The sequence below is a fragment of the Callorhinus ursinus genome, unplaced genomic scaffold (genome assembly GCF_003265705.2).
Source record: "Callorhinus ursinus isolate GAN/ISIS: 27379988/994484 unplaced genomic scaffold, GSC_fseal_2.0 scaffold6, whole genome shotgun sequence".
NCBI lineage: Eukaryota > Metazoa > Chordata > Mammalia > Carnivora > Otariidae > Callorhinus > Callorhinus ursinus.
In genome coordinates this window covers 32,665,391-32,737,479 of record NW_027397068.1, presented here as the reverse complement: position 1 = coordinate 32,737,479, position 72,089 = coordinate 32,665,391, and the positions used below count along the sequence as shown (strand labels likewise).

Below are 72,089 nucleotides of genomic sequence, written 5' to 3'. Positions count from 1 at the left end.
ACTGGCCACACCACCAGAGTGAGTACGTGCAAATCGTTCGCACCAGGAAAATCCAGGGCGCTTTTAAAAAGAAACAGGTGATCCCTTGTAAAACAAAACAATACAGTTCAAGATATGTAAATAGAGAAGCTAAAAGAGTACAATGAAGGGAGTAGTTATTTATCTTTGCTTTACTAAAAAACTTCAACAAAGAGCTTTCTTTGAATCTGGAACGGTCTCAGTGCTCTTAAGCATATGTTCAGAGATGATGAGCCACTTGATTGAGAGCTAGATGGAACCAGCCCCCGATGCGGTGTTGGGTTTCACTGTGAAAAGATCATCCATCGGCCAAGAAGATAAAGGGCTTAAGGGTTTCTGGAAAGACAATGAAGCCCGTGGGGGCAATAGCAATGCAACAGGCAAAAATAAAACTTCTATCAAGTTTCAGTCACTTGTTCTTTATTAAAAAGAAGTTATTTTCAAGTCAGGTACCTGTAGATATGAGGATATGTTTATGTCAAGCTGGAAGAATTTTTGGAAAAAAAATTGTAATTCAGACAAAGTTTCCTCTACTTTCAAATATAAAACCCCTCAATAGAAATCTTCATGTATTTAATAACCTCTCGCATATTGTAGCAGATATTTTTGACCATTGGAATCTGAATCATTTTCTCTGATTTTAAGCTACTCTCTCTTGTTTTCTGCCCCGTGTCACTCCCTCATTTTTGAAGAAATACAGTATATCAAATCTCAAAACGCTGCCACTTGAATTGGGACAGTCCCTGTGGTCAAGTAGGAAAAGACTCAAAATGAAAGTAGGAAACACTCTGGTCTCGTCCCAACTTTACCACTATCCAGCTCTTTTGAAAAAATAACTTATACTTCTTTTTAATTAAAATAGAGCATGGGATTTTATAATTTCTAATGATCTGAAACAGTTTCAAGATTCTGCTAGTTGACTGTTTCAGATGCTATTTTTAGGTGACTGTGAATTACTCAATATTTACATCTGAGCATAGAGTTCTCTCTTCCCAAAAGGTTCCCGAGGAAATCCAGACTGTAATGGACAAATAGTTACAGAGGTAGAGTTTTAGTTTCCTTTTTTTTTTTCTTTCCTGGCATTCTGCCTGATTTCTTAAGTTCCTCTGGCTTCTTTGAAGCTATGTTTATTGTCCTTGCTACCACGGAACACTTATCATGAACCCTATCATTATTTCACTGGGAAAAAAAAAAAAGTTTATTGCACACCTGTACGCCTTCTACAACTGCTCTGATGAGACTCTAGCAAACGTAACTACATTTTCCAAGGCTCTTCAAGGCTCTAAGCCTTGATCTGTGCGGTTCCCTTTCCTGGTTATTCTCTACAACCCTTTCCAGCCTTTCAAACCAGGCTCAAATATCACTTCCCCTGCAAAGCCTGCCAGAGAACTTCCATTTTTGCATTCATCACATTGCGCACTATAATTGTTTGTTTACACATCTGTTTCCTCAACTGGACTCCGAGCTCCCTGAGGTCGGAAATCTTCTCTTGTTCAACTTCGCAGCTTCCTGTTGGTGGCAGGGAAGTCCAGAGGCAGAAAGGTGGCCCACCCTAAGCAAGTATGTGACCCTTCAGCAAAGAAGTTTTCCTGCCTTCACAGTGGCCCCTCTTCTCCCTCCCTTGGTCTTATTTATCTTATCTACCTCTAATTCCTGTTATCTGACAGCGTTATTTACTTTGTAATACAGCTGAAAAAAATTTTTAAACAAGGTAGAGGGTTTAATAAAAGAATTTACGTATCCCTAGGGCTTAACGTAGCACTGTCCTTAGAAGATACTAAGATACTAAATAAATGTATATTTAAGAAGTGATATAACACTAGCAATATTTGATTGTTGCTATGGATTAGGCACTGTCCTATACAGTTTATATGTATTTACTCATTTAGTTTTCCCAACCCGGGAGCAGAAACTGCTATTGTTCCCAGTGTATATAGAAGAAAACCGAGGCTCAGAAAGTTTAAGTAACTAGCATAGATTACACAATTTGCAAGTAGCATCGTCCATATTCAAAGGTGATATGACAGGAAAAAGTGAATTTATTTCTCACTTGAATTATCCTCAAGATTTCATAAATAAAAGTTATGTATGCTAATTTAATACTGAAGGACCATGGATCAGGTACAGTTTTGGTTTCATACACATGTTGATGTGTGGTGGTTTTTTTTTTTTTCTTTTACAAATCTACATTTTATGGAAGTTTATTTGGGCAAACATCACCCAAACAAACTGGGCTGCTATGCTCTTCATATCTCTGGGAATATTGACAGCAGGAGGCAAAGAACTGAGCAGCATGCGGGTCTGTCTTCTATGACACATGGGCCCAAAGCAGCAACTCAAAGCTCTGAATGATGCAAAAATGTGTGGAATTAGCAAATTTCCTAATCCTCATTTTAACGTGTGAGTTGTGCAACAAAAAAGATTCTGTCCATGATTTCTAAACTGACTCAGTGAAGCTTTTCAAGGATCCTGAGTTCCAGATCCTTAGGCAGAGTGGGTCTTGTTGTGGAGAAAAGGCAAGAAGAAAGTTTCTTTCCTCTTTCTCGCAACCCTGCCTGGGTCAGCTTCCTTAAGGAGTTCTTGCTGTTCACAGTCTCATTAGTCCTGCTTCGACTTCTAAATCTCCACTCCTGGGGCGCCTGGGTGGCTCAGCCGGTTAAGCGTCTGCCTTTGGCTTAGGTCATGATCCCAGAGTCCTGGGATCGAGTCCCGAGTTGGGCTCCTTGCTCAGTGGGGAGCCTGCTTCTCCCTCTGCCTGCCTCTCTTTCCCCGTCTCACCTTCTCTCTCTAACAAATAAATAAGTAAAATTAAAAAAAAAATAAATCTCCACTCCTGTTTCAAGTCATTATCACCATACTGGCTCTATGACCCCTTTTCCTTCTCCATAAAATGAGGGTAATAGTTGTAAGCTTCTGGCAAGGAAGAAACAAGGAGGCACAAGGTGCAGTGGGAACTGTGCAGGGGCTGGAGGGGAGCCTAAGGAAGACAGGATGAGTTGGAGACACCAGTGGGAAAGCTCAAAAGCTAAATATGAGTAAATGAGGTATGGGTTGGGGAAAGCTGGGCTATTTCAATGAGGGTTCCTGACCTAAAAGAGAACAAGGCTGGGCTGATTCCAAAGCTCTACACTTTCTCAAGCTGAAAACAGAGCATGCAGATCCTGTTCTGATACAAGTGGAGGACACCCAAGGGGCTGCTGGGGTAGGCTGGGGGAAAGAAGAGCCAGCCATAATCCCCGTTCTCGGCTAACCACCAGACTGTCATGGCTACCACACAGACATACTGAATGTGCCCTAGTACAATGACATTACTATACTCTACACATTTGAATCATTCGTTGGATATTTTTCTATGATGATCATAGATTCTAACCTGTGCATTTGTATATCTAATTCTGTACTCAGGAGAGGGATGGCGGGCCACACCAGCCCAGATAAAAAAGTAGAATGACCCTGAGTCACACTTAAGAGGGGCAATGCTGGCTAATTTGTCACTATCCTGATGAGACTTTCCCTGTAGTAAAATTGCAACCTAGACCTAGGAGGGACCTTGAGAGAGTCGTATAATACTTTTCACAGCAAATAAGGAGATTAAAGCCCAGGTAGTGATTTGAGGACTTGAGTAATGGAGATGTTTCCATGTGCAGCTTTGTTTGCCATTAGTTGACCAGTTGACTGTGGACAAATCTCTTTTAAAATACTAGAATTTTTTTTTCTGAGTGGAATGAATTTTAAAGACTTATAATCTCCTATCCCTGCTTTGTAAACAGTGAAGGGCTTGGACACATGCTTTGCAGATGGCTTTGTTGTTTCTTCAGTGAAAGGGATTTTCTTAAATGACCATCTTCAGGCCAAGCAGACGGGGTTTGAAGACAAAACTGATGACACCATTCATCTCATTGGCATCCACTCAGAATGGAGGATCGCCACTACACGTGAAAGATAGATGGGGACAGCCTCAGGCACAGACACAGTATACTGCGGTTGCATTTCAGATGGATGGAAAAGCCCACTGGAGCAACATAACCTTGGATATATACAGCCCCCAGAGATTCATCCTTCTTAATGGGCTAAACTTTTCAAATAGAACCATCTCTAGGAACATTAACGCACTGTAGCTCTATCAATCCCTCACACCTTAGTGTGACTTTGTTGAAAGTAGACAATGAGAACCAATCCTACTGAGGAAAGGACAGCTGGAGTGGGGAGATGATGCAAATGCTCTGTCCTCCCCAAGGGCATCCTGAGGAAGGACCTTATTGTTTTGGAAGAGAAAGCAAGATTGAGGGGAAAAAGATATTGGAGAACAATAATGGCAAAATCAGATTATTTCGCTATTTCCTAAAGATAAAAGTAGGATCACTGAGCTAGACAGAAAAGAAACACCTTATACATATATATTTATTTTTAGTTGCCCTTTTTCCTTTTTCTTATTATTCTTCTTAGGGGACCTAAGTCCGTATTTTCTAAGGAAAATGCCCGAATCCCAAGTGACCAAAAGCTCTGCTCTGGCTGAAAACATGCATAAAGAAAGTTAGTTATGAGCTCTATCTAAAGAACAAAGACATTTGTTGGGGCTCCTTTCTGTAGAAAAGATGGGAAAATTTCCCCTATTTTGAATAGAGATGCTTAAAAACAGCTTTATGGAGATATAATTCCATACAAGGTACCCATTTAAAGTATATTTGGGTTTTGGTATGCTTTATTATTCATTTTTAAAAATTGTGGTAAGTTATATATGACATAATATTTGCCATTTTAACCATTTTTAAATATACACTGAACAGAGTTTTAAAATTACTTTTTTACAGAAGAATTTTGTGACTTAACTCTTGCTCATAATATGAATCTGAAAATAAAATAAATCTATGGAATATAAAAAAAATCAGTTAAAAACACTCGCCAAAATGGATTCTTCTGTAAATGAGCAGCAAATCATTAACCGGTCTTAAGAGACTCCCATCAGCAGCCAGGTGACCTGTGGTTCTCAGGGGCCTTCTAGATCCCAGCCTCCCTCAGTACCATCTTCCCAGAAACATTGCTCCAGGGTCATTACCACAAAGACATAAGTGTTCAAAAGGTGAGGGTTTCTCACAGCTTCATGAGAACTCTGGCTTATTAGAATGTCGAGGAAGCTCTCTGGATGATTCTGAGTGGCTCTGGCTAAGAGCTGCTCTATCAAGTGGTTCTATTAGTCCAATTGTTGATTGCCATTGACAACCATTATCTGAGGCTTCCTTGTTTCAAGAATTCGCAGGAGCATAATTTTTATGTTTTGTCCAAGTTTTTGGTTGAGAATAGTAATAGCTAACAATTCCAGAGCACTTCCCAGATGCTCTCCCAAGTGCTTAACATACATCATCTCCTCGAATTCTTGCAACAAATCTGAGAGGAAGATGCCGTTACTATCTCCTTTATACAGCACAGGAAACTGAAGTAACTTGCCAGCCCAGTGTTATGTCATATAGTTGGTAAGTGGCAGAACCAGGACTTTAACCCCGGGCCCCACTCTTCTTGGTAGGTCAAGACGCCGAGCCAGAAGGACGGAGCCCAAGTAAGATCCTCAGTCGTTCCTCCCAAGTACCTGCTGTGGAAAAATCTATAACATCAAGAGGGGTATCAGGAAAGGTTTGAGCCAAGCTGGCCCTGAAATGTTGTTCCTGCCCTCCAGTGGCTTTCAATCCAGGGAGAAAGAATAATATTATAACTGTAATATGAGGTAGGCTCCAAGGAGTTCCATAATATAGCTACCAGTAAAGTAAGTGGGGAGAAATTTTCATAATTTAAATTTCTTAAAAACAGTGTGAATTTTTACCCCAGGTATAATGATACACAATTAAAAACAGACCAAGGTAAAAGGATATACAACATGAAAATCTTTTTTTTAAAGCTTATTTTGTAACTTCTGAGACTTCCCACTGTAGTCCCTGCTGAGATAGGAGACCTTCAGGGTTCTTTGGTAGGTTTGAGAAAACAATGCTTGCTCCACACCCCATAGCAAACACGCTGGTCCTCCAGTCGCCATTGTAATGAGACTGTTACTCGGAACTCTTGAAGCAGAGTTTACAGGGCTGCTAACTAAAGCCCGCTTCACTTAAGGGCTGTGCCCCTCTCTAGGAGAGATGTCAATTGTTGCTTTGCAAACTGTATCAACTTCTTGACAAAATGGCAGTCAGCTGTCAATGTCGACACAGGATGAATCATGCAACTCAAGAAAGGTAGAGGTATTTACAAAAGCCAACCTTCCCAGGAGCTGAACAAGCCTGCAAGTATAGCTTTTGTTTTCTTCATCCTTCACATCAGCAAAGTATATCATGCTCAAGGAACATGCAAATCCTTTTTAGTTCCCCAAACCTGTATCAATTTTCTAAATTGCCCTTTTTTTTAGACATTGTTTGCCTCTACCTTTAAAATGTGCTGAAGCATAAATGCTATTCTAAACTGCGTTACTTGTAAAAATACTTTTCAAAATGATTTTTGTTGCCAAAAGTAAAGTAAAAATGTGATGTGTGTGTGTGGGAGGACAGTGGGGTTAGGGAGGTGGGGGTTATGTTATTTTAATCATGGATTTAGAAGCCAGGGATGGAAAAGAAATAATCAGTGCAGGATAGATATTAAGTGTTAACCTCAAATGGTTAGGCTAGCAGAACATAAACATCGGTATTTTTCAAAATGTGGGCTTCAGACCCCCTGCTTCAAAACCTCTTTAAAAAACAAACAAACAAACAAACAAACTCCACCCAAAACCACCTGAAGTCAACTCTCTGGGAATAGACTGAGAGGAAGTCTTAGGAGTGACATATTTTAACTGGGAAGCAAGAGAAGTTTTTAAATCAGAGTTCTATCATTCAGTAAGGGATTGTAATCTTTCTGTTCTTTTATGATTGTAAATGTGCTGGAACAAACCACAGTTCCCGGCAGCCAAGATTTTCCCCCAGTGACTGTCCTGGCTGGCACAGTGGGGACTCCTAACCTTTTGTGTTCCATGCACCCCCTGGGAGTCTGGTAAGCCTATGGAGCCTTTTTTAGAATAGCGCTTATAAATGAATAAATACCTACCATTTACATCGACATGGATGGAACTGGAGGGTATTATGCTAAGTGAAATAAGTCAATCAGAGAAAGACAATTACTTATGGTTTCACTCATATTCTTATATGGAATATAAGAAATAGTACAGAGGATCATGGATGAAGGGAGGGAAAACTGAATGGGAAGAAATCAGAGAGGGAGACAATCCATGACAGACTCTTGATTCTGGGAAACAAACTGAGGGCTGCTGGAAGGGAGGTGGATGGGGGAATGGGGTAGCTGGGTGATGGGCATTAAGGAGGGCACGTGATGTGATGAGCACTGGGTGTTATACGCAACTAGTGAATCATTGAACACTACATCAGAAACTAATGATGTACTATATGTTGGCTAATTGAATTTAAATTAAAAAAAAACCCCACATAGGATTATCAAGAAAATAAATTATACTGAAATGCAGTCATCAAAGAAAAAATGTCAAATCTGCCTTTTTAAATGAATACACAAAAGAATAATACTTAGTGGTAGCTGTAGTAATTATCAAACTTTCAAAGCAGTGATGAGCATAAATGAAATTTTGATGTCTTTAACAATTGATATATCTATGATTGTATTAATGATTTCTGTTTCTGTTATCGGTATTGCTAATATGACTGGTTTATTTCCATGCGAAATAGAAGGAAATGCTAAATGGTAGTTGGAAGTTAGGGAAAATAAAGATGAGACTTTTTTTCTTATCTGATTTCATGAGCTCCCTGAATTCTAACCCTGAATTTGTATACAGCCTGAATTCAAACATCAGCTGAAGATTTCTTTTCTAGAAAGAGGTAGATGGTAGTCACATGAAAACTTCTCTTGCTTCCCAGTTAAAATATGTCACTCCTAAGAAATTTCTTCCTAATGAATTAGAGGAAAAAATCTACTACATACAGCACATGGCAAGGCAGCAGACACACAAAGTTGCTATTCTTATTTGCCTTGGGATTGTGTTGGGTGCTTGACTTCTTATAGACCTCTTAGCTGCCCACCTTACAGACATGTGTATGGGAAATTTGGACACCCATTGGGCAGCTTTTCCTCTTGGACCACTCATTCTCAAGATCCCTGGAACAAGCTAATGCCTCTACAGCTTCCCACACTGAGCTGGGAAGGATGAAACAAGACTGCTTACATTTTGCTGATCGAAGCTTGGTCCTTGGCCCTAGAGTTGAGGCATCTGAAATAGGAGTGTGAAAATTAACCATACATGCATTGATTTTTAAAGCTTCCCCCATAGCTCCATCATACCAAGATTCACACCAAAGGGCCTCAACTATTGGTGCCTCACCACATGATGGTGAATGTAGTGCTGAGAGACCAGAGGATCCATCTTGTAGATGAGACCTGGGTCTGCCACACTGAACGGCCATCTTGGTGCAGAGTTGCTGAGTGAATGCGGGTTCTTCAGTATGACCCCTGCTGTTCCATTAGAAGGGACATCAATGGCCTCCTGAGAGTGGAGTTGCTCACCTGGGCAGGTGAAGGCACACTCAACTGGGCATCTGGGATGCTGACAGACTGTGTGACAGCTCATTTTTCTATCCTACTGCCTCTGGTTCTTCAGCTAGAATCAAGAGAGTTCTGTGAGGTGATCTTTTAGGTAGCGGTTGAATTCGTTTGCTAGGGCTGCTGTAACAATGTACCACAGACCGGGCCCCTTAAACAATGGACATTTATTTCCTCACAGTTTTGGAAGCTGGAGGTCTGAAATCAAGGTGTCAGCAGTGTTGGTTCACTCTGAGGGCTGCAAGGGAAGGGTGCAATCCAGGCCTCTCTCTGTGGCTTGTAGATGTCCTCTGCCCTCTATGCATGTCTCTGTGCTCAAACGTTCCCTCTTTATAAGGACACCAGTCATCCTGGGTGAGGGCTCACTCCAGTGACCGCCCCGTAACTCAGTTATCTCTGTAAAGACCTTATCTCCATATAAGGTCACATTCCAAGGGACTGGGGGTTAGGACTTCAACATAGGAATAGTGGGAGAGGGGTGAGGGTACATTATTCAGCCCTGTCACAGCCATCTTTCAGATCTCCTTTATGTCTGACAGTCTTAGATATGAGGTAGGTGTTCAGCTCCCCTGTAGACACGTGTAACAATCGATTCTGGAGCCTCTCCTACGGGGAGGAGGCTGGGCCCTGGTTACCGAGGCACCAAGAGGACAACCACTCTCTCCATTCTTGGCAGCTCTCTGCGGCGGCCAGAGGACACTCATTCCTCACTCCACAGAGAAGAGCCTAGAAAAAGGCGACTTTCTCCTTTGGGAAATCGCCCGACAGAACAGCCGGGAGAGCAACTGCCATCATTGCCAAAGGCAAACTGAGAGAGAATCTTCCCTGTGACAAATCCTGTAATAGCTTGATTCACACTCTGCCTGGGGGGGAGAGAGGCAGACGACTAACAAACAAATTTCCCAGCCCAGGGGAGGATCAGAATCCCACCTGGCCTACACCCCTTCAGCCCCACCTTGAACACCCAGAGCTAAGCAACTTCTTCAGGAGAGTGTCCTCATGGAGCCGACACCAGCTTTCACAGGCTAACCCTGGGTTTTAGCATAAATTGCTGGGTGTTCTCATAGTGTGTTATTTACTCTATGGCACTTGGCGTTTATAAGCTATGGACTTGGTTTTCCTGCCAACTTCAGGGATAAAGGGGTGGGATAATTGAATTTAAAAGTGGGATAATTGAAATTAAAAAGGAAGAAACCAAGTGCCAAAGCCTGCAAGTCTCATCTGTAAAACAAAAAGAAAAAAAAAAGCTGAATATCTGAAGTAAAATATTTTCTATCAAACGTAAAACAATTCTAAAATAGTTTTTAAAAAGAATCTTAATGAGGAAATGTCTTTCAATTACCAAGGAATTCTGTACCATTGATAGGATATAATCATAAAATTTCATGGTGATTTTTATTTCATTAATGTTTCCTTGTTTATTTACCATGGTAGGTATATGCCACAATCTATGAAATCTGGACAATTAAAAGTTTTCTAAAATTATATTATGCTATGAGATAAAAGCAGTTTTAAATTGATTTGAGCTGTCACTTTTTAACTTCTAAAATTTGACATTGAAATCGATCTAAAACTCCACGTTAAGCATGCCATATTTTCCCCCACAAATAAAGTCCTGTTACTGTTCTTCATGACATGATTCTTTAACTCACTTCTTTTTTCTAAACTGAGTTCAATGATTTTGTTCACAGCCTCTGCGCAATCTGAAATTCAGCTTGATCTATTTCATTTCTAAGCTTTTGCCCTTGTGTTGGCTTTGGGGAGTATTTTTCATATATCCTTCATGCTTTGTTTTTATGTTACTCATAGAAAGGGTAGCAGTAATTTACATGTCCAGTTGTCTCTTTTTCACAGCCTTCTAATATTAATCTGTTAAATCTTCTGCAACTCTGCTTTGCTTGTCAGCCACTCTAGTTCTTGTCTGACCTAGGGACCTAGATCTTAAGCTCCTCAGGAAAGCGATCTTGTCTCTTGTTGTTTTGTAATGTGTTCTAGACTCTTCTTACCAGACTCTGAGTAATCACAATACGCAAACTAGTGTAATTAGATTATGAATGTGTGAATGACAGTATATCTTGCAGATAACATTCTACAGCTAGGTTAGGGTGTGGTCTAGTAGCACAGATAGTCAGAGGTGGGTAAAATGATAAAGTAAAGGCGAGGTTGGAAATAAATTTATTAAAAGGGTAAGGGAGACCAAACCTCTAGCAATGTGACTGTTAATGCCAAAGAGAAGTCAAAGGTAGACTGTCAGGCCCTGGAGAAGGCTTGTACTTTAAAAAGTTGCCAAATAGGCTAAATAGGAAAACACAAAAGCCCATGACTACTCATTTTGGACTTGTTGGAAACTGGAAATGAAAAACTATTCCTCAGGTACAGAAAGCCAATGAATATTTGAAAAACATGGTGGTAACATACTGTCTCACTTGGAAACTGATCTGATTAGTCTGTGACCCAAATGAACTTCTTCCCTTTTTCTATATTGTTGTGGCTATAACCGCCACATCTCCTAGACACTTGGAAAGTGACAAGTTAGAAACAGAAATTTGGAGACACTCCTTCTCTAGCATCAGGTCACTTCTGGTCACTTCCTCATGGGCATCACTAAATCAACTGAACATCTATCTTTTAAAACCCCCTTAGGTTTCTGGGGACCGATATTTATAAACACTGAGACCCACCTTCTCCATTCTTTTTCAAAAACAAAATAAGATAAATTAATAGAAAATTCTCAAAAATACAGGGAAGAATACAGAGTTAAGAAGTTTTTTTAAAAATTGCGTTTATGAGACTAAGAAAGCCCTCCCCATGGGAGCCTGGTTACTGCCTCGGGGCTATTGCTGCAGTCACCCCTTGGGAATGTAGTGTGGAGTGGGGGGTCTCTGTCACATCCCCATTGCCCTGGGGGAGTGAGTATTAAGACGCGGGGTTGGGATGCTATGGCAAAGAAAGCTAGGTGGCACGCCATTTAGCGTGTCAGTGTCCTGAGTTGTAGTCTCTCCTGGGGCTTTCATGCTCATGAGGAATCAAAGGAGTGTCAACTCAGGATCCGATGAGGCTATCACTTGTGTTGACTCAGGCAACAGTAGAGTTAGTGACTCCTCACAGTACAGCGTGACCTCTTGCAGAGGAACACTTGCAGCCTCTGCCGAGGTCTCGGAATCATCTCTCCCTGGCAGAAACAACAGGCACAAGAGGACATAAAGGTGACAGAATGAAGAATGGTAACTTCTCAGATTTTCTGGAGAGCTTTCTGAGGTGACAGGGTGGATGAGATTTGCTACGTAGGTCTGGCAAATCTACATGATGCTGGGCCCTTAGGGGCTTTTGGCCACTTTTTAAAGTCATTCAAAATAAAGTAAAATTAATGTAGGGTGTTACTGAATATTTGTATTCCCCTGAATTAATGGTGAAATCCTAATCTCCAGTAGAACAGTGTTGGGGGTGGGGGGCGCCTTTGGGAGGTGATGAGGTCATGAGAGTGGAGCCCTCCTGAAGGGAATTAGTGCCCTGTGTAAGAAGAGAGCTTGCTTCCTCTCTCTGCTCTCTGTCACGGGACGATACATATGTGAAGACAGCCATCTACAAGTCTGAGTGGGCTCTCACCAGACATCAGATCGTCTGGTACCTTGACCTTGGATGTCCCAACCTGAAGAACTGTAAGAAATAAATATTTGTTGTTTAAACTACCCAGTCTCTGATATTTTTGTTATAGCGTCCTGAATGGACTAGGCCATAGGGTATGCCCAGAACCCTTTGGGAAAGTATTCAGTTATATTTTTGAGTTGTTCAAGAAAGGATAAGAAACTAGCTCAGGTTGAAGTCATAAATTACAGAAACAAAACAAAACAAAACAATAACCCCACAAAACAACTAGCTCAATATCTTTGAGGACAAAATGAACGTGATTTAGTATTAAAATTGGAATAAAGACTAAAACTAGGAAAACCCTGGGACACCTGGGTGGCTCAGTCGTTAAACATCTGCCTTCAGCTCAGGTTATGATCCCAGGGTCCTGGGATCGAGCCCCACATTGGGCTCCTTGCTCAGTGGGAAGCCTGCTTCTCCCTCTCCCACTCCCCCTGCTTGTGTTCCCTCTCTCACTGTGTCTCTCTCTGTCAAATAAATAAATAAAATCTTAAAAAAAAAAAACCTAGGAAAACCTTAATTTAATATCTTTCCTGTTTATTATCTTTGTATGAATCCTACCTATCATCTAAAAATGGAGTTGATTTTTCTGTCATTGTTTCTAACTCCATGTGTATATGTGTGTGGTGTAATATATAAATGTATACACTAGACACACAGACACACACACACACATATATAAACACACACACTATATACGGCAGAGTTCACAGTATGCATATATTTAACAATTTAATATTGGGAATGTCACACAAATGGAATTGTTTTTCTTAACTATAATTAGGGTTTGTCCTCTTACGTCAAATATTACCAACTTAAAATTTTTTCTTGCCAGCTTTATGGTTGTTTGTTACACAATTCATTTCTTATAAAACAAGCTGTAGAACTTAGGGTTACTTTATGTTCTTAAAGTGAAATCTAAGCAAATATAGTTTAAAATTCTCAGTTATAATTGTTAAAATTGAGATTAAAGCCACTAATCTCAGGTGACCAAATAGAATGATTAAAATTAGAGATATTTCAAGATATATTACCTACAACAGTTTTAAGACAAAGCTGTCACAATTTCTAGAGCTCAATTTTTCAACAAGATGTTTTGAAGTATTGGAATTATTTTATATACTTCCTAATTTAAGGAGGCCTTAGTAGATAAGATGGTTATCCTTATTTGTAAACCTATTTGAATATTTCATCGTTAAAAGGTAAGTCTTTTAGTGTTTGGTTATAACTGTTATAAGTGTTTGGTCCCTTCACAGATGTTTATAAAAGAACCAAAAGCAATACTATTTGTCACACAACTTTCTAATTTTCTTCGTGTGTGCCTGGTGTTAGATTGGACAGAGTTTAGGAAACTCAAAGCTTTAGAGATCCAAACAGCACAGGAGGTTCGAAGTGTTAAAGTAATACTTCTTTGCAGGATTGTCATCTGTGAACTAAGGGAGTAAGTAGGTGTATATGTACATAAATGTAGATATACAGACACATGCAATTACATACATTTTCTTTTTTCTACAATCAGCATTTCTTTTTGATTCTCTACACACATGTTGTGAACTTGATCACACATTTCTTCCTTGGGATTCCATTGAGTGATTGAGTGTAAAGCATGTAAGAGTTGAGGAGGAAGAATTTTGGGCTGATATTCGGTGATGGGTTCTTGGGATAAATTTATTATGTCTGACATACTTGCAGTTCTTTAGTTGTATAGAACCAGCAACCTTTCCACATTACCTTTAAGATTAATATCAACACCTTATTGAGGGGTCAAGATGCCATAAATCTTTGCTTCCCAGGATAGTCCAACAGGCAGCCTTCCCTGACAAGGCTCACCCCCTGGAAATAATTCATTCTTTTTCACCCCCTCCGCACTTAAAGTTTCAAATTGGATTTAGTTTTTTCTACATAGCCATTTTCCAACTGTCGCCTATGGTTTTGTCCCTGTTACTTCCCCCAAATTCTTATTTTCAAGGTTACAAGCCACCAAATTCTTGTCATCACATCCAACAAACACTGTCAATCAGTATCTTGTCTGTCCACAAGTTGTCAACGCTGTTAATCACTCACTCAATCCCCGGGCTCCCGTGTTAACGTTCAGTGTTTGTTTACTTCTTCACCTCATGGATATTTGTCTTTCTTCAATCATTCCATGTTGGTGGGTTGCCTCTCAAACCTGCTCTTCATTCAGAATTTGCTGTCTTAGCGTCAGGACCCACCCACCCATGGTGGTATGGATGGTAAAATATTGTCTGATGGGTAAGGCAAGTGGACATAACCTGGCTCTAAAAGGTTTTTGCCACTTTGGGCGCTCTTGTGAAAATTAAATCTCTGACACTATTTTTCATCTGAAGCTGAGGAAATAATACCTATATCCCAGTGTTATTATGAGGATTAAATAAGGTCATGGATACATGAGACTAACACAATGCTTGGTATATAGAAAACATTTAATAAGCATAAAGCGTTTCTAAATGTTTTCCTAATTGCCTTAGCCAGCTTAGAGTTGTCTTAGACCCTCTTCTCTCTATAATTAAATTCCATGATACAACCATTCGCAAAGTGCTATTGATTCAACCTTTTAAAATTTTCTGAAAGGTATTACCTCCATCTATACTCATGGTTTCATCATATATTGACTGGATCACAATTTCCCTGATCCACTCACAGCTAAATAAAGTTCTCAAAATGCAAATCTAATTTTGACTGAGCTCAATTTAAATCCTTCAGTGGCTCTCTGCCAAGTTCAGTCAGGTCTGCCTCCATGGTGTGGTGGGTGGAGTGCTTCCTGGTCAGGCTCTCCATTATCTCTTCATAGCTAACTCCTACCACTCCCTGCTACAAATTACATTTGGATTTTCTTGAACGTTTCTTACTTTCTGTACCTTCCCACATATGTCTTTCACTTCTTAGCCTCTTCTCATTCTCCTTCCCTGATTCATCTGATTCACCCCTAGACTTCCTTCAAAGTCAGCTCTGGGGAAGCGGCCTGATGAGCCAGCCTGGGTTAAGTGCCCTTTTCCCTCTGTGCTTGCCATCACAATATGCATGTCATGGCCGTAGCCTGGATTACATCATTTTTTTCTCATTTAATTGCTCAGCTTCCCTACTAGCCTGGAAGCCCCTTGGGAACACGTTATATCTCCTGGATATCATATATGCCTTATACATACTATGTCTTAATATATATATGTTGAATAAATTGAATGTTGAGTAATTCCTTATCATGTAATGAATGTTGAGTTAATGAATAAATGGAAGGATGGATGCATAGATTAATGAATGACCTGAAGTTTTCAGAATTGGTCAGACTGGAAGGCATTCACTTCTTTTCACAGGTTGTTTCCATATCGATATCTACCCTTCTCTATCTGTCTAACTTTTGCCTTTCCAAATGTCATGTTATTCTACACCTTGTCTGAGAGGCGAAAATAAGGTAGAAAAAGAATCACATTGTATTCATTTCAATTTTTATGCATGTAACTGCTGGATCTAAATTAATGATAGTCTAATTTTCTGGTACTTGACTGATATATACAGTTCTCATTAGACATTTTAGGCTAATGTTATTATTTCCTTTAACAACGGCAAACCAATATGAATTGTTTCCTTCTTGTGTATGATCAGTGAGGAGAGAGAAAAGAAGTGGATTACAACAGTTTACTCATTTTGTTGGTTTGTAGCCTATTTCATATGATTATCCACAATAATAATGAAGTATATATTATTACTTCTGAGACAGTTGTGTTTGAGAGTTGTGATCAGACAACAGAAGAAAGACCCAAATATATTGAGATAAAATTAATTGCTTCAATTAATTGGTGGTGGGTCTTTGCTGACAAATCATTTCTCTTTTTCTTTATTTTCCTTCTTTCCTTCTTTCTTTCTTTTATTAAACCTTTGTTCCAAACCCCTTTTTCTACCATTCTGAAGGGAGGCTTCTAGACAAAGGCCTTGTTTGGGTAGTTAATGGCCGCACCCGGATAAGTTCCCACCTTATCTTTCATGTCTTTTGTGTACTCTAGACAAATAAAACAGATGGGGACCGGTGTTTTGAGCCAAAGAACACAGTGCAGTTGGAAATACTTGTCTCGTGTAGCCACAGCCATATTTATTGTTGCTCTTGATAATAGATGCTAAAACACTACAGAGTGGAAGGTAGGGGTCCCTAAAGAGACCATCTTCTTTCTCACATCCACACGTTTGGTCCTGCTGAGATCTCTACATGGTTACCCTTTTTTCCCCCCTATGAACTCCTCTCCGTCTTTAAAACTTTAGCTCCTCTAGGAAACACTTTCTGATCTACCTGTGCTCCTTTTTTGAGCAGCACACTTTGGGTATCGCTCAGGGGTACCCACCACCTTGAATCATAGCTGTGTCTTTGCGCATCTGTCTTCTTCACTAGGTTATGAGCTCCTTGGGAGTGATAGACAGTGACTCACAATGGAAACCTCAGAGCCAAATTCAAGCCTGGCACATAGTAGTCACTTAAATATTTGTTGAGTAAATATTAAATAAATGTGAAGATCTGTCCTTAGTCGAGGTGATGTAATATTTGTAACCATTGAATCAGATGATAATATCCTAAGCTGATCTGTTAGGTAATGTTAACAAAAATGATCAAGGTTCTTTGCATTTATTTAAAGTATATTGAATGAAATTATTTTAATGCCCAGATGAATATTTTGATTGAAATGTGTTAGCTCTGCAGAGCAGGTTGGAGAGGCAGAGATTATATAGAATGGCATAAGGGCTAAGATGAGCAAACTTCATTTCCAGAGTCTCCAGGTACCTCTTCTGATCCAGGCTTGTTGTAAAGGTAGAGAATAGAAAATCAGATGAAGCCTCATTGATATTTAAGAGAAGTGTGACAGTGAGTTTCTAAGTTGTATTTGTTATGGACTGCTACCCAGAGGATTGGCTCTGACTGGGTGCTGCTGACTTCGGTCTCAGACTCAATTCTTGGCTCTAATTTGGGGTAGAAGAATGGCAAATATGAAGATCTAGGGAAAACATTATCCTAGTATATAGCTTCTCTCTCCTTAGAGTGCCGGTGCCCACTTTCCTGATGCGACGAGTGACCCTAGTCTGTCTAAACTATTTTAGAGAAAACAAGCAGTTTGGTATACTGAGTTCCTCTCTGTTCAGGAATGACCATGATATTTAAGTCATGAATATTTAATCAAAGAGTATTGAGCATATATTGTTTGAAAATATAGTTGAGCACTTTGGACAAATGAAAATAATTACAGACTAGCATTATATAGATGATAATGTGAAATTCACGGTTACTGACTTTACTTAATAGTATTTAACTCCTTTCTTGGGAATAAATTTCGTTTGCTTCAATCTAATTGAGGGGCTTGTCTTAACTGACTTAGTGCTCAGCAGGGTGCATATTGAAAAAGGTAAAAGAAAACTGATAGTAAACCATAAGTGTACTGGACATGTACGTCCTTAAAGCAGCATTAGAAAAATGTCTTACTGCTTTTTCATTAGTCATTCATTTTTTTAAAACTGTTATAAATATCAGTGGCTGAATATAGAAAGAGGAAACGGATATTGATAAGTAAGAAATGCTCTTGATTCTTGAGAAACAAATGTTTGCTTGTTTCTCCCTTGTATTTCTAGAGCCACCTGCCAGGCTACTTACTGAGGTCTTTATAGGAAGGGTCTCATGTGAGAGAAACATTAAAAGGAGAACATTTTATGATCAAAAGTCAGCCTGGTTCTTTTAATTTACTGTTTCCCATTGAGTCAGACAGAAGACATGATAGTGAATTAAGGGGAAAATATTTTAAAAATGTGTTCTCTCACCTTTATCTAAACAAATGGGTTTTGATACCTTTGCGCTCTGACTCGCTTCCCATTCTCCCCCCATTTTACATACCTGAGTACTGAATGTCTCTGCTTTTTGTTGTCTTTCTAGCATAAGATAACTCTTCTAAATAATCAACAATCTGTTTTCATCTCAAAGGATTTGCTTACATAAAATATCATGAAGGCATTATTATTAGAATCAACCTCCTTAACACAATTATGGAGATAATTATGGAGAGACTCTGGGTCTAAAGATGTGTGTTTGAGTTTTGACTCAGCCACTCTTTTGCGATCACTTTTGTGATCTCAGGAAAGTGACTTATCTGAACCTCAGGTTTCTCATCCATGAAATGGGATGATAATACCTCGCAGTGATTATAAGGGCTAAATGAGATAATGTCACAGAAGCAGAGATACTTGTAAATTCTAACTGTAAAGCTTTTAGATTTTTTTCTACTAGAGTGTAGGGACAGTGTCTCAATCATTTTTTTTTACCCTCAGCACTTAGGAATGAGCAAAGTATACAGTAGGCCCACAGAAATGTATGTTGAAGGAGTTATCCATGTCACAGGTGCTTGATTCATATCAAGGCTTCCTTACCCATCTGGGAACTCCTCCCGGAACAAAGCTGAGTTTATTTGGGTGTTTCTCATAAGTCCTGACACTGTGTCTGGCATAGAGCAGTTGTCTCCTCAGGAAGGAAGGAAGTTGTCTCCAGAAGGAAGCAAAATAATCTACTGTATCATATATATTTAGCTATTTTCTGTAACTACATCAGTGAACAGAGAGGTTTTTAAACTTCTCTAGTGACACACAAATCTATCTAGACAAGTGATTGTAGTGAAAGAATCATGCGTAAAGCTGGGAATAATAAGTAATTCCAGCGAGATCACGGATGTTCTGTCATAAGTACTTCAATGAAATGTATAAAATGGTTTCCAGAATAAAAGGATATCCTCTAACGGCAGTAATTAGGATCTATAATAAAACCAAACAAAGAATTGGGAGTGATCACGTACTGTGGCTGAACAAACCAGGTATGTTTGCCCAGCTATGTTTTCTAAGCTTTGTAAAAGACATATGAGCCAGGGTCACGGCATCTGAGAACACTGTGCTGTATGTATTCTTAAACCAGACCCTGCGCAGCTCCCCTAGTCACTTTTGTTGCTATATTGACATAAAGTCCAGAGTAAGGGACTAGAGATGTGGATTCCCATTCTGATTCTGCCACTAATTTATAAAATGAAGGAAAGCGAGTCAGTTGATTCCTGTGTGCCTTAATTTCCTAAACTCTACAAGGGTATTATGGGTATGTTTGCTCTAGTTGCCTCATGGTGGCTGTGAGGATTAAATGGGGGAATAGAAAAAAGTGCTGGGAAATAAACATTACAGTCTCTTTATCCAGGCATTTTGCAATCACTCTGGATATAGCAATTGCCAATTACAAGCCTATATGATTCCTTTCATCATCTGCAATGAAGACACTCCAACTGCTATGCCTTCAGTTTCAGTTGTTATGTTTTCTCTCCTGATAACTATGTTGTTTCAGTGTTGTGATATTTATAAATCCATCCTGAAAATCACCTCCTCAGCGGATGGTTCACCCTTGTGAAAGTGGGAGCTCTGGCTGTTGAAAACCATGGTAATAATGTTTGTTTAGTTTTTTTAGTAACCCTTATTTAAAGTTTTTATCTCCTGGCAAAAAGAGGGTCTGTCTTATTCATTATCTTTGTTTTCCAGCATAGGGCGGGGCATATGGTCTGCGTCTCGTCAATATTTATTAAATAAACGAAAGAAAAAACTCTCTATTTTTTTGAGTGATTTCTCCAAAGAAAAAATTTAAGCATACTACCAGTTTCTTTGAAAAATTAATGATTGGGACGCCTGGGTGGCTCAGTCGGTTAAGCGTCTGCCTTCGGCTCAGGTCATGATCCCGGGATCCTGGGATCAAGTCCCGCATCAGGCTCCTTGCTCAGCAGGGAGCCTGCTTCTCCCTCTGCTTGTGCTCTCTCTCTTTCTCTCTCTCTCTCTGACAAATGAATAAATAAAAAATCTTTAAAAAAAAAGAAAAATTAATGATTAACTGAGGAAGAAGAAATGTTTGAATGCATGTGATCAGTCATCAGATAAATATTCAAATAGTTGGGCTAAGAACCATATGCATGAGCTGCTAATTTGATGGACGCTGAGTTCAGGCTACACAGTGGACAAGCCAAGAAGATCTGAAACTGAAACCCAGGGAGGTCAAACGGTACAATGGTTCATAGGTGGAATTGTTTGGGGACATATGAGCTCAGAAAAGTTACTATTTCTCTCTCTCTCTCTCTTTCTTACTAGTGAATGACATTTTCACAAAGATTTAAGAAATGTAGCTGTACATTAAATGGAGATTTGGGATGTATGAGTCTTCATTTAGTGAACAAATATTCAAGGTCCTCTTATTTATCAGAAGTTGGACTATATATTCAAAGTCAATGATGAGGAAGAAAGACCTTGTGGGTCTTTTTGTAAACTGGTGATGCAGATAAAGACCATCGGAACACATAATAGGGTTACCTGATAAAGATTAGGCTGGAAGAGAGAGTCAAAATAGGCTTTCAAAAAAACAAAACAAACAAACAGGCTTTCTGGAGGAAATACTGCCTAAACAGAAAATAAAGGAAAAAAATTGCCAGGTGGCATGAAAGGGGAATGAACAGTAGGGAAGATACATGGAGGAGGGAGAGGTGAGTGGGACAAGAAATATTCCTGTAAGTCATCTGGGGTTAGGTCACACAGGCTTTGAAAGCAATGTTAGAGTTTGGACTTCATCATAAGACTGATGGTGAGCTCTTGTAGGAGTTTAAACAAGGGAGTGATGAGATCAGATGAGCTCTTTAAAGATTCTTCTGGCCCACGGTAGAGATAATGGATCATAGGGGGAGGCTAAAGAGAAGGCATTGTAGTCATCCAGAAAGAGAAAGGATGGTGGTTGGAATTGGGTGGTGACAGTGTTGAGAGAGAGAAGCAGAGGAATCTGAGAAATTTCAGGGAGTAGAATCCAAGGGTTACCACAAGTCCAGGCCAGGGATCATGGCTGTGGATCTGTGTATAGTGCATGGGAGACCCTGGGACTAGGGTTTATGAGACCATGCAAACTCGTGACCAGCAAGCTGTGTGATCTTTGAGGAGAGAACCTATGGAGGGCCTGCTTCTTGGGCATATTCCCTGTGCAGTCACACAGAGCCTGGCACTTGGAAGGTCATTCTGCTTGGTTTAACGCTCTATTGCTGTCATTTTGAAATTCTTAATGATTGTTGAACAAAAGGCCCTCCCCTCCCCTCTGCATTTTCCCTTTGCTTTGGGCCCCACAATTTATATAGCAGGTCTGGATACTACCACTAGTTAAAACATAGTAGATGCTCATAAAAGTCAGCTGGATGAAGGAATTCTTCTATCTGTAGCAAACATCCTCAGTCAAATTTGGAGTCATGAAGCAAGCGGGAAGTAGCAGGCTCTGCAAGACAGGCAGCTCCAAGTAGCAGCAAGGTCTCCTGTGTTCTGCTGTGTGAGGGTCAAGAAGGACTGGAAAGTGTGTGCTTGCCCCTAAAGCTGAGCCAGCATGCCCCAGGGGTTTGTAGACAGGGTCTGCCCATCCAGCCAGTTGAGTCAGGTTTTTAGGTTGTCTTTTCAATTACTTCTAGACACTAGTCTTTATTTATTTGTTTTTATTAAGTTTTTCTTCTTCTTCTTTTTTTTTTTAAGTAATCTCTACACCCAACATGGGGTTCAAACCCACAACCCTGAGATCAAGAGTCACACGCTCCACTGACTGGGCCAGCCAGGTGCCCCTACACCAGTCTTTATTTAATCCTTACATAGATTATCTAGCAGTGGTATTTATTTTCCTATCATATTGACTTCTAGTTTCTCAGACTGTCTCTGAATCGTTGATTTTCTTTTGTCTTCTTTTCCATGCCAACTATTATTTTGCTGCGTTCAAGTGTCATGCTATATAATTATTTTTAGGTCAAGTGTACTTACTGTTTCACTTGCTAAGAACAAATTATATACTGTACATCCTGTAAGTCTGTTGTTAGATTTAGGTATGGTAGAATTATTTTATTTTATTTTATTTACTTACTCATGAGAGACAGAGAGAGAGGCAGAGGGAGAAGCAGGCTCCCAAGGAGCAGGGAGCCCGATGCGGGACTCGATCCCAGGACGCCAGGATCATGACCTGAGCCGAAGGCAGACGCCTAACCATCTGAGCTACCCAGGCGCCGGGTAGAATTATTTCAAAGCAAACTTAATAGCTCTTTCTTCATGGTAACTCTTAAAGTTTTCTCTTCTATATGCCTTTTTGCAACCACCTCATAATCTTCACTGACACAGGTCCTTCGGAAGAATCTTGCTTCTTCCAGGCACTTTCTACTTCAAGCTTTGCTGAAAGAGTAGTCATTGGTTAAACAGGGTGTCAGTCCGTTTGATCTGCTATAACAGAAATACCATAGACTGGATTGCTTATAAACCACAGAAATTTATTTCTCACAATTCCGGAGGCTGGGAAATCCAAGATCAAGGTGCTGGCAGAGACCATGTGTGCTGAGGACTCATTTCCCGGTTCCAGTTCTCACTGTGTTCTCACATGCTGGAAGGGAACAAGGAAGCTCTCTGAAGCCTCTTGTATAAGGGCAATCAAGGGGCACCTGGGTGGCTCAGTCGGTTGTGTCAGACTCTTGATTTCAGCTCAGATCATGATCTCAGGGTCAAGATCTCAGGATCCTGAGTTCAAGCCCCACATAGGGATTGGAGCTCTGTGGGGTGTCTGCTTGAGATTCTCTCTCTCCCTCTCCCTTTTCCCCTCCCCTGCTTGTGCATGTGTGTGTGTGTGTGTATGTGTGTGTGCACGCGCGCGTGCACACACATGCTCTCAAATAAATAAATAAATCTTTAAAAAAACCCAACAACACTTTTCTGTTAGGACAAATCTTCCATTATGTTTGTTCATTCCCATTCCTCCAGCAAAGGCAAGTCAGAAGAATTTTTGTTGGTCCCCGGGTTAGTTTCAATTCAAAGGCAGAGGTTTTCTGAGAGAGAGGGCAACTTGATTCTTGGAAGTGTGACTTCATAGCCATTGTAACAGAATGAACCAGCAGAGGAGAAAGACAATTCTTACCATATTCAAGCTTACCTCCCTAGCTCTTCTACAAGAAGGCAGCAATTTATTCAGACTGATTTTCTCCTTCTTCAGCATCTCTTTACTTACCCAGCACACTCACTTGTACCTCCCTTTTCCCTTCCTGACTCTAAAGACTTCCTTATTCCACTTGTGAGAATTCTGCCCCAGCCTCAGCTTTCATCTTGTTTGTGGACATCCCTGAAGAGGTCAGGTCACCGCTATTTCAGCCTTCTCTGAATTGTTGCTGTACCCCTTGGATGCATCAGTTTATTGAGCATATCTGACACTGTTGTTCAAACTGTTTTGGGTAATTTGTATGAAGCAAGACTTAGACTCCGTACAGGCAAGGTCTTTGAGAGCTTAATAGATGCCTGACAGATATTTATTTGTGGATGATTTTATTTATAGTTGTGTGTCTTTGAATAGCAATAACATTGTGCTGACTCAGTGCCTTTTACTCAATTACATTCAGCATTTGTCAACAACAACAAAAAAAGTTTTTACAACTAACACACTTACCGTCAATTGTATTCATGTGCTTCGTATTACTGGCTTGTCTTTGTCAAAGTATACAGATCCCAGGGCGCCTGGATGGCTCAGTCGGTTAAGCATCTGCTTTTGGCTCAGCTCATGATCTCAGGGTCCTGGGATCGAGCCCCGCGTCGCGCTCCCTGCTCACCAGGGTGTCTGCTTCTCCCTCTCCCTCTGCCCCGGCTGGTCCTCACTCTCTCTCGAATAAATAAATAAAATCTTTTTTAAAAAAGGGCGGTACAGATCCAACATTTGAGTCAATCGGTAGCAGCATCTTCATTTGGGCACAGGTTTCAAAGGCAGCTGGATGCCAGGTGCTATGACATCACCCAGACTGCTGTGTGGCCAGAATGATTCAGGTGTTTAAGTAACTGAAATAACTGGATTGTCTCATGGTTTGCTTTGTTATTTCAACTGTATTATTGCTTGATTTGAGAAACAGTATACTCCTCAACTGCTTTACTTCTGGAATCCATATTGTTTAAAATATGAAAGGATATTTTAATTGGTTCAGTTGGGCTCTATTGGGTCTGTTAACAGACACGAAAAGTTTCCTAAAATTGTGAAACTTCCACTCAGAGATGGTTGTTTAACCACTGGGCATTTCTTAAAATTTTTAATAAGGCTTGTTTCCCTTTTGATGATCATTTTCAATGATTTGTATTTTTTCTAAAATGCCAAGTAAACTTTCAGTCTCCCCAAACAGCATGATTTGTTTAGTCATAAAGTAACTCCATTTTGGTGACATGATTTTCGTTAAAATTAAAGCAGGAGCGGGGGTCTCTTTAACTCATTTTCAAGTGTGCGCTTGAAGGGACTTCGCTGTTATTCTCCAAGTTCGTATGCTCTTTTGAATTGTTATATTTCCGGAATTCACAAATAAATTATTCCCTGGGGTCGAATGTGCTTTTCTTAGCAGTTTTCCGGGAATCCCCTCCTGCTCTCCATATCCCAGTGCTGTGGCAGGTGGACGCCTGAGTCACCGGCTGACCACCTTGAGGCAAGCACCTCCTCGCTGTAGACCTTAGCCTGCTCTTGCTTTCTGTCTTGAGGAAGTCCGCTATGTTTTCAACACATGAACTTGATATTTAAACATACAAATGACATTTCAGTTTTTTCCACACACCTACCTAAATTTACATCCCACTGAATTTAGTAGAAATGAAGCAAAACAAGTACGATGGTTTTAAAGCAGGCAGGTTGGTTAATTTGACCTATGTGACGGTCGCAGTAAGTCGTTTGACTGAAATTTTCATGGTCCAGCCGGTTTTGAGGACACCTTTCTATAGCACTTCATTGTAAGTTCATAAAGGTCAATGAATGTGATTCAATCTCTTCTAACGCAGTGCTCTCTCATCATTTGCCGTTGTTTACATTTATCTATTGTAAACTTTGCTTAGATGCTATCTCCAGTTTGTTTTAATATTTGATAATGTATAGAACAGTGTTTAAGAATTGACATGATTCTTAGATAAATGTCAAGCTTGTTTCTTCCTGAATCCCTGTCCCGAGAGACTTCAATTTTCACATTGATGTTGATGCCAGGGAGTGATAAGGATCTACTTACAGAGCTCTTTGGGGACTTTAGCTTTCAGGAAACAGGAAAGCGGTTCCTGTAACACTTACCTTAAATACATAAATTGTGGTGAGCCATTTAAATTATGTGAGTGGTTTAGCTTTTAAGAATTCCTTGAAATGCTTTGGTATTGAACTTAGATTCAAATAGGGCATATTGGGTGGAGAGGAAATGGAAGTAAAAGAGGTTGAAAATCATCAAGAGCTACTGAACTAATATACTTTCATACAAGTTATAATAACAGAAGAAAAGTGATATTATATACTCTTTGATGATTATTTGAAAATTATCCGTTTCTCCTTTCCCTGCCCTCCTTTACCTTTTCTGTTCTTTTCCAAGTCACTTTCATGAAAAGTCATGTATTTCTTAGAATAATCCACTGCCTTAAGTTTTCAGCTAAGGATTGAAACATGGGCACTTTGATCATACCAAAACTGTTTGTTTTCTTCTCTCTCTCTGGCTGCCTATGTTAAATGTCTGGGAAGATAGTCTCTTCCTTGACTAGATCCCGAAGAATGTTTGCTTGTTTGTTCTTAAACCATAAATATTTCCCGTAGTATGATTTTTTGTATTTGTCTTAATTTTTTTTGCTGTAGTTTCAGAGAAAAAAAAATTAAAGGGAACTAACATCTCTTATTGTCTCTTATCAAGTGAAAGCATCTTAAATTCTAATTTCAGTTTTCACAGTACATTTCCTGTTTTCTGAGTGGCCTGTGGATTGCTCCTCTTTCTATACATTTTCACTCCTGTGTCAATGATTTTCGGTTTTTCTTGCCCATTTGACAATAGTCTATCCTTGTTTTCTTATCTCCTCCTCCCTGTTATCTTAACCACTTCTTATCAAGACCTCCTTCTGGACAGGGTTTTAGGCCCTATCTATATGGCTTGTACTAGATTTACAACAACCTACAAGTTTTACAGATAGGAAACTAAAGCTACGATAGAGTGGTAGGCCAAATCACAGCCCCACAGACATCCACACTCATCTCCAGAACACGGAACATGTTTTACCTTATATGGCAAAAGGCACTTTGTGTCTGTAATTAAGGTTTGGACCTTGAGAGGGGGAGATTTTGGGGGGGTTATCTGGGTGGGTCCAATCTAATCACAGGAATCCTTAGATACAGAAAACCATTCCTGGCTGGGTTAGAGAGAAATGTGATGAAGAGGAAAGTTGCTGGCTTTGGAATCAAGGAAGAGACTACAAAGAAAAAAAAAACGCAGGCAATCCTAGAAGCTGGAAAAGAGAAGGAAACAGATTCTTCTCTAGAGCTTCCAGAAGGAACACAGCCCTGTCAACAATTTAATTTTAACCTGAGTCTCACCAGAGACCTGAGCTGTGAGATAATAGATTTGTATTGTTTAAGTTACAAAATTTATGGTAACTTGTTCCTGCAGCAGTGGAAAACTTGTACAGAGAAGTTAAGTGACTTGTTTATGGTCACACAACTTTTTAAAAGTTGGAGCCAAGATGTCATTGCTGATCAATCTACCTACCTTGCCTTCTTCCATGCCATGCTGCTTTCTTAGTAGCCAGAAGAGAGAACTGTATGTCTCTCAGCACATGGAGCTAAGTACATTTTCTTCCTTTATTTTCCTTTCCAGCCTCTGGGCTGTTAATTCATCTTTGGACTTAAATATCTAGCACAGTGTACGCTTCTTGATAGAACCCAGTTTATGAATGATAGTAGAAAAATACACATAACTGACGTGACTCTGCTATAGTACTCCATCAACAATGAGTTCGGAAAGCAAGAGATGAAAATTGAAAAAAAAACGTAAGTAGAACCTCTAGCTGTCATGTGGTATTTGTTAACAATAAAAAAGGCCTTCCGTTCAACATTGTTACAAGAAAAGGTACCTGGCATTCCAGAAGGCACTGGAGGTTAAATGACAAGTTAGTACCTAGTTTGTGTGACAAGGGCCGTTGCTAAATCCCCGACCCACACACCCAGTTCACTACTCTCATTATTTCACTGTCTCTCTATTGTTCTATTTACGCGGGAAAAACAAAGGTGATTTGTAAATAGTGACTAAACAAAGGACACTTTAGAAAGGATTCCAAGAACTCCCTGTACTTTCATTACCATGACACTGGAGTTACCTTCTAAAGAGGCGAATGGTAGCTGACAGCATTTCAGCTGCTTCCACACGTGAGCGACTGCCTTGCTGCAAGGGAACATTCAGGACAGAGAGCAGATTACAGAGCGGCAGGAGTAGAATGGAGAAAGTAGTTAGAGAGTTGAAATCACTGCAAACTTCTTGTTTTGCACAATTATTTATGTAATAAAGTCTCTTCTTTTCCACAGTGGGAATTCCTGAACATTATGTCTGAAGTCTGAATAAGTAAAGGATTAATAAATTTGTAAACATCAACAGAACACTAAAGGTAATCAGGAATTACCTCTTCATTTAAGAGTATTTTTTTTTTTTTTTTTTTTAGTAAGCTCTACGCCCAGCACGGGGCTCAAACTCATGACCCTGAGGTCATGACCTGAGCTGAGATCAAGAGTCAGACACTCAACCGACTGAGCTACCCAGGCACCCCAAGAGTACTTTAAAAACAGTATCTGTTCTCTGTCTATCTGTGATTCTTAAATGAAGGCTGATTCTAAATTTGGAGGAGTGGCCTATTGACTCCTCAAGACTCAATATCTGTGGAATTATTCCATGATCACTTTTGGTGGGTACTGCCATCTTCCTCGGCTCTGACCATGAAAACCAAGGTGGTTTCCTCCAGGTATTGACTCCTCAAGATTCAATTTCTGTGGAATTATTCCATGATCAATTTTCGTGGGTACTGCCATCTTCCTCGGCCCTGACCATGAAAACCAAGGTGGTTTCCTTCAGGTACAAAAGCATCCTCCTATCAACATAAAGCTAAAAAATAGGAAAACATTAGAAAAAGTGAACTATCTTATTTAAAAAAATTTCTAGTCCCAATATTCATTATATAAGGCCTATCATCCAGGCCCTCTGTTGCTAGCTGCTCACTTTTCTAATTTACAGTACTGATGCATGAAAGGTGATTCCACCTAAGACATTTGCTATGGTGTCCTACATGGTGTTCCAAGTGAGAATGGAGGTTACAGTCTTCTCTTGGTTTTGACAACCTCTGTAAACTCTGTGGTAGAAGTTTCTATCTGAGACTGCGCCAAGGGCTCTTTAAGATGGGAAGTCTTGGGCCGTTTGGAATTTGACATTTTACAGCTGGAGTAAAGAGAAAATAAAGCAGCATAGAAGTAAATATGTGGTCTTGTCCAAAGTCTTCTTTACCAGATAGATCTGAATAAATTTATTTACCTTGAATAAAAACTTATTGCCCTTATGCATTTTAACTTGGCAACATTTATTTATTTAAAAATCAGTTTCAACATATCCTTTTTTCTACATAAGATTGACATTGTGTGTCTTTGCTTTTCTCTTTCAATCTATAATAAGCTTTAATAAATACAGTGCAGTGTATACCCAGAGATAGATGTGTTCTATTTCTGGGCATTTGAATGGCAGCAACTTCCTCTTTTAAAACAAAGAAGTTGACTTCTTTCCAAATACCCCATCATGCCAGTGCTACTGACCTCACATTGCACTGACTTTTTGCTTCCTAGGTTGGGTCAGCCTATCCAATGAAGAAGCATCTATGCAAACTGGGGCTGATCCACGTGCCCTGTTCCCTTTATACTTGTTTAGTCACAAGGATCCAGCGGTGTGTATCTATTGTTTTGCTGCCCAATATCCACTCTTCTTTCTTCTGTTAGCCACATCCAGATTATTCTTTGGGGAGTCACCCTTGTCCTAGACCATGTTGTTCAGAAAATGCCAATCTCACTTCCTCGTCAGGGCTGGGCCTACGTCTCACAGCTGGTCATCCTGTGTGGTTCATCTGTCTGGCACTAGGGATGCTCGAGAGATGGGTATGTGATCTAAGATACCCAATATGTCTGCTCTAAATCATTTACTGGCATAACTGGGGAAGAGATATCCTTTCTTCTGGTTATTAAGTTAGTAGGACATAAGCCTAAAACTGTTGAGGACAATCTTACCACCCCAGGGATGAACTCACTGTGAAATAAAGTCCTGAGTTAATCAAAACTGAGGATGGAGACATACTCCTAATGAAACTGTCTGAGAATGGAGATCCAGCCATGACTCTGCCCTGGACTTCTCAGATATTGGAACCAAAATTGTGTTTTTTCTCTTATGTCTCTTTGCAGGGCATTTCTCTCACTTGCAACGGAGTCAAGTCTTATTTGATGAAGAGAAGGATAATAAATCACAGAGGTGTCTAATTGTATCCCCAGGATCCTAGAGTGAATCAAATGACTTCATTATTCATTTCAGAAAATAGACTCTGGAGAGGTATCTGCAATATCATTTTTCTTGTGCCCACAACAGACATTACTAATCAATCGATATGGTATGCTCTGAGTGTTGCAAGGGGCCACATCGTGCTCTCCAAGAAGGTGGGGTGGTATTTAAATGAACCTATCCTGGTTCTAGTACCTTTTCAGTCAGGAAAGAAAAAAAAAGGAAGTATGCCTAGGGGATCAACTTGTCACTTGCTTGCACCGAGTAATCAACACTGTCTGATCTCAGGGGCCATGGAAGACCCTATAGTATTCTTCTCCCAAATTCTCAAATCCTCCTCTCCCAAATTCTACTCTGTGCTCTCTGACTCCTGAAATTTTCCATCAGAGCTTCAATCTTTGTCTTTACATCTCAGTGGCTGTTTATAATATATGCATAAAGCATTTACAAGAAACTCATATCATAGTATCCTTTGGGACAAAGGTCTGGAAAAAATGGAATGAATGGTTGGCTCTTATTTTTTATTTTGTCAGTTCTGCAGGTTGGACTTTCAAAAATAAACTTAAAATTGAAGCATAATAGGTTGAACTTTCTAACTTTATGCATGAAGTGTTTTTATTTTTTAAAAGGAGTAGATAATCTGTTTTCTTATTTGTATTTCTTTGTATTAAAAAGCCTAATAAATGTCGTAGTCTCTACAGGCCTAGCCCTATGCCCATTCATTCATTCAACAAGTGTTGGAGGCTCTACTTTATATTGGGCTTTGTACTAGGTCATAGGTGCAGCCGTGACCCCAGCAGACATTCTCTGCCTTCACGAAGCTTCCATTCGAGTGTCCAGAGCTTTTCAAAGGAACTCACCCAGATTTTCTCTTATTTTTATCACAGTGCTGAGAGGATGGTTTTATTTTATAGATGAGGAGGGTATAAAGGTAGAGGTGCTAATTCCTTTGCCTCAGGTCTCAAGAGTATTAAGTGGAAGAGGTGGAATTCGAGTGGAGGCAGTCTGACTCCCGAGGCTGCAGATAACACCAGGACACAAACATGGCACCTGATGTCTGGAAGAGACTATCCCATTAATACCCGTTACTGCGTCAATGTCTTTGGGGAAAATGTACTTAACATCGTCTTTCAATCACTTGAGTTTGGCCAAAGGATGTGAGAACACATTTTTCTGGAGCAAGAAGCTAGAACTCAGGTGGCAGCGAGCAGAGGAAGAAGAGAAGGAGGAGGGGGAGGAGGAAAGGAAGGAGATGAGGGAAAAAGAAAGAGATGGGAGAAGAGGAGGAGGGAGGCCACCTCTCTGAAGGGAACGGTGACATCACCAACGTCGGCTTAGCACGTTTCTGGTGTTTGGTCCTTGGTGGTTGGCACTTAATACTTTATATCATTTAATTCTCGCCGCAGCTCTGGGTGGATCCAGAGCTCGTGTTCTTGCAGCTCACCTCCAGCCCTGGCATGGTTTTGTCTGGATTCATTTCTGGGGTGGACCAACCTCGCAGGCCCCAAAGTGAGGATGTGAAGATTCAGAGGGATGGCATCTAGACAGTGGTGCGGAAGAACTGGCCCTCCCTGGGAAGAGCATCAATAAACAAGAATATTTGCTTTTGAAACGTTAGTATTATTTGGTAGTGACATTTCTGGTTGTGAAGTTGTGGTGAGCCCCAGTCAGTCATTTCTCAGTGATTATAACCAAGAATTTAGTCTTCTGCCAGGGAGAGTAGCTTCTAACCAGGAAGACTGATGGTGAATAGATGAGGACTCCCATGGTTCGTGGCTTCCTGGACAGGCCCAGTCCATAGAAGCCGAGAGCATAGCTATTTTGTTTGTGGATTCCTGGTTTGATGGTGGGTGTGAGTGTATTTGTTTGGGCCTGAGATTATGTGAGACAGAATGGGTGTGTGTGTGTGTGTGTGTGTGTGTGTGTGTGTGTGTGTCACCAGTGTAGAGTTTTAGAAAAATCATTCCCCAGGGTGTATTACATTTCCCCCCTCAGAGTTGAGGGCTCTGTTGCTAAGCTATCTTTTAGACGGTAGTGTGAGGAGCCGGACAACCTTTATTTAAACAGTTGTCCTTTCTCCTGACCCCAGGTTAGCCTTAGAAAAGTTCTTCTTCCACAATTATTTTAGAGTTACCAAGAGAAAATTCCAGGCATATCTAGGCCATCCTTAAAAATCCCAACCCTCTTTTGTGGTTATTACATTCAGATATGAGACTAAATGTGACCTCATTTAACTATTCAGTCTATCAAAAAGGAGTCTAGTGCCCACCACTCTTATTTTAAATGGGTTCCTGCAAAAATTAGGCTTTAATGTGTTCCAGTAGGCAATATACAATCTTTACTCTACAGCGCAAATTATAGCCCCGTGTTAATTATCTAGTACTATATAACTCATTACTCTCAAAAACTTAAGAGGCTCAAAATAGTAAACATATATTATCTCAAAATTTCTGTCCAGAAGTGGCTTAGCTGGGGATCCTGGCTCAGCAGCTCTGAAAGGCTATGGTTAAAAGTTTGGCCGGGGCTTCAGTCCTCCCAAGGCTCAGCTTGGGGAGGATCTCCAACCAAGCTTACTTCTGTGACTACTGAGAGGCCTGAGAAGACCCACTTCCCAGCTCACTTAGCGTGGGCCTCTCCACAGGGTGGCCTTACAAAGGCAGCTGGCTTCCCTGAGCAAGCGATCCAAGACAGAAAGGAAAGCCTCCAACACAGAGGGCAAACACTTTATAACCTGATCTCAGGAATGACACCCATGCCTTCTGCTATATTCTGTTCATGAGAAGTGTGTTACTAGGTCCCGTTAAAATGGCTAAAATCAACGACACAAGAAACAACAAGTGTTGGCAAGGATGTGGAGAAATAGGAACCATCGTGCACTGTTGGTGGGAATGCTAACTGGTGCCGCCAGTGTGGAAAAGAGTTCAGAGCTTCCTCAAAAAGTTAAAAAGAGAACTACCCCACCATCCAGCAATCTCACTACTGGGTATTTACCCCAAAATGACAGAAACACTAATTCAAAGGGACCCATGCACCCCTATTTTTTGTAGCATTATTTACAATAGCCAAATTATTGAAGCAGCCCAAGTGTCCATTGATTGATGAATGGATAAAGAAGATGTGGTGTGTGTGTATATATGTGTATATATATATATATATGAATATTATTCAGCCATAAAAAAGAATGAAATCTTGCCATTTGCAACAACACAGATGGAGCTAGAGAATATTATGCTAAGTGAAATAAGTCAGTCAGAGAAAGACAAATACCATATGATTTCATTCATGAAGCAAAACAAATGATCAAAGGAAAAAGAGAGAGAGAGAGACAAACCAAGAAACAGATTCTTAACTATAGAGAACATTACCAGATGGGAGGTGGGTGAGGGGATGGATTAAATAGGTGATAGGGATTAAGGAGTGCACTTGTGATGAACATTGGACAATGTATGGAGGTGTTGATTCACTATATTGTACACCTGAAACTAATATAACACTGTATATTAACTCCACTGGAATTAAAAAAAAAAAAGAAGGGTGTTACTAGTTTCAGTCTACATTCAAGGAGAGGAATTACACAAGGGTTGACTATAGGAGGGATCATTGGTGACTGTCTTAGAGACTACCTACCACCAGCCCAACACAGAAACCTTCCTGTCTGTGAGTATTCTTGATCACTAAATACAAATAGACATTTAGGTTCCCTCAATTAACTAGTTGGTGAGATCAAAAGAATGCTGTTGGTCAGTTCTAAAGCAGAAGTAATTTGTCTTTTCCTAGGCAGAAAAAAGTAAACAATGGGAGGTACATTTGAGAAGACCAATTTCTGAGAAATTTGCTTCTGAGAACACCAAAGACAACTGAGCCAGTTCCATTAAATCAGCATTTACCAAGACCTATGTGTAGGACAGGCTCTGCTCTGTGTGAAATCGTCTTCTGGTCTCCACCCACACAAAAAGGGCATTGTCTATTTAGGAAGGTAAGACAGACAGAAAATGGAATAATAGCATAAGAGTTCACATTAACACGAAGCACTTAAGTTGGTATAGAGAGACCATGTGGGAAGAGGGTCAGCAAACTTTCTGTAAAAGTAAAAGCAACATAGGATTTACTTTAGGCTTGTGGGTCCCATATGGTCTCTGCTTCTCCTTCTCCTCTTCCTCCTCCTACTTCCCCTCCTCTTTCTTCTTCTTTCTCTTCTACTTCTTTTTGTATAACCTTTTAAAAATGTAAAAAGCATTCTTAGCTTGCTGGTCAAACAAACGCAGGGCCCAGCCCAGCTTTGGCTTCTAGACTGTAGGGTGCCAACACGGCTCTATACCTCTTCTTTAACCATTTGTGAATGGTGTTTACCTCCCAATCCATCTCCAACAGGCATTTTTATAGAAACCAATAAAAATTAATTACTAGGAAAAAAAACCCCAAAGGCATTGTGAGGCTTAATTTAACATAGTTAGAGGGTGTTTTTGTATGATATTAACATTCAATTTGGTGAACTTTCAGTAAAGCAGATTGCTCTCCATAATGTGGGTGGGCCTCATGCAATCAGTTGAAGGCCTGGCAGGAATAAAAATTGGCCTCTCCGAACAAGAGGGAATTCTCCAGCAGACGACTATGAACTAGAACTGCACCATTAGCTCTCCTGGGTCTGGAGCCTTCCAGTCTACACTACAGGTTTAAACTTGACAAACTCCATAATCGCCTGAGCCCGTTCCTTATAATAAATTTCTTTCTATATGTGTGTACATGTCCTTTTGGCTCTGTTTCTCTGGAGAGCCCTGACTCATACAGGCATATAAAATTCAAGTCCCCATTTTTTTTTATTATTAGATTCAAAGGCATGACTTTCTTGGTCACATTATGATAAAAGTTTCTAAAGATTTCCTCTTAATTTCTGTACTTACCTCATTGCAGACCAGTTAGATGTTATGACATGCTACTCTTCTGCAGACCACTCTCTAAGTGGAACTGCTCCAGGAGGTCGGATAGGCAGGAAAATCCCCATGTGTTGTTTGGCCAGAGAAGCTCAGATTGAGCTATGCCCTGCAGGTCAGGCGCTCCTACGAGAGTACCCTGTCAGGTTCAGTCTAGGAAGAGCATACCTGCATCTGTGCGTGTGTGGGTGGGGTGGGGTGGTAGGAGGAGGGTGGTAGGAGATAAGGTGAATCAGGTCAAACAGCAAGCTTTCTCTTCATTAGAAAGAGGAATTTGAGCTTAGCCTATGAGGCAATGAGGGGTCACTGTAGATTTTTCAGTAAAGTCATTACTGACATGACAAAAAAAAAAAGTGTTGCTTTAGGAATATTAATCTGGGGCAATGGAAGGGAAGAGTTGCTGTGTTGTTGGATAAGCATTCTTGGGCAGTGGGTGGGTGGGTAGTGAGAGATGATGATGGAAATATACGGGGAGGCCATATTATGAAGTAAAGGAGTAATGGAAAGATTTTAAAATAGGAGCAATCTTGACCAATTAAGATCAATGAAGGGAATTTTGCATGAATCCAGGCATAATGAAATGATGAGGGCCTGGATTAGAATGGCTGCCAGGGCTCTATTCATGTTACTTAGCTCACGATTGGCTTAACAAATGATTCGATGGCTCTGGATGGTGACAAATGAATATGTCTTCAGACCTGGAAAGTAGTTGAGTATCTGGTATCAGACCAGATTGCATATGAATAACAAGGCACACATATATACATGAACTATATGCATTATAGTGTTTGGGGACTGATGTTCTTTTCTTCTCGTATTGGAAAAGTTCCCTTGGATAGTCCTCTTCTGGGGTTTAGATCTATTATGCAAATGCCATTTGATAGCTAGACTTTGTCTCTTTGATTGGCAGACTATCTCTTAAATTAGTTAGAACTCATAGGCTTTATTTTTATTTATTTATTTTTTATTACTTATTTATTTATTTATTTATTTTTAAGATTTTATTTATTTATTTGAGAGAGAGAATGAGAGAGAGAGAGAGCATGAGAGAGGGGAGGGTCAGAGGGAGAAGCAGACTCCCTGCTGAGCAGGGAGGCGGATGTGGGACTCGATCCCGGGACTCCAGGATCATGACCTGAGCCGAAGGCAGTCGCTTAACCAACTGAGCCACCCAGGCGCCCTATTTATTTATTTTTTAAAGATTTCATCCATTTATTTGACAGAGAGACACAGCAAGAGATGGAACACAGCAGGGGGAGTGGGAGAGGGAGAAGCAAGCTTCCCGCACAGCAGGGAGCCCGATGCAGGGCTTGATCCCAGGACCCTGGGACCGTGACCTAAGCTGAAGGCAGACGCTTAACGACAGAGCCACCCAGGTGCCCCAGAACTCATAGGCTTTAGGATATAAGCAGGATGCTATAATTCAGAAATTTGAATTTACACGCAAATGTTTAAAATACAAGATTATGATTGACTTACAGTAATATAATTTAGAAAATTTGTCCTATTACTTGTGTTTGGGAAACCAGCCCCTTACTTTAAGGCCATTAAAAGGAGTTTTCTAGGGCTCTCTTTTCCAGATGGCTGGGAGTAAGTAACTAGACATATACTCCAGCCTGTGTGGTATATATCACTCTAGAGCAGAATTGCTCAGGCCAACCCAATTCCTCCATCTCACTTGGACTGGTTGGAGGTGTCATTCTCTACTCTCTCCCAGAAAGGGAATAGTCCATCTGTCCTCTTTCTCCTCCTCTGAGTCTAAGGATGGTTGGACTGATGGAGGAAAGCCAGCTTTATCTGCGTACACTAGGTGAGTTTATATTCTCAGCAGAACAGCCAAACATTGTCTCCAGATCAGCATCATCAGCATCACTTGGGAACTTGTTAGAAATGCAGATTCCTGGACTCTAACCCTGACCAACTGTATCAGAAACTCTGGGGGTGCAACCCAGCAATTTATGTTTTAGCAAGCCTTCTTGGTGAATTTAATGCATGCTAAAGTTTGTGAATCAGTGGGTTAGAAGGAAAACCTCATTCTGAGTTTAATTTTTTAACCCAGGGATTTAGCCTTAAAACAGATCAATGGATCTCTGAATTTGTTTTGGCAAGAAATAGAACAATACAATCGTCATCAAGGAGTTAATTGTAATGTCAAAGAGAGACTCTGAATGGATAATTGGATACAATAATGAGGGAATCAGTTCCCCGGGAATTCCTGCTCAAAGCTGTTTGGGGATATTTCCAACACAGAACTTTGCGAGCCATACGGGAATATTCTGCACATTGAAAAAGGATGCAAATTTGATAAGCAATAATGCATTTACTTATCAACAAACACAATCTGTGGCTCCCAAAGCTTCCAGCAGTCAGCTGGAGCGGGTCAGCTCTGCCCGGCTAAGGAAACCATGAAGAGTGTTGCCTGAAAGGGGAGGCACACAGGAGACCTCATGCACCTTGCTTGTTTCAGTTTGCTGCAGACACTCCTCCTTTCCCCTTCCTGTGTCATAGTTCCTTTGGGAACAAGCTATTAAAAATGAGATATTAGCCAAATTCAAGGGCAGGGATAAAAAATATCTTTTTTCTCCAGAAAATGGTTACTGAGAGAGATTTTCCCAGGATCCAAGCTATTCTTTGGCCGCAAATGTACCTTTGAAAGAGTTACCCCACACAGGAAGTAAACCAGCTGGGTGCACTTCACACAACAGACAGATTTTGACCAAGTTTGAAAAATCATAGTTTTGTAAACCAAATAGCATTTTAAATTTAGCAGAGAAATTGCCATTTAAAGGAATTTCCTGGTAGATCTTTTGCCAAGAATATAATTATCTCATTATTTATTTCTTAAGAAAAAAAATTTCCATATTGCAATAAAAGCTCAGAATTTTCAGGGAATTGGAAGATTCTTGTTATCAGTTCTTTCTTTCTTTCTTTTTTTGATCGACAGAGACTTAATTAAAAGAAAAACTCCTGTTTCCAATTTTTGTTGAAAATCTTTCTAAAATGCTTGACATTGACTTTTTAAAATCAGTGGGCAGTGGTTATAAATGAAAACTTTCTTGGTGATTAAAGATTTTGTAGCACATTTCTATCAGCAGGACACTGATAGAAGTTGCTTTTGTGCTGTGCATGAAAGGAAACACCGAAAATTACTTATCTAATATTGGAATAAAACTTCTAGCTTTCTTTCTTTTCAGTTGGTGTTTTACTTAAATGTTCAGCAGAGAATGTTGATTTACTCAGAAACTTTTGCTGGTTGGGTCATGGTTGAAGTTTAACTCTACCGGGTATACCTAATGAGAGTGTGTCTATGTTTGGAAAAACTAATACTTAGGAAATGAACTGAGGTGAAATATCTTTGGGTTTGACAAGGAATCACACTCTCACTGGAAAGAAAATCATTGTTTAAGCCAGTGGTCTTTGTTTTAATGTTTGGTTGTTGTTTTTAAGATTAAATGAGAAATGGCTCACAAACAGGCCCTCTTCAAACCAGGGACTTGGGGCAGCCCTCTCTAGGTAAACGGGACAGGAGGGAAAGCCACAATTAGAGCCTCGTTCATTCCCCTACACTAGGATTAATTTAAATCTAGCGAAGTTTATACAGTTATTAGGGTTATTATTAATCCCTAATTCTTGGTGCCACTGGAGATATAACAATAAACAAGAGACGGCCCCCAGCCCTCAGAGAGCTCACAGGTGGAAAAGCTGTTGTATTTGGGTGGGGGTGGGTCCAATCAAGAGAGGAATAGTCTGGAATCTTTAACCTGCTAAGGTGGTGGAGGATGTGGATGCCAATGAGGACACTAAGGAATGCCGATCCATTTTATTTCACCACAAAACTAGAATCGACCTCACAAGTAAAAAGCATGACTACTTAAATCTATATATGAACTGTAAAATTACAACTGTGAACTCCCAAGCCCACAAAAATAACACCAAGCTGTTGAGCTAAGCAGGATGGACCGTTCCCCCATTTTTCTGTTAATATTAATATATTACTCGTTAATTAATTTTGTCATCTGCTAGCACTTGTCACCAGACAAGCAGTAACAGGTGCCACAAGTTGAAGGAAAATGAAGACCTGAGAAACTTCTTTCCATGAGCTTAGCCTAAAACTGCTCTTTGGGAAATGATGATCTCTCCTTTTCTGGAGCAGCTCAGAGAGCCCCAGGGTTCTGTTGAAAGGATGTAGGAGCATCTGAGGTAGAGAAGGAGTGGGACTTATGTCCACAAGGATATATTGTTATTCCAGTCCCAGCCAGGAAGTCCCTCCAGAAAGTACCCTGCAGCTCCTTGGGAGGGGGCGGGGGGGGTAAGGATAGAAGTTCCTAAATGATGAGGATGTGCCTCACTCAGCTTTGCACCTTCCCTTAGTACTAATACTGTTTCAGAAAGTCACTGCTGGCATGGCACCACAAGCTGGAATTTGGAACATACCTCCCTATAAAAACAATGTTATAATGTTTACTAGGTTTAAAGGAAATAGTGTTAAATTAATAATAAAAAGATTCAAATGGGTTAAATAGATTTTATGGGCTGATCTTGGAGATCATCCTCCTATTTATTATATTATTTATACAGAGGGGTGCTTTCTTACATCTTTAGATGCAATTAGCAAATATTTATCTCCACGACGATCACGTACCAAGCACCTGCTGGACAGGCTGGGTCTCAGTTTCCTCTTGAGTTAAATGGAGATAAAAACAATTCTTGCCGGCACCTGAGTGACTCAGTGGGGTAAGTGTTGGACTCTTGATCTCAGCTCAGGTCTTGATTTCAGGATCTTGATCTCAGGATTCTGAGGTTCAGCCTTGTGTTGGGCTCCAAGCCGGGTGTAGAGCCTACTTAAAACAAACCAGAACAATTCTTAACCTCATAGGTTTGTTATGGAGATTAAATGAATTATAATTTGTGAAAGTGCTTTGAAGAGTGCCTGACTCACAGAAAGTGCTTAAGAAATATTAGCTAGCCATTCTTAGTAGTATCACTGGTTTCTCCCACTATCTGAAAGTAGAGTGCTCCTAAGAAATCTTCCATAAGCTGAAATGTTGTAAAGCAAAGAAACAATTACTATGAATTTTTATGAAAAAATGTTGAGTGTTCCCAGACTCCAAAAATATCTTCTCCTAGGCTTTTCTGATACCTTAGGACACATCTTGCTAAGAGACGCACAAAATTAATGGACATAAAGCCCAGATGCTCACAGACACAGCTGGAAGCTCTCGTCGCCGATGCAGAGATGTGGAGGGTGGTTTCTAGGGAAGGAGCTTGGTGGGGCCAGGCTCACTGCTCCAGGCGCACAACCTCTATAACAGCCTGCTGCAAAAAAAAAAGTACATGCCGTTTTTGCTTTTCATCTTTTTTCTTAAAAGAGAAAGTCCTCTGTGGACTTCTTTTGGTTAGCGAAAACTAGTACACGTGTAGTGTTTTCGTAAAAGCAAAGTGGCCTAGCACAAGCTTTTGAAAAGCAGAAGATTTCTGTATTTCACAGCAATAGGACACAGACAGGGTCCCTTCCCCATGTGGAAATTCAAAGAAATTTCTATAACAGAACATTTTGGTAGCTGAGGCCTGTCTGTATTATGAGAATTTCTTGGTGTTTTGGTCTTTCAGGGACCAGCTGTTCTCTGTGCAGTTGGGGCTGGACTGCCCTGTGAGCAGTTGGTATTTGTCTGTGTGGTTTGACTGGTAAGCAGAACCCTTTATGTTTTCCCCTGGGGCTGAGGATGGCAGCGCAGAGAAGTGGCAGAGGTCTGCTGGCTGTCTCTGGAAACTCTAACTAGTGGCCTTGCCTCCTGGGACTTTGCAACTCTACCCTCTGCATGTTTACTTGATGGCCAGGAAGGGCTGAGGCCCACAGATGTGAAGGCTACAGGCCTGCACGCCTATTGTCAGAAGCTCTTAGCTTTGGGAATATGTGGGTCTCACACTGCCTGCATAAATCCTGCAAAGGCAAAATTTGATAGTTTGATAGAAAGATTTTCTTCCCTGATCTGGAAGAAGCAGGCAAGAGGAAAAGTTTGACTTTTTCACTTTTCAAAATATGTCAAAGTCTTGTAGTTAGCTTCTTCAATTATGAAGTTCCAGAATTGTTTTGGACATCCGAAAGCAAACACACCAGTTTCTGAAGCTGTCAGAGATCTGGGATGGAATTTTTACATGCTTCTTGCCACTATGCCTTGCATTGCTCAAATTAGTCCCAAGTGGATTGAAGGGTGGAAGAGCTACACTTTCATGCTGCTGGTGAAATGCAGCCTATTAATACCCGAGTAACACCAAGGTGTACAGATCTGACAAGCTTGAGGCAAGCTATGACCAAGGTAAATAGGAGCTGTCTGTAGCAGAACAGAATGGAGAGCTGTGCTCCACAGCTGATGTTCATTTCACCATGGAGATTCGACTTTTGTCTTTTCTGACTTGTTCTTCATAATTAGCCCCTCTGGTCTCAGGAGACTTCTGTTCATTTTTGCTGGGGTCTCCCTAAGTGCATATTCTTTACCTTCACTCCTGGTAAAATAATTTCCATCCGTTCATCAACTTCTGCGTTTTCATTCTGAACTAATTTAACATGTTACCCATGAAGACTTGGCCTTTACAGGGGGAAATAAAACAGGTATAAAACCATTTAACCGAGAGTATACAGATTCAGTTTTTAATCTTGGTAGGATTTGCAGGATTTCATTTTGTTAACTTTTCAGCTTAAAAGCTGGACAAAGATTTACTAAGAGGTAACATATTTATTTGTCCTCTGCTCTCAAAGTTTCTTAAAAAGAGAAACTGTCAAGGGGAAAGCCTATGAAAGTATCTCTATATCAGTATTCACTATGGGGAGTACTGGGCATCTTGAACTTCTGTTTTGCTTTGTTACCATCTTTAGATATCAAGCTTCGGTTTAACTGGTACCGCAATTAGATTTGGGACATGAAACGGGTTTTCATCAGCACAGAGAAGCTGTAGCAGCAGAAACCCAAGAACTGGATACTGCCTGTATCTTTTGAGTGATGGGGTGGGGGTGGGAGGGCACTGGATGGGGGCAGGTGGACTTCAGATAAGTCCTTTCTATTATTAGATTTCTACAAACTGACACTTGGTACAGTGATCCTTCAAATTTAATATAGGACTGGTGTTTGGATTTGCAAACAGGATATATGAAAAAGGAAGAGCATCTACCTGCTGAGATAATGTTGCCTGTATTAGTTATGGTACCATGTCAAACATCTCAAAAGCCTTTTGAGATTCTACCGTAGAACCTTGACACTGCTATGGCTGCGGAGTACTCTTAGGCTCCAGAGCAAGGGTCTCAGTAGAAAGAGAAGTAGAAGCATGGGGCACACGTTAGTAGACTCTCACTTCTGGTGCTAGACCCACGGATGGACAGGGACAGAATAGCTGTGATGGTAAAAGTGACTTTTGGGTCTATTTGAGAAGTGCTAGACTACTCTGTGACCCACTCACCCAAGCTGTTGAAGGAAGAAGTACAACCACTTGTAATCAAGACTGATGAATAAAGAAAACTTAACCTGCCATGAGATGAAAAGAGTGAGAAAGAGACTGAGGAGCTGCATTATGCCATGGGTTCACTGTACACTTGGAATTCGCACCATTCTGGTTCTGGCTTTGTGACACTGGTCTAGTTGCTTAACCTTTCTGGCCTCATTTTTCTCACTGTAGAGTAAGGATACATACATGAGGTTACTGTAAAATGAAATGATAAGAGGGCTCAGCCCAGTGCTTGGCACATGATAAACACTCAAGAACTGTTAGTGGTATCCTTTATCATTTTATTGGCATTTCAAGAATAACTGAACAAACATGAAAAAGCAATTTTAAGAACAGAGAAGAAAAAATAGGTACATATACTCTATTAGGAGGTAAACCTGAGATGACTAATGTCATACGTGGAATTCACTCATGATTTTGACTGGCACCTTAAAGGAAATGCCTACTGTAGTTTTCCTTTCTTAAAAGATAGTTTCATACACCAAAGTCATTTTATTTTCAAGACCCTAAGGAAACGTGGAAATTAAAAAAGAAATAGCATGAGTGTGACTGTATTATAAAGCAAGTAGTAATCATGAATATGGGAATGCATTTACCTTTTTAACTTCTCCGAGTAGATGAAGATTTTATGAGTACTAAGTGGAGAACTCAATATCCTTACTCTTTAATTCTTTGGGGTAGAGAAAGATATTGTTATAATTAAGCTACATTTTTTCACTGATACTACACTTTTTTTTTTAATTTTAAAGCTAGACGGCTAATTACCTTATATTTTATCTGAACTCTAGCACTTGCCAAATGCTTTAAAATTTTTTTGAAGCACTTTTACATTCTTTTAATAATTTGATCCTCAGGATGACATTGTAAGGTGATCAGAACAAGTGTGGAGCCATTTTTTACATTCTTCAAATAAGAAACAGGAGAAAAGTTTGAAGGACTCAGCTAGTGGGGGCTGAGGTTGGTGTTCAATAATCCTTACTTTCAGAATTTAAATTTGTTTAGATGTTTCTAGTTTGAGACAGATAGTTTAAAGGTTTTATTCATTTATTTAAGAGAGAGATACGGAGAGCACATGCATGCTTGGGGAGGGAAGGAAGAGGCAGAGCGAGAGAGAGAGAGAATCACAAGCAGGCTCCATGCCCAGAGCAGAGCCCCATCTGGGGCTCGATCTCATGACCCAGAAATCATGACCTGAGCCAGAATCAAGAGTTGGATGTTCAACTGACTGAGCCACCCAGGTGTCCCTGAAACAAATAGTTTAAATTGATCTACCTAACAATCCGATAGAAGGCAGAGTATTTTTAAAATCCATTTTACTCCTTAATCTCAACTAATGGGTCTTTCCACTTAATCATACAAACTCATTACTATAGTTCTGTATAAATTATGTATTTTTTTTTGAAAAATGGTATTTTAAACTTCAATCTGATTATGAGGCACCTGGATACTATTTCTAGTGAATAGTTTTTACTATTAAATTGAAGACATACCTCAAAGGTGTCAAATTTACTGACTAGTTGGGTAGAGAATTTAAACTCCAACCTCACATTTGGGTGAAAACTGAAAACTTTAGTCACCCAAGAATCTATAAACACAAAATGACTAAAATGTATATTTAAAAGTTTTCATGTAAACAAATGGTTTCATGTAGATAGTACTTGCAAGAGAAACATTTGGGAAATGTTTGAGGACCACATCAAGGGCCTGTTGGTTTTGGATGTTTTCACACGCTTCTTCTTGAGAAAATTTTCACTCTTCAAAATCTGGCTATGCTTGGAGATCTGTTGGGAGAACAGATACTCATCAGCCAGCTCCTGGTGAGGTCCCAGTGTTGCAGGGTTCTTGTCTCATGGAACTGAAGAATGAATCTCACAACACAAAAAGGTGAAGCAAAATGAAAGTTTATTAACTGAAGATGAGAACAGAAAGAAAAGAAATAAAAACTCTAAAGTGAGAGGCAACCAGAATGGGTTACCATAGAAAACTTTTATGGTTGGTCTTTTATAGAAAACTGACCAGGGAACTTGGTAAATATCTTGTCTATAACATTTACCACAAACAAGGTAGATTTGTAAATATCATGTAAATATCCCATCTATATTTAGAGCTAACAAGGTAGATTTGTAACTATCAGGTGAGTATCACATCTATATTTAGAAAAAACAAGGGGGGATTTGTTATGTTCCCTTCTCTTTGGTTAATATCTCATCTATAACATTTCCTCACATCTGAGATTTCCGTGACCCTGGTTACATAGTCAGCCTCCTGTGTAGCCTAGTCACCTAGCCCCCTACCTGTCTTTCGCTACCTAGCTTTGCCTGTCCCTTACTCACCAGCTCATGTGACTTTTACTCATTTCTAGAGAGGACCCCCCCTATAGGATCTGCTGAAAGCTACAGTGGGGGAAAAGAACCTCAAGGTGGCTGCCTTCCTACCCAAGGTAGACTGAAGAAAAAGCCTTTAAAAAATAATCATGTAGTGCTCGCTTGGGCAGCACATATACTAAAATGGGAACGAAACAGAGAAGATTAGCATGGCCCCTGGTCAAGGATGACACGCAAAAAAATAATCATGTAAGTTTGAGATGACATTTAGAAATCAATGGTAATTTCTTTCTACCTTTATGCTACTTTGGAATGCGCTCTCACTCCTGGACCCCTACCTGGCCTGATCAGTTGAGTGACAAGTGATGCGAATCGAATGTTGTGGAAGCTGGAACAAATGTTTAAAAGAAATTTGGGAAACCTTGCTTGGGGCTTCCCTGATCAAGACAAAAAAACCCCACAAAAACAAAACAAAACAAAACAAAAACCAGTCACCTTGCTTCAGCCTTTGGTAACTTCTGATTTATTGCTTTGTGAACACCTGTAACTTTTATGGTCTGTAGCACTTTCTTTGAGGTTTGTTACCTTGCATTGTGTTATTACTGTTCTTCTTCTTCTTTTTTTTTTTATGGACATGCCTTGCTTTCCCAATTAAATTGAGGGAGAGGACGCGTTGTATAGTGTATTTCTTTGGGTTGTGTATTTCTACACAAACAGTTGTATATTTCTTTGGGTTCTTACATATTTACCCTGCTAATCTACACTGAGGAGATATTCAAGACAAGGGTGACTGCTAATAATAAGTACACATTCCCTATTGGAGATTCTGATACTTCCCATTCCCCATGAAGGGAATGGAGAGTGCATCACTTTCCTAGAGAGGCACTTATGACTTCACTAAGTTAACACAGTGATGTCTACAGATACAGCTGAGTTGGAAAAAATCAGCTCAGAAATAATTTAGAGTTTAAATATCAAAGAGTTATGCCATTCCCTTACTTAGTGTTCAAGTTAGATTAATCAGTAATATAACAGCTCAAACTGAGTTCAAGCCTGTGGGGATAGTTGAGTTTTTCCTTCCTTGTAGTTAGTTCACCGTATTTTAGGAAGATATAACAGGAATTAGATTCAGAAGCTTTGTTGGGAGACAAGATAAATTGTTTAGCTGCAATATAGCTTTATTTGGAAGAAAACACAGAGACATCTTTTTACTCAAAGGACCAAGAGAGACACACAAGCTTCACTTAGGAGCCTACGTAAATAGTATCTTAATTACTTCTCAAAACAAGCCACATTGAGCTGATAATCACACACAAGAAGCTGTTTCGGCTCACAGCACTAATTACAGTACCTTCCACGGCATCATACCTCTACCTCTCCATCTCCCGTTCTTGTTCTCTCTCCGCTTTGGATTTACTTTCATCTTAGTGGGAGGGGCAACTTGACTTGTGTCAGTGACTGGTACACCGGAAGCCAGGCACTCTGGGAAACAGCAAGCAAGAAGATCCCAATGGAAATGGAGATGCTCCCTTCATGGGTTAACCATAGAATCAAGCATTTCTTCTGTTTTTCTTTGCTCAGGAGAAGAGGGAGATCTGGCTTCACTGCGTGCGTGTGTGTGCGTGCGCGTGTGATGTCGGAGTAGCAGCATAGACTGTTCCAGGAATTTCAAAAGAATATATGGCAATAAAGTGGAAAGTAGAGGCAATTACTGAATTAGGATAGTTTGGGTCAACCTTTTCTTGACCTATACAGATAATTGCCTTGTTTTTGCCAAGGCAGTCTGCTTAGCACAAATAACCTTAGCAAACCTAAGGAATGCGTGAATGGGAACGTTATCCTTCCCCATGTTATGTGCATGATAACATTTAAGGTTGGCTTGAGAATTTTAAGATATATTTGCATACTGTGTGTATCTCTTAAAAACAGCTACACTGGGGTGTGTATAAACACAGCTTGTTATGAAGAACATTGGAATTTCTGCCTGCCCAAAATACCTCTGCTAGACCTCACCTCACCTTCGTTGGAAATTCCTTTCATTTGTGACCAGTCTGATCCCGGATACTAATTTGTTTAAACTGTCTTAGACTCAATTTCCTCAACTGTAAATCGAGGGGTTGGATAAACTCTACTTTCTGTGGTCTGTTTTCCCAGGTTCCTTCCCTTCTTTCTCCCAAGGACTTAGTTTTATGTTTAGTGTTCAGTATTTTCCTGTATTCAACTTGCAGGGTGTTATAGATAATTTTAATTATACTAGAATCAAAATGTCAAATTCTAATCTTAGAAAAACAGATTCCAATTGACTAAGATTGCCCTTAGCACTTTCTTATCAAGGAATTGTTCCCTATGCAAATCTTTGATAACCTTTCTCTAAAAGGACTCAAAGAAGTTCTGAACCTCCACCTTGACCTAGCCTTTCTGTTTCAGACTTAACATCTTCATCAACCTCTCTGCTGCTACTAGTGGGTTAAAGGCTACCAATAGTTGAGGTTTGTTACCTTGCATTGTGTTATTACTGTTCTTATTTTTTTTTTTGGTCATGCCTTGCTTTCCCAATTAAATTGAGGGAGAGGACACATTGTATAGTGTATTTCTTTGGGTTGTGTATTTCTACACAAATAGTTGTATATTTCTTTGGGTTCTTACATATTTACCCTGCTAATCTACACTGAGGAGATTAGCTAACCTCAGTTTGATCAGGTCTTACATTTTTTTTAAAGCGAGGCAGTGTGAGTACAGTAATTTTTCCTGCTTTTTCATAACATCTTGAACTCGAGAGCACATCCCCACATTGTAAGGTAGAGATACTTAATTTTTAGGGGGAGCAAGGCCACGCCTGACTTCTGTGCCCACCACTGTAGGCCTTTTGGTCTTAATCTCAGAAAATCTCAGCTGGCTCTCTCCCTCAGTTTGTGTCCAGCAACAGCAGTGGTGCAGTGAAGGAAACACATACCTAAATACACACATACACAGAGTTCATGAAGTTTCTCCTAGCAGAGCAAAATGCCACCTAAGGGATGCATTTGGAAGAGGAGGGGATGAAGAGGAGACTCCAAAAAAAATTTTTTTTAACTGCAGTATAATTGACATATTACATATATACATATTATACTAATTTCAGATGTAAAACATGATTCAACATTTGTATGTATTATGAATGGTCATCACAATAAGTCTAGTTAACATCAATCACCATACATAGTTACAACTTTGTTTTTCTTGTGGTGGGCCCTTTTAAGATTTACTCTCTCAGCAACTTTCAAATATGCAATACAATATTATTAACGATAGTTGTCATGCTCTATACCCGCATAACTATTTCACTTTATTTCTTGTAGATGGGGTCTTTCTATTTTTTAATTTTTATTCAGTTTATTTAAACTAAAAAGCCACAACAGTTTACCCATTTCTCCCACCCTCTGTTCCTAGCTTCTTACAACCCTCATCTGTTCTCTGTATCTATGAGTTTGTGTTTTATTTTTATTTTTTGATTCTGTATAAAAGAGAGATCATATGGCACTTGTCTTTGTCTGACATTTCAGTTTTCTCTTAGCGTAATGCCCTTGAGGTCTATCCGTGTTGCTGTAAATGGCAGGATTTTATTCTTTTGTTATGGATGAGTAATATTCCCTTTTATTTTATTTATTTTTTAAAGATTTTATTTATTTATTTGACAGAGAGAGAGAGACAGATGAGAGAGAGAGGAAATACAGCAGAGGGAGTGGGAGAGGGAGAAGCAGGCTTCCTGCTGAGCAGGGAGCCCGGTACAGGGCTCTATCTGAGGACTCTGGGATCATGACCTGAGCCGAAGGCAGACGCTTAATGACTGAGCACCCCGAATAATATTCCCTTTTAATGCATGAATAATATTCACATTTTCTTTATTCATTCATCTATCAATGAACACTTAGGTTGTTTCCATATATTGCTATTGTAAGTAATGCTTCAGCGAACATGGAGGTGCATATATCTTTTCAAATTGTGTTTTCATTTTCTTAGGATAAATACCCAAAAGTGAAATTGCTCCATCCTTGCCAACACTTGCTATTTCTTGTCTTTTTCATAATAGATGTTCTAGTAAGTGTGAGGTGACATCTCATTGTGGTTTTGATTTGTATTTGCCTGATGATTAATGATATTAAGAATCTTTTCGTGTGTTTGTTGGCCATCTGTTTGTCTTCTTTGGAAAAATGTCTATTCAGATGGTTTGCCCATTTTTTAATTAGGTTGTTTTTTTTGTGATTGAGTTTTCAGTTCTTCATATATTTTGGATAGTAGCCCCTTATTGGATATTTGATTTGCAATCATTTTCTCCCTTTCAGTAGGTTGCCTTTGCTGTGCTGAAGCTTTTTAGTTTGATGTAGTCCTACCTGCTTGTTTTTACTTTTGGTGTCAGATTTAAAAAGTCATTGCCAAGACCGATGTCAAGGAGCTTACCGCCTATGTTTTCTTCTAGAGTTTTATGACTTCAGGTCTTACATTCAAGTCTTTAAATCCATTTTGAGTTAATTTTTGTGTATGGTGTAAGATAGGGGTCCAATTTCACTCTGTTGCATGTGACTGTCCAGTTTCCCAGTATCATTTATTGAAGAGACTATCCTTTCCTCATTGTGTATTCTTGGCTCCTTTCTTATAAATTAATTGGCTATATGTGCATGAGTTTCTTTCTGGGCTCACTCTTCTCCTCCATTGATCTGTGTGTCTGTTTTTATGCCAATACTGTACTGTTTTGATTGCTATATCTTTGTAATATAGTTAGATATCAGGGAGTGTGATGCCTCCAGCTTCATTCTTTTCTCTCAAGATTGCTTTGGCTCTTCAGGTGAGACTGTCAATTTTTAACTCTAGAAGCCTGAAAGTATGTCTCAAGTTATAGTCAGTAATATTTCCACATGGCACACAGACATTTATTGAGTATCCATCCACTTGGCGTTAAGTCAGGGGGCTGGGTTCTCGGTGGGAGATGTACAAAGCTAAATGGGGTGCTTGTCAAATTCAGTTTCTAGAAGTGGGGCTCCCCCCACTCCTAAATGCCTCATAATTCAAGTACCATTAAATGCATAATCCAGGCAAAACTTGCCAAGTTCAGTCTTGAATAGCACCTGATTCCCACCTGAAACTGTAAATAGTCTCAGGTTTACTCAGAACTTGGCTTTCATACAGATACCTCAAGTTCCAGGCTCAATGAAAGATGAGTAAGCTGTGGGGATGCTCTCAGCATTTCAAGCCTGAGCTTAGAAAAGTAATGAAATGGACATCCAGACAAGGACTGTCAATTGAGAACACTTCATATCACGCTCCAAACTGAAAGTGATTGAAAGAAGACTTTTCCTTCTTTCTTTCCTCCCCCTCTCCCTCCCTCCCTTCCTTTCTTATAAAAGCTATAAATATTCGTATAATCTGTTGGAGTTTCTAGAAGAATAACTCCCTGCCCCCGGTACTGTGCACTTTCTTTATTAATCAGAGTGAGACTATGAAGTGTGAAGTATACCTTGTGTACTTGTGAGACAGCCCAAGAAATCACTCAGAATGTCTCCACTTTGTGAATTACTTTTACAAGTGACAATTTAGAAGCACACAATCCCAGGCTACGCTAAAGTAAGGTACTATCCCCAATTCAGCAGTTATTTTTAACAAGACCTCAATGCTCTCTTTACAGCTCTCAGTTGAGCACTCTTGCAAACTCATGCTGTCATTCCAAACTTTTCTACCAAGTTTCTGCTGCCAGGAGCTGTTGAAGACTTTGCTAAAACTTTCTTTAAGATATTATGTGTTTTCCCTCTGATGAGTGATTTAATCTGATTTATTAAAGGAAATCATTCTTTGAGAATGATTTAGTATCTTAACAGTAATCCTTTGTCATTTTAACTTGCTTTTTAAATGAAAGGATTTTACCTTTATTGTAATTTCCCTTTTTTTAAAACTTAATATTTGTTCTAATCTTAACTTAGGGACAGAAGTTCAATCTCTTCCATTTATTTGAACATTTGGGGGTGGGTGGGTATAATTAAAAGGAAAGAGTTTCATGAAACATGGTCATAGAGGGGGAAAAGAGTCTTAATGAGAGTAAATACGACTTGACCCATTTCAAAGTCCTTTTTTAAAACTCTTCAAATTTTACTTCCTTCAGGAAACCTCCCCAATTACATGAAGTAAGGAGTTGAAGGAAAAGGTAAAAATAATCTTTCTAAAATTACCTTTAAGAGTCTTCCTATTTCACTCATGACTTATAGGTATATATTTTAAGAGCAATAAATTATTCATTTTTCTTAGCATAGTGTTTAAGCTTTTGAAAGTCAAATATGTAAGTTTTAATCTTGACTATAGAACCCAATGCAATTTAGTTGGCCTTTATACTTAAAGTACCAAACAAGGTCTTAACTGTTCTTCTTTTTACATTGTAAGAACTCCACGTCTTACATTGATCTTGGTGACTCAGACTAACGATCAGGCATTCCCGTAAACAAATAACAACCAAGCAGATAGAACAAATCCATCTTGAGGACTGAAGCAGTAGAATGGGTAATCATATTAACTCTTGGTCCATGGCAAGTCTATGCATGTTCACAAGGAAAATCCATTTCCTTGTTCATTCATTCATTCAGTTAGAATTTTTTTGCAAGCTTTTTTTTTTGTATAGCAATAGTCATTCCAGATCAGGGGTTGTTAGACTATGACCTGCAGGCCAAATCTGGACAGCTGCCTGTTTTTGCATGGCTCATGAGCTAAGAATGGTTTTTACATTTTTAAATGGTTAAAAAAAATAAAAAGAATATTTTATGAAACATCAAAATTATATTAAATTCAAATTTTGGTGTTCAGAAATAAAATTTCAATGGAACACACACATGCATCAATTACCTGTTGTCTATGGCTGCCTTCATGCTTCTAAACCAGAGCTGAGTAGTTGCAACAAATGCTATACGGCCTGCAAAGTCTGAAACATTTACTACCTGGCATTTTACAGAAAAAGTTTGCTGATCACTGTTCTGGACACTGGGAATTCAACAATGAGCATAATAGGAAAAAAATTCTGTATTTATGAAATTACATTCTAATAGGAACATAAGAAAAATGAAGGAACAAGATAATTTCAGGCCTTTGAATGTATTACAAAGAAAATGCAACCGGACAATGTGAATAGAGGGTGAAGATGGTTAATTTAGGAGGTCTTTGTGGCAGTGGGGATGAAAGCCGAATGACAAGAAATCAGCCATGAAGAATCTGGAAACAGAAAGTTCCAGTCAGAGAGAACAGCAAGCAGAGGGTCTGAGCAACAAGGAAGCAGGATTGTATCACAGAGGGATGGGGACAGTAGCAGGAGGGGAGATCTGACAGGGAGCTAGAATTAGGCAGGGGCAGGGTCACAAAAGGCCGCTTAGGATGAGGCAAGTTTGTATTTTTCTCTATGGGCAAAGAGAATTACCTGAAAGTTTTTATGCCCAGGAATGATATGATCTGAATTAATTTTAGAAAGATCAATTTGACAATCGTGTGGAAAAGAGATTCTTATGCAAGTCAAAATGGATGCCATGGTTAGAGGCTGTTTTAATCAACCCAGTGAGAGCTGATGGTGGCTTGCATTAGGGGGGCAGCCAGAGAGATGGGAGAAATTGGAGAGATTTAGAATCTAGATTGGAGGTGAGCTGTCAAGGCTGCTGTGGGGGAAGATGGAGGAAAGAGAAAAATTGTTGTGGATTACACTTGGGTTTTTGGCTAAACTGGCCATTTCCTAATGATACTGTACTCAAAACTACTGAAATATATGAACTTATGTCTCAAATAGGACTTTCTGTTCCATGAATAAACACTTATTTTCTACTAGAAGTGTAGTTATGCATATACCTTAGTGTTTTACTCATTTTTTTCCTTTCCCGTCTTTCCTGAATGTAGAAAATGATTGACATCATCCACTAAAGTCATATTAACTAAAAGGACAGATGGAGAGCTTTAAACTGAAGTCCCTGTGTGGACATCTTTCTACAGAGACTGGGGAAGAAGTGCAATGGCCATGGAAGACCAGCCTAGCACCACCTGTGACCTTTGCCTTACATAGGTGATCTTTTGTTCATTTGTAGGTAATAGGGCAATGAACAATCAGATTTCCTTGTTACATTCTCACTATTGCTCTTAATTCCAACAGATACCTGTAACACTGATTCACTTATAACCTGTATTTTCCCAGGCTGTAGAAATGTTATATTTGCAGAAAGAAAACACATTCCTTCCAGTTTTGTCAGCATGACCAAACATTGATGATGTGTACCTGCAAAAAATTATTGTGCAAAAATTGGGGATGTGATCTTAACCAACATTATCATTAAAAAGATGAAATGAAGGAACAAAAAGACCTTCCCTAGATTTTTTTTCAATCTCCTATAAAAAGGAAACCAGAACTTTAAGTTTGTGCACAGATGATCCTTCTAGGTACACTAATGACTTAGGAAGATGACATGACTTTAAATAGTTTCAGTCACTGAGATGGTTGAAAAAATGAACTGGGTGATAGGAAGGTTATAGTAATCAGCATGAGATTCCTCAGCATGTGAGGGACACACACACACACGCACACACTGGTGACTCTTTGAGTCCCTACTTGAGCAGTTGGCTGGGTTATGACAGCCTTTCCTGAGACAGGAAACCCCGAAGGGAAACCACTTGGTTGATGAAGGGAATGAACTTCGTTTCGGACCTATGTTGAGTCTGGGTTGCTCATGTGTCTCCACTTAAAGACACTCAAGAGAGAATTGGAGATATATGGACTGGGAGCTCATAGAAGAGATGGAGATTAAAGATTTGGGATGATTTTGGAATCTTGGGAATAAATAAGATAGCCCAGAGAAAATGCAAAGAGTGAAAAAGCTAATATTTACTCTCTAAGGGGTAGGATAAGAAAAGAAACTTGTAAAGAAGATTGAAAAGGAGGAAGCAGAAGGTAAGTAGTAAACCACTGGTGTGGGGAGCCATAAAGCCACGAAGAATATTTTCAAGAGTGATCAACAGTTTCAAAGCCTGAAGAAAAAGCAAGTGCTAAAATAACTGAAAATAATCACTGAATTTATTTATATATAGACTTTGGTGATCCTGATGAAGGCCATCCTGGTAGAATCATGGCAGAGAAAACTAGATAACAGTGGATTAAGGAGTATGAGTGGCAAGTGAGAGAGCAAAATGGGTATAGTCAAGTTTTTCAAGAAGGTTGACAATGAAAAGTAGAAGAGGAGATATTTGATTCAAAGGATGTTAGAAAGAGGAAGATCCTCCTTCCCAGTCATAAGATTCGAGTTTGTTTAAATACTGATGAGAAGGAGTAAGAAAGAGAGAAGGTTGATATGTAAGAGAGAGAGGAATTAATTACAGATCAGTGTCCCAGACAACACTGGGGATGAAATTTACAGTACATGTTGAGGGATTGGCTTTATATAAAACGATAGATTATGCTATTTTTTCCAGTGTGAGAAAAGAAAAGGAGGTTTGAAAACAAAAGTTGATTTGATAGAAGTTAAGAAGTTCTCTTATGATGACTTCTATTTTCTCAGTGGAGTAGGAGGAAAGGTTCTCAGATGGAAATGCAAGGTAAAGTGTAACTGTCAGACTCGAGGGGGCTGGAGAGAGCTTGAAGCAGTGTGAAAAGTGGAAGCAACGCTAAGGAATTTTGGTCAACTCCTTGACAGCCAAGTTGGGGAGCCCAGCTGAGAGCGGTGATCACAGATTTATGATGGTGAAATGCCCAATTGTTACTTCTCACCAGCACCACGCAACACTGAACCAGACCCGCTAAGTTGCATGGAAAAAGTAAACAGTTGAGTTCACCTAGTGTTGGGGTTTTGCCAAGCAGATGCTATGGAAAGAGAGTGGGGCAGGGGAATCCAGAGCATTGGTAAGAGAGAAGTCAGAATGTTCAACCACAAAATCTAAGCAGGGTAATTATGGCAGTAAGGATAGAGAGGGCTGTTAGGCAAGGAAAGAGTACTAGGGGACTGGAGGTCCTGATGAGCTCCAAGCACTCATTTTAGATCCAGTATACGTTTGATGAACACTCAGTTGATAGTATGGGTATATAGACGCCCATTTCCAAGTGCAAACACCAAAATCACTGGACTCTCATCTGTACATCCATTTCTCCATTACCAACACCACTACTCGAACTGAGGGGGTCAGTTTATTGAATCAGAATATGTCATCCTGCCTTTAAACCTTTCGTCATAATAATATCCAGTGTTAATGCCTATTCCACTCCCTTTTGTCTACTCAAATCTTACCCATCTTTTAATGTTTAGCTCTGACTTTCACAAAACGTCCTGCTGAAAAAAAGCATAAAGGAAAAACAAAATCCTCTGACATTTACTGAGCACCTATTATGTTCCAGGAAATGTACTGTTCTGATTCAGTCTGGGCATTGGAACACTCATCTTCTTTTTGAATGTGAATTGTCTTTATTGTCTTTAGCACTATGTGGCAGTCCTTTCAGTTTACTTGTATCAAGAGACTTTTTTCGGTCTATGTCTTAATTTCATATTTTCTTGATGGCTTAATTATGTTGTATTTTCCATAGCACCTTTTGGAATGGATCGAACATAGAGACCTAAGCTCATAAATCAAGAATATGAAAATACAGATGACAGACTAAAGAGTATGGAAAAAGGAAAAGAAGTATGAGTGCCAATTGTTGGTCTTTGTATGAGCTAGGGATTGGAAAAAAATGGAGAAATACTGTCCTAATGTCCCAAGATCATTAACCTGCCTTCTAAAAGTGAGTAATTTACTGCTGTTTCAGTGGACTCAGACCTGATATTTGTTATGGAATGTCTTACAGTCAATTCTGCATGACTCTTTCACTTGAAAAACAGTCAATAATGGGTAGAGACACAGATTTCTCTTTATTAGTTGTGTTTCCATATATTTATGAGTTGACAATTCAATAAAATATAGTTGAGTATTTATTTTAGAAAAACTGTATAATTCAGGTAGTTTTACATTAAAATTTTTCTACTGTTGAGTAAAAATAGTATTTAAATTAAAGTTAGCTAAAACTTTAAAAGACTTGACCCATGTAAAATACACTGGTGTTTATAAGTCAGATATGAATGCCAATAGTTCAAATTTCAGCAGCAGTAGAGTAAAGTTTTGGAGTTAAATCACTGGAATTGGCTCATTAAAGGTATTTTGTGGCATCTCGTCGAGAAATGGCTGTGAATTTTTCTTTAATGAATCATCAGAACTTTCTTCACTTCCTCTTCCAAATTCTCCTCCTACTTGATTTTAAGGAGGTTTATAATATTTTTACATTCAAAAGCTAAACTTCACTTAAAGGCTTTGCCAACATGATGTTCATTTCATAGACAAATTAATTCAAGCACAGACAAGTTATACTTGTCTGAGTTCCTGCAAAAAGTTTTTGCCGGAACCAGCAATAGAACTGGAGTTTCCTATTTGCAAATGAGGTAACTATTTTAGAACACTCTCTGCTGTATGTTTAGTGGGTAAAGACTGTCAAACTTGTTATACAAGACGAATGGATCAAGGCTTTTTTTTCCTCCCGTTTTTACAACATCACCTTTTGCATGGAGATCTTCAGTTTCTTCATTAACCTCAAATAAGTTTACTAAAGGAGTGTTGATTTTAGTGAAAATGTACAAAATATTTCAGTATTTTGAATGCTTAGCAAGCTCTTACCATGGGAAAGGGGGCTTTTTCTCTTATAAATTTCCAGTGACAGATATATCATTAACATGACAAGACCTAGGCCATTTTATAATTCATATGTGTATAGTACTCTGATCCCTGGATATACCATAGCAGTGGAGTCGAGGTTTTCATACACTTTATTGTGCTTTCTAAAGGTAAGGTTATTTTCACTTGTTAAGATAGAAATGTATGCATATTATAGAAAAATTAGAAAACACAGACATATAAATCGAAGAAAAATAAAATACATTACTCTGAGTTAAACTCTTTGGACACTTAGGTGAGTATAGTTCCATACCCACCCCGCTTCTCTATGTAGATGTTTATGGATATATGTATCTCCCTCACATCATATATACAAATTTTTTACTTGCTTGTATACTTAGTGATTACCTTTACATGCCATTATGTACCAATAGCTATATTTTATATCTTCACTTTATTTTTAGCAACTGTGTAATATACTATTATGTAGGTACATTCCAACTTATTTAACCAGTTTCTATTATTGGACATTTGATGGTTTCTAACATTTTGTTATTACAATCAGCACAGTGGTATACGTCCTTTTCTGTATGTCTTCCTGCACTTTCTTAATTATTTCCCGAGGCTAAAATTTCCAGAGGAATAACTAGGCCAAAGTTTGGGGCATTTGAAAATCTGATAATTACTAGCTAAATTGTTCTCCAGAAGGTCATATAATTTACACTCTGACCAAATAAATATGTGAATGCCTCTCTCCTCTCACTAACAGAAATTAAACTATGAATTTTCATCATCTCATTCTGATTAATACAGTAACTGTGAGATAGCAGAACAGATTAGAAAAATTGCTAATGGTCACACATCTAGAAAGTAACAAGAGTGGGTGTCAAGTTTTCCGAAGAGCCATCCCACATATTTCTTTTATATTACACATTTCTTGCCATCTTGCTGTTGATGGTGGCAATTCCAAGAAAGCCGTCAGGAAAGAACCTGAATGGGAATTCTAGCACGCCACATCCTGACTCATGCCTGTGTGACTAGCAGTGCCCTGGCCTCCAGCCATTGGACTGTGGTGGCACAATTTTCGTGCTCTGAGAAAAGTCTGTGCTGTCAGACTGCTTGTCCAGGCGGGCCCTGAAGCCAATCGAAAAGGGAGGAGGAACGAAGCATTTGAGGGTCACCAAATTATAGACTTTGTAACGTGGCCCTAAAACCTTTTGAGTCTTGCCCTATATTATGATTGAAATAATCCAGGCCTTCCATCTGATCTGAGGGTTTTTAATTGGTGGGTTTATTATTTTTTTTTAATTGTAAGATTCATACAAACAGAATCCTGTTTTTGTTTTCATGTATACAAACACTCAAGTATCCAGGTTCTCATAAGTGAAACAAAAGAAGAGGTGGTGAAGGAGAAATTGCCTTTTGGATAGAAAGATGTAAAAGTGGGATTTTTTTTCTTGGTATTATATGGTTAGGTAAATATTTAACTCAAGTTTAAAGAAAGAAAAAGAGCAATAATGAGTTCAGTGATGTGTTTGCAAAGTAGTAAAAACTATTTGGCTATAGAATCATATAGAAAACCGTTACTGCAAAGGGGCAAGTGATATTGATGAGAGATTAATAAGCCCGTGGGACTAGTAGGCACTGTGGAAGTAGTAAGATGACCAGTTACAAGCTCTGTCTTCAGGAGTGTCTCATGGTGTAGTGACAAGAAGGAAGCTTTCCTGACCACGAGTTTTGGCTTGGTTCAGTTGTTCTCTTCTGTGCTGCAGTCTTGCTCTGTTCTCCTGTCATCAAACCTACATCATAAATTGAAGTCATCTATTCACTTGTCTGTTGTGCCCGTTGGACAAGGAGCTCCCTGAGGGCAGGAACTGGGCTCTGCTGTGTACTGTGCTCACCATGAGAGGCTGCATAGAAGAGAGACTGTGGGAACTTAATAGACAGAACCAAATTATAATATAGGAAACATTGCATCATATTTTATCATTTTGGGGCAGTAATTATGTTTTGGTTATTATATTCTCTGCCTCTCAACAATATTGGGCTATCCTCTTTAAACTGATTAAATAGATTTATATTACTTTTATAAATTTCAGTTTTTATTAATTTTTCAAACTTAGGCAAATTATTTAATCCATGACCTCAATTTTTCTCATCTTCAAAGGAAGGGTGTTAGACTAGACCAATAATTCTCAACTGATGTTGGTGAGACCAATCCTGGTATTCAGAGATGGGGTAAGATATGTTAGACTATTCATTAAAATATTTGTGGTTTGAAAAAACATTCTCAATATCATTATATAATTTTATATTTGGAAAAGAAAATGAAAGGTACTTTATTTCTGTAATACTAAACAGTAGAAAAAAAGCCCTGGAAAATGTTGACTCCCAGGTTTCACAGAGGTTGGGGGCCAACTATTTTTTGGGAGGGGGATTAGAATCTCTAGGGCAGGTGTGGAAGGGACCATAATTTACATTATTTTATGTTTTTCAATGAGTTCAATAAAGGTGAGAGATACTGCATTAATCTGAAGAAACTCTAATCATCTAGGATTTCATCATGGCTGACATACACCTTGTTTTTCTTTGGATTTATTGAAAAGTTCAGTCTCCCCCCGCCTTTTTTTTTTTAACTTACCGTATTTTGAAGAAAGGCAAAACTATAGGTCACATTAAGACAAGGCTCAGAAAAATAAAGAAGATAAGAAAAAGAGTTAGACTGAGTTACTGAAGTATCAATGTGTAGAGTTTTTGTTACTCGTTACTTCATGGACTTGCCCACGTGTTTAAGGGCCAGGCTGATAGTTTAATTTAATTTAATTTAATTTAATTTAAGTTTACTTTTTTGAGAGAGTTGAAATACAGCACAGCATGTTTGGGCGATTGGTTGCTGCCTTTTTGAGGGACTAGAGGCTGTGTTCTCATGGTGCTTGGGGTCTCTACTTACAGGAATTTTTTAAGGGTTAACTCTCTGCTGTTTGGTGTCTGAATGACTTCATACAATAAAACGCTTCCAGGTTATACAACTTGCATGATTTCCATATGCCTTTCCCGTCATGAGTAATCCATAACCACAACAAAAATATAAAATGATTTGAAATGCCCAATACAAATTTTTTAAAAACTAGATTGAAATGTCACCCCATTATAGGAGGATACACAATTCACTTCCTGCGATATCCTCTTCTCTGGGGCTCCCCTCGCCCGGCTCGTGGTGGAGACAGCTGTGCTGTTTATAGTCTGTAACTGTTGGACACCTGCTCCATGCTCTTCAATCTCTCTGGTACCTCGATGACGTGGCCACACTCCTGTTGCCCCACGAGTCAAGTGAGCCATGACATTTTTCACATTAGTTAAAGGCCAACCTGGGCTACTTTTACTCTCTGTTTTGCCTGTGTGTATATCAGATATACAGAAGCAGAAACCATTTGTCCTGTTTTGTGGTATTTTTAGCTTTGATTCTAAACTACTACATAGTTTTAGACTAAGTTAGGGCGTTGTTAAATTTTAAGCATAGTTTACAGATTTAGAGTTAGCAAGTCTAAAGTTTGAGTTTTAGACTTAATCTTTAGTACTTTAAGTACTAACTCTTAGTTCAGAAGCCCAGTTCTTCTGAAGAGCAGATGTCAAGGAGGGATTAGATGGGCAAAGGGGAAATACTTTTGAAGGAAAAAAGGGGTTGGGGACATGAATAGTCAAGAAGAAGCTTCAGGAGAGAAGAGAGGATTGGGCTGGATGTAGCCTCAGACCACAGTGCAGTTCTGAGAAAGTCTCAGCAATGTCAGTGGGGATCCCTGAGCTCCTCGAGCTCACTTCCCTTCAGAGGAGTCCTCTGTCAGGCAGAAGTGGCCCAGACTTACTCCTCCTACTGTGTTCTCATTGTCTGGAGCAGCCAATGGGAAGGAGACCTAACTTGAATGCTGCAGTGGGTCCAAAGTTATGGCAGTTTGAGGTTGTCAGACAGCTATGTTCCCTGCAGCAGGTACTCTGGAAGGGAGAATTGAAAGGGGTAACTCCATGGCCACCGAAGTGCCTAACCACGTGACCTTAAATCCTCAGAATTCTCAGCAGAACTTTCCAAAGCTTATGAGCATTTCCCCCTCTGTTCTCCACTCCCATCTCCAGCCCAACTCATGGTGATTCATTCCATTCTTAGATTCTCAGTCTCAGTCCCTTCAGAACCAGTTTAGATGAGGAAGCTACACCTTTGGAGGCTCACTGTTGTTTGGTATTTATTTTCTAGCCAATACAACCACTCCTTTAAAAAAATATCCTAATTCTACATGCATTTCAGGGATGAAATTCCTAGCACTGTGTTAAAACACAGAGGACACAAGATAAATAAGACATGGACCCATACCCTAGAGAGGTATGTATGTACATATTAGCAGAAATTTTAATAATGTGATAAACCAGAGGAACAGACTGGACACAGAAGGGGTCTATCTTGACCAGCCTGGGCAAAGTCTGAGCAGAGTCTTCAAGGACAAATACAACTTACTCAGACAAAAAATGCAGTCAGAGGCAAGTCTAGGCAGAAGCGAGAAAGTACATACTATAAAAAAATGGAGTGTCCCTGGAAGATAAAGGGTCAGGCTTAGAGGTAGGCAGGATCCAGATTTATGCTTGGGAACTTGTACTTGATGGTGTTAGCCATGGTCACAGGTGCTTTTTACAGGCGTGGCAGAGGATTTGGGTGGGTACGACTCGAGAACAGTAGGAAGCCAATGCCTATTGGATATTTATTTCCATTCATTCATTGATATTTTTTGTAATAGGATAGGAATCTTGGGGAAAGATCGACTTACACTCAAAAGACGTGGGTTCCAATCTCAGCATCATGGCTCACCATAGTTTAGACCAGTCACATATTCCAGAAACAGAAGTTTCTGTTATTTATAAATGGGAAATGACACTTGGCCTGACCCCTATGGAAATACCGCAAGGATCAAATGAGCTGAGACAAGACTCTCTGAACACGCTTTGCAAACTTTCAGCCTGTAAAAATTAAGGGACTGTTATCATGTACTGCTCAGGAAATAACAGCACCTGGGAAAAACCACAGAGTGTGGTTTTGTAAGAAGTTGCTCAGCCTTCAAGGGAGAAAATGCCTGGCTCAACATTGGCCAAGAGGAACAGGTCTGGGAAATTACGACATGAGGTAAAGCAAATGGGGTTTCTGTTTTGTTTCTGGAGGTCACGGGTTCTTAATTGTCATTCTCATTGTTTACCCTTCCTCACCACAAGTGGTTCTGAAATGAGAGGAAGTTCGGTCAGGGAGTACTAATAAGGCAGAGGAGATGGTTCAAACTTACTTGATGTAACAGATAGAAACTAAACCACTTTAATGTGGGGAAGGTAGTAGGCTAGACATTGGGTATGTGAGTGGGCATTCGTCTTAAGGATGAGAAACAAGTTCAGCTTTACCAGAAAACTTTCCAACTTTCTAGGAGTACTGTGGGATCCCTGTTTTCTCATATTTCCAGGGAGAAATAGTGCATATTATCAGATAAATAATATTTGCCCTTTTACTGCTTTTCTGGAAAAATAAAAAAAAAAAATCCTTCCCTTACTAGCTTTGTTGAGGATTACTTTAATTCTCAGGGAAAAAACTACTAAAAATATAATCAATACATTCATTGTTGGTGAGACCCAGAGGTGAGGCCTTATACATAGATTATCAATACATGTATAAAGATATGGAAAATCTCCATTTAAAGAATCCCATTATAGAGACCATTCCTAGAATGGCATCATTTTCCTAAAAAAGTTATCTATTCCATGAAGAAAAAAAATTTTATAGAGGAATCAGCCTAGAAATACTGGTGTGTCAGTTTAGACAACTGGTTGAGTCACAAAAGGGACTTGCTGGCAAAAATGTTAATTATTTTCTTTTGAGTCCTTGTATGTTAGGTTGATCCTTGCCATCTTAAAAAACCCAAACCAAAACAAAAAACGAAGGGACTTTTTAAAACTTATCATATGTCCTCTGAGAGACATGGACTTTTGGAAAAGAATTCCCTGAAGGAGATGGTTGCTGATATTAGAGATTGATTCACTCAATACCAGCACCAGTCACTTCTGGCTTTTTTAAATGAAGTTTTGGAAGGCAGAAAGAGAAAAGCCATTGGAGTTTAATTTTGAGGACCAAACCTGGCTCTGTCATGCAAACACAAGTGTTCATTTTCTTTTCCTGTGTAACAAATTACACAGATTTGGTGGCTTAAAATAACATCATTTGTTGGCTCACAGTTTCTGCAGATCAGAAGTATGGGCAGGGGGTAGCTGGATCCTCTGCTCAGGGCTTCACAAGGCTGAAATGATGTTGGCCCGCGCTATACTTTCATCAGGGTTCTCTTCCAAGCTCACACCCTGGTTGTTGGCAGAATTCAGTTGCCTGTAGTTGTAGGAGTGAGCTCCTTGTTCTCTTGCTGGGGTCATTCACTGCTGGTAGAGGCTCCTTGCCATTCTCTGCCCCAGGGCGCTGTCTACAACATGGTAGTTTGCTTCTTTAAGGCCGCCAACAGGAGAGGGTCTCTGGCTTCCAATTTCTGACTTCCTTGAAGGGCTCAATTTAATTAGGTCCGACCCACCCAAGATAACTCCCTCTGGACTAATTTCCAGTCAATTGACTGGAGATTTTAATTACATTTGCAAGATCCCTTTTTGTCCTATAATAATAGGTAATCATGGAAATGATAGCCCATCATATTCACAAGTTCTGCTCACACTTAAGGAAAGGGTATTGTACTGGGCATTTACATCAAGGAGCAGGACTCTTGGGGGCCATCTCAGAATCCTGCCTACCTTTATGTTCCATTTAGAGGCAGAAGTAATCAAGATGAAGGAGTGTTCACATGGCAGGGAGATTGCACCTTTCAGCAAGCCCAGTGGCTAAGAATGGTGCTTCCAGGGTAGCATGAGTAGGGTTTTTTCCTGTTTCCTAGTGCCACATGTGCCAAGCCATGGGCAGCAATGGAGGTGGTTTTGCTAGAACAACTGATGTGGTTGAGCACTTTTTTCTGGCCCACTTTTTCCTGCGTTTTCCTTGGTAGTATTCAAGACTGGTTCTTTGGTCCTCCTATAGATGGTATAAGCTAATGGTAATAATAAGTCCCTTTCTGCTTGAACTAGCTCTAGTGGGTACTTTTACTTGCAACATAAAGCCTTGATTGATACAACAGGCTCATAAATGACCTCTTTATATAGCCATTAAATGTGTATAATTCTGCATTGCCTTTATAGATTCATAGTACTGAAAGCAGGAAGAACACTTCTAGTTCTTCAGCTTTTTTCAACTATATTCTACAGAACACTTGCAGTAGAGTCCAGGATATGAACACTTTTTTTGGGGGGGAGAAAGTGTTCAATAGTCCTGCCAGCTTGGGATTCACTAGATACTTCTGGAGTTCATAATGCTCATTAGCATAGCTAAGCCTCAGGGAGATCCTATAGGAAAAAACAAACACACAGAAACCAAAAAACAAACCAAAACCCCAAAACTTTTCTGAATCCAAACAAGGGTTCCCAAACCAAGGCCCAGAAAAATTAAATAAGTTACGAAAGTCTACCAGTGCATTAGTGGTAGAGTGAAGGCTTAAAACTAAGCTCCCTAAACTTTCTAAGTTCCAAAAACATTAAACTTATTCCTTACTCCCTACATCCCTGAGAGGTAAGCTTCAAGGAATACAAATAACTTCATGAGAAAGTAAAAAATAATATGTAAGTAGTTCCGGCAAATATATTAATGACGTCTCCATGGGACCTGTGGTGTCTCTTTGAGAAGCTTGGAATCCCAGTCATGTCTACTCACACACCACTCAGCAGAGGAGACTGCCCAGAGAGTGGACCCCGGGCGGATGTATCCCTAACCTCGCTGTTATCCACAGCTTAGCATTTCCTGGGTGTAAAGCCAAAGGCTCTTAGACCACAGGAAAAAGGAGCTTGTGAAATTAGTCTCCAGGACATTTTGAGAACTGTAGCATAGTTATCTTCCAGGCAGACATTTTGGGCTTAAGGCTTCATAGAAAATGAATCATTTAAAAATAAGTCCAAAAATAAAATAATAAAAAAACCCACCACAAACTACTCAGGTCACTACAAAAGGCAATACTGATCATGTATATAATAGAAACCTGATTCTTGGATCAGAACACTGGCAAGCGCATGCTTGTCCTGAATTCCGTAATGTAAATCACATCCCGCACATCCGACCAAGACAGAAGAGGTTCCAAGAGGTGCATATTTTCAGCATGAAAACAAGGAGCCATTAGTGTTGCAAGCACGGCGCATGGTCAGCTGGTTGGCCTGACCCACCTCGGCACTTATTGCTCCCCAAGGCCACATGGGTACGCCTTGCAGAGGCTGGGGTGGGTGTGGGCGTGCTGAAGTCGCTTCACAAGCTGAATCTCCACTTCGCTGTTCTTGGAGGGAACTAAGACTAAATAATCTGGACCCCACCACTCTTTTATTATTGGGAAATAGCCCCCCCCCCCCCCCCCCCCCCGCCCAGGGCGGAGGGGCAGAATCACAAGTGTTTAGACTTTGTGCACTCTGTCCCGGTGCTTCACCAAACCCCCCCCAGCCCTTCCCGGGCCCCAACCTTTCCCACCTCATAGTTTTTTCTTCCTTTTTGAGGCAGCTGCATTTCAAAAAGAACTGATGCACTCCTTGAAAACACAAACCAAACCCAGCAAACTATCGTCATGGCAAAGTTTCATAGCCACTCAGACTCTTAAAAAATAAGAGAGGAATGTCATTTAGTCATAAAGGGACTCAAACCACAACATATACCCACCACAATCCCCCGGGAGCATTTCCACACATGTGCATATTCTCTGGGGTTTAGGGTATCTCCCAGAGCTCCCACTAAGGCATGACTGGGGCAGCACCCTGTGTAAGGTTCTGGGCTTTGTAGGGTTGCATTTATTGTGCTGGAGCCGTCAGGAAAATGTAACTTAGGAATTTTTCTTTTAATAGTCTAAGGCAATTTCATTCTTCTTACATGCCTGGTGGTCAGTAGCCATCCTCTGGCCTTTTTGGTCCCACAGTTGAGCCCCCACCCAAATGCTTTCACACCAAAACTGTCAGCTCAGTAGAAGTTGGCTGTGTGGATTCTCTTGAGGACTATAAGGGGTCTTGTTTCTTTTAACAAACTATTGAAGTAAGCATCCCAGAAATGGGATATATTTCAGCTTATTTTTTTTAAAGATTTTTTTTTTTTTATTTATTTGGGGGAGCGGGGAGAAAGCATGAGCAGGGGGAGGGGCCGAAGGAGAAGCAGGCTCCCCGCTGAACAAGGAGCCAAGGCAGGCTGGATTCCAGGACCCTGGGATCATGACCTGAGCTGAAGGCAGACGCTTAACTGCCTGAGCCACCCAGGTGCCCCCTGTATTTCAGCTTCTCTTATGTTAAAAAATGCTGTTTGGGGACAGTAAGTTTTCCAGGCTTGAGGTGGGGCAGGATGACCATATTTCCATTCCTCCTCTTTCTTTTATCTAACAGCCTGAATTTGTTTCAATCTACCAAACCAAAATAAAATTGCTTCCTTTAAAATTCTTGATTTCCTATAATCTGAGGAACAAAAAGAAGATGCGTTAGAGGTTCCCAGTAGAATGAATAGGTATTTTCCCCATCGCTACTGCAACCAGGGATTTCAGTTCAAACTCCAGGAAGGAGACAAGAGATGTTGAGAGTGTGGATAAATTTCCTGAATTATTTTTTCTTCTTTTATCCGGCTGTAACTTTAAATGACTGTCTTCCTGGTCCAAAGCAGGCGTGAGGCCTAAGGATTTCAAATGAGTATACAAACAATTTTATCTGATCCAGTAATGGACATATTTTCGATAAGTGAATGGGGAGAGCTGATATCCCCATTTCAAAGGAGCCGGCATGGGCCGGAGAGAGTTGGCTAGCAGGAACTTTCAGGAAAACACTCATAAAGTGCACTGTTAGGTCTCAGTGGGTGCCTCGGGGCTGTACTTTGGACTCTTCACTGCTGGTCTAACAGGTGAGGCCCCAGATGCAAATATTTGGTTTGACCCCTTTCTTACTGTCAACACTACAGCCCTTAGCATGATGGAAAGTATAGAATTTATGGCTGTTTGCACAGACATTATCAAAATAATTGTAAATTCTTTTTTCTTGTTATTTCTGAAAGATTACTAGCCTCGCTGGTATTCGAGGGAAGGGGTTTGGTGAAGGTAGGTGATTAGAGGGTTAAAGAATGACAAATGTCAACAGTACAAATGGATTCCAGGGCTCGGCGTTAAATTCAGACACAAAGTTAGAGCATGGAACAGTGGCCCAGTGAATCCAAAGTTCATATCAACACAGGAAAGGCAACTCTCCAGAGAACACAGAAGAGTTGCCTTAGCTCCCCACTTTGCCTGTGTAGATGCAGCCTTCATGTTCTATCCACATGAGTATGTCTGAATCTGGAAGTTGATCTGTGGAGAGGCAGTAGCGAGGTAGGGAGTGAAGAAAGAAGACAAAGTAGGGAAAACTTGGCAAAATGTCCATGTGAGGGAAAATAAAGAGCAAAGCCCTAAAACAAACTAATAAACCAAACAATATAAACACCGAATTAAATACATGTGAAACAACAAAATTCCATTTGAAGCAGTGTGATTCTTGTAGCATAGAAACAGTGAGGTTGAAGACTTGGGTAGACACCTTCAAGTCTAGTTCATACTTAGGTGTCGAAGTATATCTGCAAATGTAGATTCCCCTGGGAATTAGAAAGCTGGAGGATAGGACAGAAAGTTTAATACATAAAATTAATCAATTCTGCAGTCTTCTTGGGAGCTAGCTTAGATTATGCTGTAGAAAAAAAAAAAAAACAGGCAAATATTTTGTATATCATTTGAATTTGGAGTGTGTAACATTTTGACCTGGCCTGTTCTGGAAATCATGGACTAAGGTGTGCCCCTTTAGAAGAGAACGTATCAGAATATTTGATTAATGGTTTGGGGAGGTGGGAAGGCTTGTTGTACTCCCATCTCTATTCCTGTGCAGCTGAAATTGATTAAAACAAAAACTTATTCCAAATTTATAAGTTCAAAAAAATTATTCAAACTGCAAGAAGGCAAGCGTTAAGAGGTAGATTTGGAGATCCATGTTGAAGGATAGCTATGGGCTTCACTCCTGACCTTGCTCTCTGTTCGGGAATTGGGATCATTTAAAGGTAGCCCTTGTACCTGGCTTGGCCTGTAGTATACCCCTGCCTGGGTCTACAGAGAGGTGGGTCACTGTGCACAGAAGTGTCAAACCAGAAAAATATTTTTCCCCCTTGGGAAATGGATTCTAATTATGTTATGAAAATGAGTGCCAATATTTGTCTTTTGTGTTTCTCAGTGGTTGGGCATAGGCACAGACTTTGAATAACAAGTTAAAATTTAATTATGGACTTAACAAACTGTTTTGAATATTTAAAGGGCAGACATCAAAAATCATGTAGAATCATTAAGAAACCATAGCTGCCTGTCCAGGGTGTACAATGTACTAAAAGGGAAAAGAAAAAAACATAGCTCTAAGTTGTATTTACAGTAATCTGGGAAATAAAATTAAAGTAAAAAGGCGATGCCCAAGGTTTCTGTTTGTTTTTTCTTCCCATGTCTCTTTTATCTTAAATCTAACAAATGACTGAATGGATTTGTCCAGAGGCAGTGACAAAGTGGGGAGTGAGAAGGAAGTGTAGAAAAGCTGGCAAGGAATCAGCAAAAGGAAAAACAAAAAGGAAAGTCATAATGAACAAGCTGAACTACACACATTTAAAATAATAAAACTGCATCCAAGTTGATGTGAATACTGAAGAACCCAGTGAAATCAAAGTTGCAGGCCTAACTTGTTTTGCTTAAGTATAGAAATTAGTTAAAGTGCAAATGATCTGACATGCTCTCGGAACTCTAGTCGAATTCTTAATTTTATGTCAGTTTTAGCTCTTGTTTAGTTTAATAAATATTAATTGAGCACCTGCTGTGCTCCAAACACAGCCAGAAACTGAGGACCGCATGCGAGCACAGGAGGAATTACAGTGTAGCTGGGAAGATGGCAAGGAAGCAGACACTTTGGCTACAATAAAACAGGAGGCTATAAGATAAAAACATATAACAGAAATGATTGCTAATTAAAAAAAAATTCTTGTTTAAGTCCAATTTAAAAGATGTAAATGACCACATACAGGATGAACTAGGACTCTGGAAACAGCAAAAGATAGTCATGAGTTCTGAAGGACTCTGCCCGTCTGCAACTGAGCAAATTATTTGTAAAAGATTCATTATGTATAAAATACAGGCATTAAAAATACATACATCATACAGGGGCGCCTGGGTGGCTCAGTCAGTTAAGCGGCTGCCTTCAGCTCAGGTCATGGTCCCGGGGTCCTGGGATCAAGCCCCACATTGGGCTCCCTGCTCAGCAGGAAGCCTGCTTCTCCCTCTCCCACTCCCCCTGCTTGTGTTGTCTCTCTCCGTGAAATAAATAAATAAAAATCTTAAAACAAATACATACATCGTACAGTAATTTTGAATTTCAACCACTGCTACATATTAATAATTTTATCATATTCAGTTATTAGTTATTGAACCAGTACTATTTTGCCATATTTACGGAAAACCATGGAAAATAATTAGATCCAAGCAGATCATAGAATGTTTTAACTTTAAATACTGTGGTTTTATGAAATAGATGTTTAGTCTTCCAAAATATCCAGATGTTTGGCTTTTGCAGGAAACATTATTGCCTGTGTTTTTCTCTTCTCATTCAGATGCTTTGACATTATATAGACTCTAATGTTTTTGTTGTCAAGATGTGATTAGAACCTTCTAAATTACTGTCCAGTGTTATTTATGCCCACATTAGTTCTGACATCACGCATTTAATAGTCACTTCAGAGTTTTTACAATTTTAGTATTGTATAAAATTTGATGCCAGAGCCTTTATCACAGATGTGTTCAATAAGAAAAAGCTTACGAGAAATTCTCATCCATATATTAGTCATCTCCCATCAGTGTGCTTCTTCCTGATACAGTTAATCTCTGTCTCCTTCGGGCCGTACAGTTAAAGTGCCTTTGGCAAGGTCATTGCCATCCTGATTTCATTAAGAATTAGGATGTGACAAAGTCTGGCCCCGTACTCAGCCTCACTCATCAACTCCTCTCACAGACAGTGGACTTGCTTTCGCCTTCCCCGAGCACCTCCAGGTATGGTTGGGTCTTTCCTCGTCCCAACTGACCACAATCTCAAGGGCCTCCCCCAACACTGTTACCAGCCTCAGGGCCCAGCTCCTTTGCTTTCTGTTTTTCTTTTTTTAATCTGAGCATCCTTTTCACATCAGTCTTTATGTCCAAAGATTTATCATGTAGTGTTCTTTTTCAGGTTCTGTAGAAAATACACCCATATCTCCCAAATTTGTTAACTTGATTTCATTCTCCCGAACTCTTACAGACTCATTTTGTCTGAGAAAAACTTCTGGAGTCTTTCTTGTCCCTTTGGTCTGACTCATCGGTGGAATCTCCCTGTCTTTCCTTGCCTTCGTGTTAGAGTCTGGTGGAAGCCCACCAGGAATTTTCATAACTTCTTGTGGACTCTGAGGCTTACAAAAGTGTTCGGCTTACTTCCTCATTTCAGTGATCACTGAACTAACCCAACAAAGAACCAAAATTTCGAGTGGCTGCCATTAGAATGGTTTCTAAACCAAAGTCTGAATGATGCTGTTTGCCCTTCAGAGATCTTATTCACCACTTTCCCCCAGCATCTCCCCCTTTCAGAGCAATAGCCTTTCTAGTTTCCCTTTGCATCTTCCTTCTCTACCGTGTTATCAATCACCGAATTTTCAATCCTCTTAGCACTTTCATTGGTCATGGGACCCTTCCCCAAGGCCACACTAAGAGGTTAACGGTAGTTTGGTGGGTTTCCCTGCCAAGGAGTCTTTTAAAAAACAAATACAGACTTTTTTTAGATGGAAAGAGAAGTGAACACACCTTTAAAGGAAAAGTGAGGCGAACCACCAATACTCTCCTTCTGTGTAGAAGAATTTTGTGCATGGGAGCATCTAGATGGAGAGTGCATGTAAGGGCGTTAGTGGTTTCCTATCCTCAGCTAATACCCCATACCCAGGCCTGTATTTTTTTTTTTTAATTGGTTGTGCCAAATATTTCCTTGTGCTTCCGACAGCACTCTTTGTCTGAAAACTCAAGCAATTGCCATGCCCAAGCATCTCTGCTCAGCCCCGTTTCTTCCCCTAGCACTCCCTAAAGATCTGGTTTTGAGTTCTGTAGACAGAGCCCTTGACCCTGCATTGCATAAGTGCCCTGGAGGGAGAGATGTTCTCTCCCCTTCACATAACCTTGCTCTCTTCTAGAGAAACAGCTCTGCAAGATTACACACACTTGAGGGAGAGCAACATTACTGAGGAGATGATATGTAGCTGTTCCCTTAAAATCCAACGGGCGGTGATCCAAAAACATTTGGAGAAATAGAAGTAACTGGGTATGAACCAGCCAACCAGTGGCCTAAATTCTTTTGCTTGATGAAATCTTCTGAGTGCATCGTTCAATTGCCTTAAGACCAATCATGTTATTAATGGGCTATTTAGGATTTTAACAAGATTATTTAGAGACTCAAAACCTTTCTGAGCTCTTTTAATAGATGAGTTCTGTCATGACAGGCGAACTGTAAGGTCAGTGATCCCAAAGTAAGGTGCACATATCCCTTGATTTATTGAGGTATGGGGGAAATAATTTAAAATAAATAAATGTATCTTTAAATATTTTTAAAAATTCATTTTTTGTGAATGCTTTATATTATTCATAATATATTAGTTGGCAACACAGTTATGCAATCTGTAGGTAAAAACAGATATATTGGGGTAATATTTTTTTAATGATAAGTAGGGGAGATTAAATAAGGTGAAACTTACTGATTAGGTAGCATCTTGCCTGTAATACCCAGTCCCTCCAATCCATGCATTGTGTGAAGATGGGCTCTATAAGACACTATCTCTCATGTAAACAATATACCCAAGAAAACTAAAATTTTCCCCTGAACTCCAACCACCTTGAGAGTCTAGTATTAGTTTAGATAAAGTTGATGGCAGCCCTTGAAAGAGAATGTTTATTTTTAGGACAGAGCACCTGCCTTTTTGCATAATCCTTCCCTGTCACGGTGGTCCAACATCCTAGATACAGCCACAAATGCTCACAAAGTAAGGATTTGAGAAAGCCAGAGGAATGGAAATCAGAAGGACGAGTACAGGCGCTCATGTAGATTTCCTGTGGTCTGTCCCCTCTGGGGGAGAAAAACTGGGGTCTGTTTTCCTCTGGACATCAGAAGAGAGGACCCCCTGTGAGAGAAAAGTTTGCCTGCTTTGAATTGGCAAGAGAAAGGGTTAAAGGCACAATTCCTGCCTCTCTGTTTCTCTGGAAGTTTGATAACTAAGGGACTCAAGATGGAGGGGAGGAAAAAAATAGAAGGGGTTTTTTTGTTTTTGTTTTTTTCCTCTTGCTTCATCAGCCTGCTTCTGCTTGCAGAGAGAGGAAAGCACACTCCGGCTTTGAAAACTTGCATATCTGTTTTCACATCCCAGGAGGACTGTGTCACTGCTCTGTCACAAGTCCACATGTACCATTCCCATCCCAGGCTAGGTGGCCGGCAACCCCTGCACCTTGCTCTGCGTGGCTGTCTGGCTGTAAGTACCTGCTTAAGCCTCAGTGCTTTAACTTACTTGGTATAGGGTCTTGGATGAGTTGCTTATTTTTCCTAATGGTAAGTGGAGTTATAATTCCTTCCCACAAAGCTGGGTACATTGTGTGCCATATAATTTAAGTATTATAAGTGCTAATTCTCTTTTCTCGTTTTAATCCCCTCCCCTGGTTGGTTTAATCCATCACCTGCATGGTGTCTCTTGGCTACCTCTCTTCACATTGGGATTTTACCTTTTTGGGCATCACTGATCAGGAACCTTCTGTGGATCCCTTTCCATGTAAATTCTTCCCCTTATATTTTTCTTTCTCATCATGACACTAGTC

General features: G+C 39.8%; 2 long non-coding RNA genes and 1 other non-coding gene across 3 annotated transcripts in view; all 3 read left to right on the top strand.

Annotated features, from left to right (window-relative positions):
- The first annotated feature begins 27,643 nt into the window (after positions 1-27,643).
- Positions 27,644-31,161, top strand: LOC141372902 (uncharacterized). Its single transcript, XR_012378421.1, has 3 exons — positions 27,644-27,714; positions 29,540-29,684; positions 31,040-31,161. It is a non-coding gene; the product is annotated as an uncharacterized lncRNA (long non-coding RNA).
- A 13,378-nt stretch (positions 31,162-44,539) lies between these two features.
- Positions 44,540-44,642, top strand: LOC112819447 (U6 spliceosomal RNA). Its single transcript, XR_003206845.1, has one exon. It is a non-coding gene; the product is annotated as a U6 spliceosomal RNA (small nuclear RNA).
- Positions 44,643-71,604: 26,962 nt separating this feature from the next.
- Positions 71,605-72,089, top strand: part of LOC112817354 (uncharacterized) — a 14,533-nt gene continuing 14,048 nt past the window's right edge. Inside the window, exon 1 of the long non-coding RNA XR_003206380.2 lies at positions 71,605-71,749. This is a non-coding gene — a long non-coding RNA (uncharacterized lncRNA). The remainder of the gene's footprint in view (positions 71,750-72,089) is intronic.